At 56.0% G+C, this 60,948-nt stretch overlaps 2 protein-coding genes and 1 long non-coding RNA gene across 4 annotated transcripts; all 3 read right to left on the minus strand.

Annotated features, from left to right (window-relative positions):
• Positions 1–1,182: 1,182 nt before the first annotated feature.
• LOC129655767 (uncharacterized) lies at positions 1,183–8,471 on the minus strand. Its single transcript, XR_008716117.1, has 3 exons — positions 7,857–8,471; positions 6,026–6,230; positions 1,183–5,243 (listed from the first exon to the last, which is right to left on the minus strand). It is a non-coding gene; the product is annotated as an uncharacterized LOC129655767 (long non-coding RNA).
• Positions 8,472–10,833: 2,362 nt separating this feature from the next.
• On the minus strand, positions 10,834–12,668 carry HES6 (hes family bHLH transcription factor 6). Of its 2 annotated transcripts, none has more exons than XM_055587040.1 (4): positions 12,461–12,668; positions 12,287–12,373; positions 12,115–12,196; positions 10,834–11,894 (listed from the first exon to the last, which is right to left on the minus strand). In XM_055587040.1, the coding sequence occupies exons 1-4, from the start codon at positions 12,539–12,541 to the stop codon at positions 11,467–11,469; spliced, it is 678 nt and encodes a 225-aa protein (XP_055443015.1). In that variant the 5' UTR covers positions 12,542–12,668; the 3' UTR covers positions 10,834–11,466. The 2 variants fall into 2 exon arrangements, with proteins under 2 accessions (XP_055443015.1, XP_055443016.1); XM_055587041.1 differs by having other exon boundaries at positions 11,766–11,894; positions 12,155–12,196.
• A 5,174-nt stretch (positions 12,669–17,842) lies between these two features.
• PER2 (period circadian regulator 2) lies at positions 17,843–60,691 on the minus strand. The gene is given in 25 exon segments (XM_055586601.1): positions 17,843–20,058; positions 25,271–25,421; positions 26,508–26,700; positions 27,491–27,677; positions 29,035–29,849; positions 32,676–32,839; positions 32,841–32,876; positions 32,878–32,923; positions 33,876–34,046; positions 34,790–34,914; positions 35,001–35,163; positions 35,871–35,955; positions 36,485–36,610; positions 37,153–37,261; positions 37,473–37,626; positions 38,198–38,304; positions 40,433–40,511; positions 40,809–40,951; positions 41,949–42,000; positions 45,548–45,749; positions 46,657–46,778; positions 49,195–49,349; positions 50,294–50,356; positions 51,017–51,264; positions 60,549–60,691. Coding segments are annotated over 24 exon segments (3,966 nt in total). The 5' UTR covers positions 51,247–51,264; positions 60,549–60,691; the 3' UTR covers positions 17,843–19,770.
• Positions 60,692–60,948: the final 257 nt, after the last annotated feature.

The following is a 60,948-nucleotide window of genomic DNA, read 5'->3' on the forward strand; positions in this document are numbered from 1 at the left end:
AGGGGACAACAGAGGATGAGATGATCGGATAGCATCACCGACCTGATGGACATGAGTTTGAGTAGGCTCCAGGAGTTGGTGATGGACAGGGAGGCCTGGTGTGCTGCAGTCCATAGGGTTGAAAAGTGTCGGACATGACTGAGCGACTGAACTGAACTGAATTGGTTTGAGTCCCTATTTTCAGTTCTTTTGTGTTTTTGCCTAGGAGTGGACTTGCTAGGTCATAAAATAGTTTTAGTATAACTTTCTACTACTACTACTACTAAGTCGCTTCAGTCGTGTCCGACTCTGTGCGACCCCATAGACAGCAGCTCACCAGGCTCCCCCGTCCCTGGGATTCTCCAGGCAAGAACACTGGAGTGGGTTGCCATTTCCTTCTCCAATGCATGAAAGTGAAAAGTGAGAGTGAAGTGGCTCAGTCGTGTCTGACTCTTCACGACCCCATGGACTGCAGCCCACCAGGTCCCCCGTCCCTGGGATTCTCCAGGCAGGAGAGTATAACTTTCTGGAAACTATCAAACTGTTTCCCACAGTGACTACAGAATTTTACATTCTAAACAACAATTGATTTCTCTATATTTGAAACAAAACTTTATGTATACCTACCTGTGAAATATTAAAATTCATATTAATTTAAATATATTTGTAATAATTATATAATTCATTAAATACATATTTTAAATGTATACTAAATTGTTTTAGACAAATATGGTATCTGTAGTATCTACAAAGTCAAATGGTGTAATACTTCAGAAAAGAAGAAAAATATATGCAGAAATGTATCAAAATAATAGGGGACAATTACAAATTGGAGTAGAAAAACAGCATTCCAGCAACTAAAAATGAGGGTTCCTTAACACTGACATTATTAGAACAGAACTACCATCAAATTCAGAGTTAAAGATTCTTATTTGGGAAAAAAAGAGAAATATTAGAAATTTCAGTGAGTGTGAGCAAAAGAAAGAAGATGCCATTTTGAAATACATTTTTAACAGTTTTATATTATGGTTGCTACTTTGTGATAATAAAAATGATTTTAATACAACACCGACCCAACAAAGGAAAAGGGTATATTTTAGAGAAGCTATTTTAAAGAATCTATTTCACATGATGGCCAAAGATTCTTCCAAATTTTTTTTTTTTACTATTATAATGGCAAATAAATTCACTGTGACTGGTTCATTTATTCACAAGAAGTGTCTTTATTTTTTGTGCATGTTTCCCCACAATAATACAACAGAATCAAATTTTTGTTACCATGAAAAAGGTTTCAAATATTAGAAAAATTTAGACAGAAGCTGTGACCTTGAAAATTTGATGTCTCATTGTGATGCTGTCTAAAATGGGAAGTGTTTCTGAAAAATATTCAAACTGACAGTTTAATAGATGATGTTTTGCAGAAGATGACAAAATCAAAGAAACAAAAATCACAATATATTGAGTGGTTTTAGATGTTACACTTTGAAGAAAACAATTTAAATCTTAAGAGAATCACAGGAAATTGTTGGAAACCCATGTGCCTGGTCTAATAAAATTCAAAACAAGTGTATCATGTTACAAGCAAATCACATGAGTTCTGAAATACTGTCAATAATGGAGCAAGAACTTTTTATTTTTTGCTTGTACACAAGATGTAGCTCATTGTGAACAAGCATGTCTGACCACGAGATCTGCTCACATTAAGAACAATGTCATAACAATCAAGTAAGTTGTACTGACTTCATTGAAATGAAAGATGAAACTTTCTAAGTCTAGCTTATGAAATTAGAGGTTGGAAATAAAATTTAAAATGCCTGTGGCCAGGTATAGTCTAATGGAGAAAATACACCATGTTATACAAGAGTTTATAAGACATTTTCCCCCCAAATATGATTATGCCAAATTTGTGCTTCCTCAGCTCATAAAAATATGCATAAATGCTGCCCTGGGAAATCAAATGTTAACCATTTTTTAGCATTTATATATATATGTATATGGATACATATAATATACATATATATTTTGTGTGTGAAGTTTTAAAAATGGATGCACAGATGGGATATTCTTATGTCTGTTCTAAAATCTACATTAAAAACACATCCAGATATCCCGTGAGGATCAAGATTAAATGTAAACAAGGTATTTCATATACAAAGGCACTTATACTGAAATATATATTAAATGAAAAGCATACATCAAAAGCATCTTGGCACAAATGCATTATTTTATACAATCTGTGTAGGATGTTATTATAAACCCGTGTAAAAGTTAATGTTTATACAATTAAAAAAAAAGACTATACATTGTTGTATGCTTAGCAGAAGGCCTGTACCTTTGTTTAGAAATAACAGAGACTTTCAATGTTTGATTAATGTGAAATCTTAGCAAAAGATATGGGCTACTGTTTGAACTTTATGAAAGGCAGCTATGCTCACCACTATCTCACCAATGCTGCACTTGAATTTTAAAATTAAAGTATAAAAATTGGAAATGAATCACTAGATGAGTGTCAATTATTATAAAACTGCATATCAAATGGAAATTAAAGAAACTATAGACACCTTAATTTTCAGATTGTAAATGATTATACAAAAAAGTGTCTTACATTTTGAATTTTTAAATGGAGAAAAGTTTTCTATGGATACCTCTTACACAAAGCAGCCACTTACTTGACTCAAATATCCTAAATCCTATATATCCATCTGATATAGTTTTAAGCAGCATGCAGTATCAGTTATTAAATAGTGTTTGCATCTTCTAAGGCTGATTCACAAATTTGCTTAGTGTAATACTTTCCAATTTGGACATGGCCTTGAGAAGGTTGTTAGCATTCCCAGTCACCATGGCATCCTATAAGACACTTCAGTAAGCTGCAGTAAATGAAAAATTAAGATCACTTCATCAAAAGAAATTAGCATGGCAATTCTCTCCTTTAAAAACAAGGTAAGTAGTAGACTTCGGAAATATTGATGAGTTCATTTCCACTAAAACCAGGAAAGCAAGATTATTGGTTGATTTTTGTATAAATAAACTATTTTGATATATCTACTTTTCATTTTTCAACAGGTTTTTAACTACTTCGGTGTTCTGGGGAAAAAAATATCAGCCATTAAAAATAATTCCCTTTTGCTTTAGGCTCCAGTATTAAATCTGTGGTAGCTCAGATGGTAAACCATCTGCCTGCAATGGGGAAGACCTGAGTTCAATTCCTGGGTTGGGACGATCCCCTGGAGAAGAAAATGGCAACCCACTCCAGTACTCTTGCCTGGAAAATTCCATGGACGAGGAGACTGGTGGGCTACAGTCCACGGGGTCACAAAGAGGCGAACAGGACTGAGCGACTTCACTTAGTACCTTTGTACCAGTATCACAAGGAGGTTAGAGTGGTTGCCTCTGAGTGGACTGGGGGTCAACCAGCAAGGAGCATGAGGGAACTTTCTGGGGTAATGGGAACACTCAGTATCTCGATAAGGGTCTGAGTTACAAGAATGCATACACTTGTCAAAAGAGTGAATGTTCACTTACAAGCCGGGCATTTCATTGTTTTATATTAAAAGACTATCAGTAATGAACTCTAGTTAATGTACATGCGAAAGTATGTAGGGGCAAGTACATTTGAGGCTAAAATTGATTTTGAATGCATCAAAAATAAAATGAATTACAAGATGGTTGTCTAGATATAACAGTCTAGTAAAACGTGAGTGGGATCATCGGCAGCGGGTGTGCAGGTGTGTAGTGAAAAATCCCTTCCACTTTGTGCTCGCAAATTTCCATAACGTGTCAAGGGAAAAGGGGCTGAGTCCTCTGCTTTTTGCTCCCAGTGCTGGCCCACCTGAGGGCTGCTCTGGTCCGGGAGTGAGCCTGGCTCCCCTTACCCGAGTGTCTCCAGGGGTCAGTGCTGGGGCACAGTGTCCCCAGAGTGGAGTGGTCAAATGCCAAGGGGCTGGATGGAGCCCGGGAGGATAAGCAGGACCAGAAAGCAGGACCCAGGGCTGGCCCAGGGGAGGGGTGGCGAGGGGCGGGGCCTGGGGCCCTTCTTCCCGCCTTCCCTCCCCTTCCTTCCATCTTGTCAAGCCAGGGCAGTCAAGGTTGGCAGGTTTGCCAGTAAAGAAAGAGCCAGTCCTTTTTAACTTACACAGCCCACAAACAGAAAAACAGCATAAGGTGCCAGCTCCTGGCGGGCCCTGGGCAGGGGACACCAGACAGGGACACCATGCACCTGGGGCCGCCCTGCCTCATCCAGCCCCTCTGGCTCGGGCTCCTGGGGCACCCGGGGCACCCAGGCCTCGGCGGAGGCTCTTCCCAGGCTCTCACCAACACCGAGATTTAGCTGTGGTTCAAGCCTTGACTGTGTGGCTTGTGGGGGCCCCTATGCTTCCTTCTCGGATTTTCTCTGTTGCTGCTCCACTCCGCGGAGACTGGGGGCCTGATCCTGCTCTGATAAAAATGCAAACAGCTCCTGAGCTTAAGGAAAGTGGCTCTGTCTCCCGGAGGAGGCGGGGAAGCCTAGTAAGCAGAGGCCGGGGAGGGCTGACGCAGGGGCGGCGTGGACAGAACAGTGTCCACAGCGCACCCTACAACTCTCTGGGTACATCTATCTCAGGGTGCGACAGCCCAGGCTACAGTTTCTAAAACGAGAGAAAAACACACAATTGTCACACTGGACACAGTATGACCGTCTCTGGAGACCCAGGCCTGGGGGACGGTAGGAAGAGCGCAGAGTGGGGCGGGGGTGTGGCCCCCACACTGGACGAGCACCCTGCGAGGCCCCCCAGGGTGAGCGGAACCTAACAGCACAGAAGGACAAGCTGCCATTGCAGATGGGGGTCACGGGGGCCTGTCCCCCCAGGGAGGTGCGCTCTGAAGAGGCCCACGTGGCCAACGGAGTGAGCCCTCCAGCAAAATGCAGAAAAGGATGACGCTCCCCTAGTAGCTCGTGAAGAGCCGAATCCCGCCAACGTGAGTGATCCTGGACCCTCCAGGTGGACCTGTGCATGGGCCACAGTCCCGGCCGACACCCGGGTACAGCCTCGCGAGACCTCGAGGCAGAAGCCCCTGCCAGTCTTGGCTGGATCCCCGACCCCCAGAAACTGAGATAACAGAGCTGCGTGGCCCTGCCACGCGCTGGGACAACAGACTGCCATCTCATCCTCTGCGCTGTGAGCTCCCTGCTCCAGGGCCCAGGGAAGGCAGGGGGCGCGTGGGGACTGGACCGCGTGGGAGTCTGCCCAGCCTTCCAGCTGCCAGGGAGCTGCTCCGGGAAGCTGTTGGAGGAGGAGAGGTGATGCAGGGAGGCCGAGAGGAGGCAGGAGGGAGGTGAGGAGGCTCTAGGAGGGCACCCCCAAGCCTAGCCCTCAACAGGACGGGCCCTTGTGCTCTATTTCAGACCCCCTCCTCGGACCCTCCTGGTTCTCCAGCCATGGGGACTAGATTTCCACAGCAAAGTCCTCCTCCACCTGTCCTGCAGGGCTCCCAGGCCACCTCCTCCAGGAAGCCTTCCTTCAGGAGCCTGCTGTCAGAGGCCACCACACCTTTTCTCAAACCCCCAGCTCTCCTGTTCTTCTCCCATGGCCTTTGTTCCTCAGACACGAATGCTCAAGAAGTGTCTGCTCCTCTAAAATCACATTTTCCTTAAGGGCAAGGCCCCGCTCCCCCGCACGTGGTACAATCGTCTGCCCTCCTCCTGCTTACAGGGTGCAGGCTGCCCCCTGAGACTTGTTCTCAGCTTCTCCAACACAGGGGGTGCCTCCTGCCCCTCCACCCCGGACCCTCCTCGGCCTGCAGAGGGGCCTGGTGGGGAGGCCTGGCTACAGACCGGGTCCACGGGAAAGTCTGTGGGGAAACGCGCAGGGCTGGGCTCCACCGGGGCTTCTGGGCTCGCGGCCCACCTGCACCGGTGAGGGCCCATCTGTGCCCACGTGCCAGCTCGCACGAGAAGGGTGCTTCTCCCTCCTGACCTGGACCAAGCATAACCAGCAGACCCTGTGCTCCTGCACTAGAGGCTCCCCTGCCCCTCAGCGGTGTCCACGAGGCGGCCCCTGCTTACCCATCCGAGTCAGGACCAGCAGGCCGGTCTGTGCGCAGTGGGGAAGAAACGGGGTGCGGACCACCGTGCCTCTTGCGGCTCTCCTCCTGCCTCCCCGGGGTTCACCTGGGTACAGTCGGCACGTGTCCTTGGTGCCCCCGAAGCCCTCTCGGTAGGGGGACTGTGGCAGCTTGGACGCCTTCCTGGGAAGCCAGGCGCTCAGAGCCTGCGGTGGAGGGGCAGGGAGGGGGCGTCACGTGGCCTGGAGGCTCATGGCCGTCCCCAGCCAAGCCCACCCCACGCTGGGAGGAGAAGGATGGCTAGAGGAGAGGCCAGAGCAGAGGAGAGGCCGGGAGAGTCCAAAGAATGGGGAGGACAAGAGGGAAGAGGATGACGGAAGAGGCAGGAAAAGAAAAAATGAAGGAGGCAAAACAGTGGGAGGGGCAGAGGGGTGAGTGGGGACAGAAAGGGGATTTGGGAGGGCTTTACTCCCACCAGGGCTTCCTGGTGGCTCAGACGGTAAAGCATCTGCCTGCAGTGCGGGAGACTCGGGTTGGATCCCTGGTTTGGGAAGATACCCTGGAGAAGGAAATGGCAACCCACTCCAGTACTCTTGCCTGGAAAATCCCATGGATGGAGGAGGCTGGGAGGTTACAGTCCATGGGGTCACAAAGAGTCAGACAGGACTGAGCAACTTCGCTTTCTTTCTTTGCTCCCACGGTCGCACTTCATGCGCAAAGCAAGGCCAGTTCTATTGTTAAGGCCATCTGAACCCTAACCCACTCCTTCCCAGGACAGCCGCTGGCTTTTGTCCCCATCCATGAACACCATCCATTCTCCGCTCAAAACACAACCTACAGAGAGAGTCGTCCTCTATAATCAACTTACTGAAATCTGCACCCTGCTTCCACACCATAACGCCCTGTCCCCATGACCTGATTTATAATTTTTCTTGGCACGAACATACCATCTGCCAGAGCATGTATTTCTTGTCTGTCTCCCTCATTACAGTATAAACTTGAGAAGAAACTTTAGCCACTAGAATGCTGTGCGCTGTGCTCAGTCGTGTCTGTCTCTGTGACCCCATGTGACCGGAGCTCCAGAGAGGACTGGGAGAAGCCAGGGAGACCACAGAGCAGTAAGTCCAGGGAAGATGTGGGCTGCAGCAAGATGTACAGGGTGGGCTGCAGAGAACAGCCCTGTCTACAACTTGAGAAGGAATGGGGGAAGAGGAAGCAAAAAAACTAGACAGAGAACAGTGTCTTAAGAATGACATTCTTGATAGTGTCAGATGCTCTACTATTTAGGACTTCACCAGAGACTGCCAGAAGCTTCCAGTAGAATGGTGGGAAACAGAAAATGGTGAAATTTTGTTAGGGGCAAGCAGGTGAGGAAATGAAAAAAGTTTAAGAATGGAGACTAACAAGAAACCTGTGAAGGAAGAAACAGGCAGACAGTTAACTAGGAGAGACCCGATTAAGTCTGAACAAGTTTCCTGGGATGGAGCTGTCGGGGTGACAGAGACCATGGCCTGGCCATTGACTGAGATGTCTAAGAGACATACACAATTTCCCCAGGTTAAGCTGGGGTGGGATCTGGAGGGGAGAGGAAGATGGTGCCTGAGTGTCATCTGTCGACAATGGAGGGGCAGAATGACAGCAACTAGGAGCAGAACAGATAGGGCCAGAGTTACCATCTTTGGGGGGCGGGGGGCAACTTTTTATACCGGGATGGAAGAGCAAAACAGCCTGGGAGCTCCCAAGAGGAGCTAAAAGGCTCTGGGTCATCCGTTTTAAAATCTTATCCCTCCTCCTTTGAGACCCACTTAAGCCCAGGAACTGTCTTTAATTACCTCATGAGCTTCCCGTGTCTCTGGCTTGCCACCTCCTAAGCACCGCCTGGATTGTCGACTTCTGGGATGTATTTTAGCAGCCTGGGGCCTCTGGGGGTTCTTGTTCGCCCAGTTCCTCGACAGTAAGGCTCTGGTCGGTCTCATCTCTGTGACCGCTGCACGTAACAGCTGCTCGCTGCAATTGTAGAGTGAACGCTGGGCACAGCTGAGGCGCGGTCACCAAACGGTCTGTAAGACTCGTCTTTCCTCCTCGAGAAAACTGCTTCCATGTCACAGCCCGAAACGACCCCCTTCTTCCTCGACACCAGTCGCTGTTGGCTTTGGTCGCACTTCCCGAGAGGCCGGGGCGCTTTTAATACTCCCGACGGCCAGGTCTCCTGGTGGCCCGAAGTGGTCGGGGGCCCTGAGCTGGAGCCGCGGGCGGAAGGCCAGAGCGGCGGGGCGCCGGCGCCTTCATCGCTCCCTTTCCTGGTCCCGAGGATGCGTAAGGGACTGCAGCCCGGCCTCTACTGACCGCAGAGCCGCTTAACCGACCGCGCGAGACCCCTGGGCGTCGGTGGGTTCGTTGGACTCCAGTTGTGGACGAACTCGGAGCTCCAGGCAGCGGGGGGAGGAGCCCCCAGGCCGCAGAGGCCCCTGGGAGTCGTAGTTCTGACACTGCCTGCAGCGTCCTCAGGGAAAGGGAGATCAAAGGGCTGGAACTACATTGCCCAGAACTCACCGCGTGAGCGTGAGGGCGTGTCGGGGGCGTGGCCAAGAGTCTGTCGCCTCCGAAAGCGTCCGAGCGCCTCCGGGTGCTTCCAATACCTCCGAGCGCCTCCAGGGCATTCGAACATCTCTGAGCTCCAGCGTCCGACAGCAGGGCGCCTCCGAACGCCTTTCGGAGCGGGGTGGGGTGGGGGGCGCGGACGGGCGAAAATCAGTTGTTCTTTGGCGGTGGTTTGTGATGCCTAGCTCACGTCTAAATGTCAACACTGAGTAGACAGGAGAACGCAGGGAGATCAACAGGATGGAAATGGACTTGAGCTCGAGGGCACTTGCTATTGCTAAGTCACTTCAGTCGTGTCCGACTCTGTGTGACCCCATAGACGGCAGCCCACCAGGCTTCCCCGTTCCTGGGATTCTCCAGGCAAGAACACTGGAGTGGGTTGCCATTTCCTTCTCCAATGCATGAGAGTGAAAAGTGAAAGTGAAGTCGCTCAGTCGTGTCCAACCCTCAGCGACCCCATGGACCGCAGCCTACCAGGCTCCTCCATCCATGGAATTTTCCAGGCAAGAGTACTGGAGTGGGGTGCCATTGCCTTCTCCCTGAGGGCACTTGGATGTAACCATATAAATGGACCAGATGGGCTTACTGGTCAGGGGTGACAGGGAACATTTCTGAACTCAACATTCAGAAAGCTAAGATCATGGCATCTGGTCCCATCACTTCATGGCAAATAGATGGGGAAACAATGGAAACAGTGACAGACTTTATTTTGCGGGCGCTTCAAAATCACTGCAGATGGTGACTGCAGCCATGAAATTAAAAGAAGCTTGCTCCTTGGAAGAAAAGTTACAACCAACCTAGACAGCATATTCAAAAGCAGAGACATTACTTTGCCAACAAAGGTTCGTCTAGTCAAGGCTATGGTTTTTCCTGTGGTCATGTATGGATGTGAGAGTTGGACTGTGAAGAAAGCTGAGCACCAAAGCATTGATGCTTTTGAAGTGTGGTGTTGGAGAAGACTCTTGAGAGTCCCTCGGACTGCAAGGAGATCCAACCAGTCTATCCTAAAGGAAATCAGTCCTGAATATTCATTGGAAGGGCTGATGCCAAAACTCCAATCCTTTGGCCACCTGATGCAAAGAACTGACTCATCTGAAAAGACCCTGATGGTGGGCAAGATTGAAGGCAGGAGGAGACAGGGACGACAGAGGATGAAATGGTTGGATGGCATCACCAACTCAATGGACATGAGTTTGGGTAAACTCCAGGAGTTGGTGATGGACAGGGAGGCCTGGCGTGCTGCAGTCCATGGGGTCACAAAGTCGGACATGACTGAGCGACTGAACTGAACTGATTTTTATTATTATTTTTGACGACACACATCATGTGGGGTCTTAGTTCCCCAACCAAGGATTGAACCTGTGCCCCGAGAGTTGCAAGCACAGAGTCTTAACCACTGGACCACCAGGGGAACTCCAGGGAGAGACGTTTAAAAGCAAAGGTACACCCTGGACAGGAGACCTAGGTGTGAATCCTAAACTGTCACCCCCTGACTAGGCATGGGCCCTGCCAACCCTAAGAGAGAACAAGAATAAGCTTGGGGTTCTGGAGCAGGAGATGTGGGGGCTGCGCTCCTTGTGGCAGGGACTGCAATCAGCTGACCGCATGACCTGCAGGCCCTGACCCAGCCCAAGAGGGTGGGCTCCCTACACCCCAGCTGCCTGTATCCCTCCTTCCAGGGTTGCTGACCTCCTGGGCTCAATTTGGCCTGAAGTCCAAACTGCCTGGGCCATGAACTGGGTGAGTCTCTGTGTTCCTGAGGTCAATGGCAATGGGGGAGCTCGCTCTTCAGTAGAGAAAAGTAATCACCTAAGTGGACAGATGTCTGCACCACACTCATGGACCCAATAGGCTTCTGAAAGAAACTTCCACACCACGTGGCTAGCAGTCAGGCATCAGTTTTATTCCCGGAAGTTCACAAACAAGAGAATGGTCTGGGAACCAGCCGTTTCCCTTCTCCTTAGTGACTATGGAGACAAACTCCATGCTTGAGTTTCCATCACCAGAACACACACAGTTCCCAGGGAGAGCAGGCCAGGTCCAAGGACCTGCAGGGGAAACCCACCTGGAATGGCCTGGCCATAGCGAAGTGGAAGCACTGTCCACCACAAGATGTACCATGGGGCATCCATCACCACTGCCTCTACACTTCTTTGTTTGTTGACAGTGAGAAGTTTTAAAACCACTCACGGCATTAGATGTGGGGAAAATGTGCTTGGCTTTGTATTTATGCATTTGACTGACACCTTAATAACACCACAGCATTCAGCAATACTTCAGAAGGGTAACTAAGTCTCCAGAATGCTTTATTTAACACAATTGTAACCATCGATGGCAACCTAATACACAAGCTCAAGTGTGCTAAATGCAAGACATACCGAGAACCGTGTTCTCTGTGGCGGCTCTGGGCAATCCTGCAGAACGCCTCCCGCGTGTCCTGGCTGAATGGCCAGGGCTGCCAGGGCCTGAAGTCTCCTTCTGCCAGGACACTAGTGCCCAGCACCGAGGAGAGGCTCAGCTCCATTCCATCACCTCTGTCTCCAGACCCACAGGGTGCCTGAGAAGTATAGGGCAGGCGAATCCCAGAGAATCCTGGGAGCCCTACAAGATTCCTCCTCCCGCCTGTAGCTCCCTCCCTCCACCCACCAGAGGGCTGGGGCGGGGGAATGCATAAACATTCTTTCCGCAAGTAAAAAGGGGCCTGGCTGGACTGGTTATGCGGGACTGAACAGCAGGACTGGGAAATATCCAGAACCCTGCCCACCACGTCTGGACCTCAGGGAGGAGGGAACGGAACCTGGGAAGGCAGGGCCCACCCCGCGGGCCCCAGGTTGGTGTTGGTCACCAAGGCCTCCAGACACTCTGGGCCGAGCGGGCAGAGGTCAGGCTGCCCAGGGCTGCGGGCACCGAGTCAGTCCCCTCGGCAGGCGGGGCCCGGCTCAGTTCAGCCTCGGGGACCTCCTCCAGGTCTGAGGACTGGTCGTCCCCGGAGCCCCGAGGGCTGGGCAGCGGGGACTCCAGGGCGCCTCCTACGAGCCAGTTGCTCCGCCCCGGGGCTGCGGGCGGCGCGGACAGGGCGTCCCCCAGCAGATCGCGGAAGCTGCTGCCCTCGCGCAGCGGCATGGACTCGAGCAGGTGGTTCAGGAGCTCGGCGGCGACGGTAGCGTCAATGGCCTGGCACGTGGACACGAACGTGTGCACTTCGTGCATGCACTGGATGTAGCCGGCGGCGAAGCGCTCGCTGGCTTCCGCTTGCAGCTGCTCGCGCTCTGCGCTCGGAGATGGGAGGGGAGAGAACCGCGCCGGGCCCAGTGAGCGGTGAACTCTGTGGCCCGGCCCGTCCGCCCCGCGGGGACGAAGCTCACCCAGTAGACGCGAGGGGCGCCCCATGCCCCGGGCCGGGGAAGTCCTCGGTGGAGCCGCGCCGCGGCAGGCCGGGCGAACGCTCCCCACGCCCCCCCACCCGCCGCGCTAACGGCCGCCACTCACCGCGCTCCCGGCCCCGCAGCGCGCCTTGCACGCGCCGCACCGTGAGCTCCAGCACCTCGGCGTTCTCCAGCTTGGCCTGCACCTGCGCCGCCGGGCAGGGGAGGTGAGGCGAGGCCGGCCCGCGGGCCCGCAGACCCTAGGCATCCCCCATTCCCGACCCCTCTGGCCTCACCTCGGCGCCCGCCAGCAGCATCCGCAGCTCCTGCAGGCTCTCGTTGATCCGTGCGCGCCGCTTCTTCTCCACCAGGGGCTTCCGGGCCTGCGGGAAGCAAGCAACTGAGTCCTGGCCCTGCGTGGCCCCCCAATCCTTCCCTTTCCCTCGCCCATCCGCGGATACAGCCAGCACCTTGCGGTCCCCGCGCGCCTCGCAGCCGTCCTCATCTTCCCTGCCCGCGCGGTCCCGGCCCGGCGCCAGGAGCGGGGCCATGACGCGCACCGCCGGGAGCCCGGCGAGCGCTAGAAGCGAGCGCGCCCCTCGCCGCGCAAGGCCCACAGCCGCCGCCCTCGTCCACTCGCGTCTTCCGCTGCGTCCTCGCGCCAGCCGCGGACCCCACTCCTTTTATAGCGCCTTATTTGCATCTCAATACACCAATTGCTTGTGCGGGCCAATGGCAGAGGCCCCTTTGTCCGGCCCTGCCGCCGGGGTCCGCCAGCAGCTGGCGGGGCGTGGCCTGCAGCCGGGGACTAGCGGGGTGGGAGGGAGGGGGAAGCCCAGCTGGGCCTCCGAGCGACCCCCGCGTTGGCGGGGGCTGTGGGCACCCGAGGGGGCGATGACCACGAGAGCTGTGGCCCCGGGTGCGCTTGTTTCCCTCCCGACCCTGAACAGGTCTGCTGCGCGCGCGAGCAGGAGCGCACCCATCCGTTCATCCATCCATTCGCGCTTGACTTCCTTCACCTAAGATGCCACGGGAGGGGGACCCTTCAGCGCGCGTGCTGGGATCCTGGAGGCTAGAGCCACAGCAAAGACCGCGGTCTCCGAAGCTGGAGGGAGCCACAGGTCCGGTCTGGGGAGGCTGTAGAGTCCCAGGGAGGTGAGGGCCTTAAGGGCAGCAGGGGTGGGAGCGAGCCCCTGGCCCCTCTCATTTCTAGCGGACTTGTGGGTCCTCATACCAGAGTCTCAACGCCGCCTGCAGCCTGCTCGGGGATCCTAGTGGGGCGGGGTCCGCAGGCCCGCCCTCAACAGCTCCATCTCTCGGACCTCTTTCTCTGGTCATTGGTCCTTTCCTGGTCCTCATCGCCCTCCCATCTCCTTATCGGCTCCTTCGCTCCCCGACCCCCTTTCTCCTTCTTTCCCCCTCCCTCTCCTCCCTCAATATACCAACCGCCGCCAGGCCTTCCCTCCCCCGCCCCTCCCCCACCTTATCTGGTTCTCACCATCCACCCCCTCCCACCCCCAGTCCCCAACCCAAGCTCGCCCTGCCCCATCCTGCCCTCCCTGCCCACCCACCCTTCCCTGGTCCCACACCCCTTTCCGTTCGGCCCGGCCCCCCTCCCCAGCCCCTGGGCTCCCTCTCCCCCCAGTCCTCCCTCTCCCTCCCCCGCCCCTCGCCGGGCTGGCGGAGGCCGCCGTCTGGTCCCCGTAACTTGATGCCCGTGACAGTTGGCAGCTGCAGCCGCTTCGGCAGAGAAAAGCGGCAGCCCAGCCAAGAGCGACAGGTGTTGGCCGCGCCTTTGTCTCGGCCGCTTTGTCACCAGGGCGGGCGCGGGGGTGGGTGCGCCTGTGTCCGCCAGACGACCGCCACCCCCAGGGCCGGCCGCCCATCTGCCGGCCCGGCCTCTTTGAGGGTGGGGTGTGTGGGCGGTGGGGTGGCACCCTGGCGACCCCAGCCTGGCCCCAGTGCCGAATGCCTAGGTCCACGCCCTCTCCTGGCAAAGCTGGGACACCAATTTGCCTTCAGGCAGTCAGGGCTTATACCAGGCACACAGAGAGCCTTATACCTGGAGCGCCTGGGATCTCCCTTAAAGGGCTCCTTCCCTGCTGTTCAGGCCAAAACTCCGTTTCCATCTTCCCGGTGGAAGGACCTGCACCCTTGCCAGATCTGCTGCTTCCCTCCCGGGACTGGGACTGTCAGGGTCTGGTTCTGTGCCCCTCCAGGTTATAAGCATACTTGGCTAGGGGTACTCTAACCAGGACTCCATCACAACCCCCAGCACAGAGCCTGGTGAAGCAGAAGCCTTGGGTGGGGAGGGAAGATGGAGCGTCCGGAGCCTAGCTGGAGGGAGCAGGGGAAAGAAACATCCAGGGACGGCAGGTGGCCAGGTGGCAGGACTGGGCTACAGACGCCCACCTGGGCCCCCACTATCTGCAGATGGCTCTGGCAGCCCTTCCGGTGTCTACTTCACTTCAGGTTCCCCGTCAGAGGGATCTCCACAATAGGACAAGCTTGATGAGAGTTCTGATGGTTCCCAAAGGTGGCTTGGCAGGTAACGAACCCTCCTGCCAATGCAGGAGACACAGAAGACTCAGGTTTGATCCCCCGGTCTGGAAGATCCCCTGGGGAAGGGAATGGCAACCCACTCCAATACTCTTGCCTCGAGAATTCCATGGACAGAGGAGCCTGGTGGGCTACAGTCCGTGGGATCAGTACAAGGAGCTGGACATGACTGAGCAACTAAGCACAAGCAAGGCCGGCTCACCTCTGTGAGCCCCAGGTGGGTAGGGACTCTGGGACTCCGGGCCTCCCTGGGCACCCATTCTGCTGGTCCTCACTTGGCTGTCTCTTTGCTTTTCTGTGAGCAGGGTGCTGATGCACCCCCAGCCCTGCACTGCCCCCCCGGGCAGGAACCTGCTCCTCTCCTCCAAATGCCCTGAGTGCTTCCCGGTCTCCCTCATAAGCCACGGGGGGAGAAAGCTTAGCTCTTGTTCTCCCATCCTCCCCTGCCTGATCAGAAGCTTGACTGCCCTTCCCCCTCCTAGTGGAGGGCCAGACAGAGCACTGGAGGGGCTTGAGTAGTGGAACCCGAGAGAGCCCATAGCTGGCCTGGAACTTCACTTTTCTTCACCATTTAGACAGCACCCCAGGGAGCAAGATCCCACCCCCACGCCCAAGAAGGGCAATTAAGTTTGCCCTACTTTGAGGAACTCAGATATGGAAAAACCAACTCCATGATATTTCTTACACTCTTGACTCTTAGCCCTCCCATTATTGATTGTATTGTTTGAATAAGATCAAACGAGTATTTTAGAATGCTCTCCAGGATAGGCACTTTATATTGAAACAAGATGATCGGGATTCTGGGGAAGGGCTCTGGAAAAAGACTGTCTTTTCCTGATTCGATGGGGAACTGGAAGTTCAGGAAGAGTGATAAAGGCCAACAGTGCAAACAAGAAATGAAAGGCAACTTGGAACCCTGGGAAAAACAAAAAGCTGCCCAAGGAGAGAAATGTAACCTCTTAGTACTTACCTGGCCCAGTAGCCAATTCCTTCACAATCACAACAGGGTAATACGGCTCACAGTGTTTCAAGATTTAGAGTCAATCTACGAGTGAGTGAAGGTCACTAAGTCGTGTCTTTCATGTCTCTCTATAGATTGATCAAAAAGGCTCAATGGTGGTCGTGGGATATAAAGCTAACTTTGTAAATACAAAAGGACAGGTGACAGCTATCAGGAGATGGCTGAGCAAGGGCTAAGGATCTCCAAAGCCTGATCCTACATGGGGTCGGGGGCCTTGAGGAATGCTGTCTAGAATTGAAGGAAGGAGAATTCAGTCCTGGGACATGCCTCAGTCTGAGTCGCCTTGGGACAAAAAGCAGAAGTATAGAGTAGGGTTGGAGAAGGAAACGACAACCCACTCCAGGATTCTGGCCTGGAGAATCCCCTGGACAGAGGAGCCTGGCAGGCTACAGTCCATGGGGTTGCAAAGAGCTGGACACAACTGAGCGACTAAACCAGCACCACAGAGTAGGGTGTGATGTGTGAGTCAGCAAAATCCTCCTCCAGCAAAATCCTTCCGGTTAGACCAGAAGTTACCCAAGGCCTCATCTTTGAAGCCAGCCTCAGTTTCCTTTAGTGGGTCCACTGGCTGGCGTGCCTGGCCTCTCCCTCCCAGAAACCCGGCTGCTCCATCTCAGGACCAGCACGCCCTTTCTCTCTCCCTGTACATGGCCTCCCCTAGCAGACCCACTTCCTGCCATTTGTCGCTTGGACTGAGCCCACCTTCAAAGGTTGCCTGAGCACAGACTTCCTGAGCATTTGGGCTCTTTGATCCCCATATCCAAAGACAGAGCCCAACAGAGGCTGGGCAGGGCAGCAGTGGCCACAGGGGGACCGGTTAGCGGCAGGGGTGGCAAGCCATAAAATCCGCAGGGAACAAAGGCGGTGGCCAGCCTATGGATGTCCAGGCCCCTGGCGGGCAATCAGCCCAGTGGCTTGGAGAAGCTCCTTTTGGTTTGGAAATAAAGGGGAGGGGTGCCCTTGGGATTAAACGGTGGATAAAAACGCAGCTAAACACCCTGAAGTCTCTCAGAATTTCAGTGAAGCAGGCGGATCTCCACATCTGGCCACTGAGGCAGTCTGCAGAGGCCTCTAGGTCCACTGGGAGGACTTAGCCTCCCCACCCCCAATCACCACCTGGATCCAGGCAGCCAGGACGGGAGGTGAGAGTTGAGCCTTCCTCCTGCTCAGGGAGCTTCGGGAAGGCTAGGCACCAGGTCTGGGACCCACGACATGGTCTGGAATGAAGTGGGAGGTAGGGAGAAGCAGCCCCCACTGTTTTGACCAGGCCCTGCAAGGTCTCGCTGCGGTGGGAGGAAGCACGGGGTGGGGTGGGGCGGGAGGAGGCGCGGGGGTGGGGAGGGGCGGGAGGAGGCGCGGGGTGGGGAGGGGCGGGAGGAGGCGCGGGGGTGGGGCGGGAGGAGACTGTGCCTCGCTGCCTGTGTCACCTCTGGTGGAGACACGAGGCCCGTCTGACCTCAGATCCTTCTGACCTTGCTGCCTTCAGCCCTGGGCCAGTGTGCAGGCAGCCAGCCCCGGTGGGACAGATGACCCAGAGCAGACGGGGAGAGAGAGGAGCAGGTGCCCGGGTTCACCGCAGAGCGGTTGCGAGTACCAGGGGCTGAGCTGAGTGGCCCTACTCCCCATCTGTGAGTGAGAGATCGTGGAGGGGCTGGACTCCAGGATTAGATCTACAGCAGGGAGTCCCCTACAGCTCAGGTGGTAGAGTCTGCCTGCAACGCAGGAGACCCAGGTTTGAGCCCTGGGTTGGGAAGATCCCCTGGAGGAGGGCGTGGTAGCCCACTCCAGGATTCTTGCCTGGAGAATCCCACGGACAGAGGAGCCTGGCGGGCTACAGTCCACGGGGTCGCAAGAGTCAGACACGACTGAGCGACTGACACTATACTACAGGGAGTTCACTGGGGTGGGGGCTGCGTGTCACACACACACACACACACACACACACACACACACACACACACGACAGGAGGGGGTCGGCAAAAGGCACACTGCGTGGGAAGAGGTGAGGGCGCCTTGGAGACAGAATAGTTCCTAAAGCAGAATTTCTAGGGTTCGTCTTAGAAAAAGCCCCTGATAATCTTTGTCTCTATTCAGGTTCCTATTCCTCTGTGCTCTATTAAAAATACAGAAATAAAAATAGGGACTTCCCTGGTGATCCAGTGGTTGGGAATCTGCTTCCATTGCAGGAGGCACAGGTTTGATCCTTGGTCCAGGAACTAAGTAGATCTCACACACCGTGCAGAAAATAAATAAACAAACCGAACTCAGGCTCCTATTTCTCTGTGCTATATTAAAAATATACAAAATAAAAATATACTTGCTTTATTTACCAATTTTCTAAAAGGCAAAAAAGTCATAAAAAGACACAAGCAGTCCAACAAACATATTGCACTGGGTGAAGAAAGTCTGGCTTGAGCATAAACAAACCACTTGTCCGGCAAGGCTTGACGTATTGTTACACAGACTCTGAGAGCTTATTTACATACCTTTTCAGGAATATATTAAAAAGAAGGCTCAGTTTAAAATTGAGAAGAAGTCTTGATAACACCCATGTAAGCACTCACACTAGAGAAAACAAGACTGGACGCGTGTTGGCACCATGTAAACGGTTTCACAAGCTGCTCGTACTGTCCACTTCTCAGCACACGCCGAAGCTACGCGGCACTTAATCAACGAACAGACATAAACAGTAAGATAATGCTGATGGTAAACATTCAGTAACAGGAGAGAACCTTTTGGCAGTTCAGGTAAAGTCAATGCAACCTTGACTGTCCCTTGATGATCTGACTCAGGCAAGAAGCAGTTTGTAGCATCTGATCTCCACACACACTCACAGACTACACCTCGCCTCGGGGATCTGAAGCTTTTGCTTTTACGTTTAAAAAAATAATTAAACTTTTTGCATTTATGAAAAGTAAGATTGATATTCAGGCATAAAATAATTTCACTATGAAAACCAACTGGATTACAAGGAGGCTTCACCTATTCTAGGAGCTGCTTCTCCATCAAAGGATGGGCAGAGGGGGAAAAGCTGCTTTCTTTGAAGTTGCTACAGACTCTGCAACTGTAAGTCAATCGTTTCTTCACGGGCAGCTTCTCATTCACTCCAGGGACCAGTATAACATTTTTTCTAAGCTATCTTTGGGATATACGATGCGATATGAGGTTTTGCAAAAAGGTGAGCAGTCTGGTCTCACTCTTTCCCGGGTGTCCTGTTTACCTGAAAGTGCCAGCGGCAGCAGGGGACGTCACCGCAGAGACCGGAAGCGGCATCAGTGAGCCAAGGCTCATGAAAAGGTGCGGGCGCCCTGGGAAACACACACTCGGCGCCCAGCTCAGCCAGGAGGAGTGGCTGGCTTGGCTGGGCCAGAGCTGACGCCTGGGAAGTGCCAACGATGGATCAACACGCGTTGAGTTCCAAACGTGGCGGTCACGGCCTGGCTAGGAGGGCCAAGTGCCAAGAAGGGGATGACCAGCAGCATGTTTTCACTGATACGTGGGCCATCCTGGTCTGAACAGGATGCACGGATGATGCAGCAACACCCAGAAGGGTGTGCATCATGTTTCTAAGGATGTGTAATTTCCATGGTGGGGCTGGTCACAGGAACCTGTCGGCTTCTTTCATCTGGAGCAAGCAGTTCGACTTTACTCGCCCTGGACGTACACTCCGTCAGATGAAACGTTTGCTGCACTGCACTGGGAGCTGAAGCGGTGGGTTTGTCAAACTACATCATTTAATGCGAAACGTTTTGAAAAGGAGGTTTTTGAAAGAAAATAAGCAGAGGCTGTGATCTCCACTTGGTGGGTTTCAAAAACATCTAGTCTGACTAAATATTTCAGAGAAAAAGCTGCCCCCGGAGAGGACAGAATTTGATCTGATCCAAACACAAACACAAACGCTGGGCGAGCCCTGGACCACTGCTCCTCAGCGCGGAGTCCCTGGGACCCTCGGGCTGGTGGGCGCAGCCTGGGCCACGCCTGGGACAGGCCACGGGAGCCAGCAGACCCGGGACGGCCCGTCCGAGGACTCCTGGGGGCGCTCAGCTGCTTTCCCGACACAAAGAGGCAGGCAGTGTTTCTCGAGTTAGTGAAGGTCTCGTTCCCCTGTCCCCTTACACCCTATATTTGTATTTTATTCATAAATATAAATAGCATTTCTTTGCAAATGTCTCTATACTTTTAAATCACCCCTTCAGAAAACTATGGGTTTTTTTCTAAAACAAAAAAAGCCACGAAAGTATATCTGTCCGTCTCACCGGAGACACGCGCGAGAGCCTTCCCCCCCTCAGAGCACCTGCAAGCGGACGTCACTGGCGGCGCTGCCGCCCTGGGGAAGTGGGTTGCGCCTGCCGTTCGTTTCTGGGCCTCGGGGGGTCCACTCTCCTCCTCTTTGGTCTCTGTCACTTCGCTGAGCCCTGGTGTCGGGATGTCTTCCTCACATGACACACAGAGGTTGTCTTCTGCCTCGTTTTCACAGTAAACACATCCCTTAAGAGAAAAATGTAAATCGGTAGCAAAAATGAGATCTTTGGTACAAACAGTTCAGTCTGAATGAGGCGCAGGTGACCAGGTGTCTGCCATGAGGCTGCTGGCAGGCGAGGAGGCGCCGCTGGGCTTTGGGACCCCCACTTGCTTCTTCCCAAGGGGTCCCCGATCCGAGTCCCCTGGGAACCTCATCTGAGAGGCAGCTTTGCACAGTGAGGCAGAGGGCATCAGCCAGAGGCCCTGCTCCCAGCTCTTCCTCCCCGTGTGACCTGGAGTGGCACTTACCTTCTCTGACCTCAGTTTTCTAATCTGTAAAATGGGACACCAACAAGCTACTGACTTATTTGTTCCTCCCCCTGTTGAACACCTATCTGTTAAGCATCTGTTGTGTTCCAGGCTCGTTCTAAGAACCGGGATTCATCAGTGAAGAGAGAGGAAAATCCATATCCCATTGGAGATCTCCTAGTAGCCGGAGGAGAGGTGCTCCAAGGTGTGTTATAAGACAGGAGGTGCTGGGCTGACGTGGAACAAGGCCCGTGTCGTTTTACAGTCGACGTTCAGAAAAGGCCGCCAACAGCAGCGGTAGTGGCTTTAAAATGCGCCCACAAGGTTTCTGACATTTCTTCCTCCAAAGGTGGAGGCCTGGACGCTGACATGCCTCTAACGAAGTGGAGCTGATGCAGGTGGTCACAGAACCCCAGCCTCCCGGCCCCATGCCCTTGGGGGAGGCTGGGATCTTGTCCCGAGGACACATAAGCAGTGCCATGGTCAGATCCACACGGCAAGAAGCAGAGGCCTCCTGCCAACAGCCAGTCCCCACGAGCATCATGGGAGGGACCCCCCTCGGAAGCAGATCCCCCAGCTCCGGTCCTGCCCCCAGAGGCAGGAGCCCAGCCATTATCTTGCCTCCACCCTTAGGAGAGGCTCCGAGCCAGAACCACCCAGCTAAGCGGCTCTTAAGTTCCAACCCAAAGAAACAGTAGAGAGAATAAACGGTTCTTATTCTAATCTACTAAGTTTGGGGGTTATTTGTTGTGCAGCAGTAAATCAACCGGGGCTTCCCTGGTCCCTCAGATGGTAAAGAAACTGCCTGCAATTCAGGAGACCCAGGTTCGATCTCTGGGCTGGGAAGAGCCCCTGGAGGAGGGCATGGCCACCCACTCCAGGATTCTTGCCTGGAAAATCCCATGGACAGAGGAGCTTGAAGGGCTACAGTCCATGGGGTCACAGAAGAGTCGGACACAAATGAGCGACATACACACACAGTGACGGTAGATCAATAACACACCTGTATGTAGAAAAGACAAGTAAGCCAGAGTGAGCCGTGTGTCAGTGTGAGGAGAGGGGAATCCCAAGCAGAGGGCAGGGCAGGTACAAAGGCCCTGGGGCAGGAGCCTCGTGATGGTCTTCAGGGAACAGCCAGAGAGGAGGGAACGCACGGGGACGGGGGTTGTGGGGAGGGGGCGACACAGTTTAACGGCTTCATGGCACTTTCCTCTGCCTGTGATCATGGGTTGGAGACCCCAGGAGGGGCGCAGGGCTGGGGAGCAGAAGGCAGCTGACAGTCCTGCTGAAGCAGCAGCTGGAGGCGATGGGGAGCGGCTGCTTTCCATCCCCCTGGAAGGTCAGGTTAGCGTGCCCTGCCGGTGGACTGGATGAGGGTATGAGAGGAGGGGAGTCCAGGCCCGTGGTCTGAACAAGTGGGGTGGTGCGGAGTTGCCCTGGAGCGGGCGGGAAGATGCTGTAAAGACCAATATTGCATAGGAACCTGGAATGTCAGGTCCATGAATCAAGGCAAATTGGAAGTGGTCAAACAAGAGATGGCAAGAGTGAATGTCAACATTCTAGGAATCAGCGAACTAAGATGGACTGGAATGGGTGAATTTAACTCAGATGACCATTATATCTACTACTGCGGGCAAGAATCCCTCAGAAGAAATGGAGTAGCCATCATGGTCAACAAAAGAGTCCAAAATGCAGTACTTGGATGCAATCTCAAAAATGACAGAATGATCTCTGTTCGTTTCCAAGGCAAACCATTCAATATCACAGTAATCCAAGTCTATGCCCAAACCAGTAATGCTGAAGCAGCTGAAGTTGAATGGTTCTATGAAGACCTACTAGACCTTTTAGAACTAACACCCAAAAAAGATGTCCTTTTCATTACAGGGGACTGGAATGCAAAAGTAGGAAGTCAAGAAACACCTGGAGTAACAGGCAAATTTGGCCTTGGAATACGGAATGAAGCAGGGCAATGACTAATAGAGTTTTGCCAAGAAAATGCACTGGTCATAGCAAACACCCTCTTCCAACAACACAAGAGAAGACTCTATACATGGACATCACCAGATGGTCAACACCGAAATCAGATTGATTATATTCTTTGCAGCCAAAGATGGAGAAGTTCTATACAGTCAGCAAAAACAAGACCAGGAGCTGACTGTGGCTCAGATCATGAACTCCTTATTGCCAAATTCAGACTTAAATTGAAGAAAGTAGGGAAAACCACTAGATCATTCAGGTATGACCTAAATCAAATCCCTTGTGATTATACAGTAGAAGTGAGAAATAGATTTAAGGGCCTAGATTTGATAGATAGAGTGCCTGATGAACTATGGACTGAGGTTCGTGACATTGTCCAGGAGACAGGGATCAAAACCATCCCCATGGAAAAGAAAGGCAAAAAAGCAAAATGGCTGTCTGGGGAGGCCTTACAAATAGCTGTGAAAAGAAGAGAAGCGAAAAGGAAAGGAGAAAAGGAAAGATATAAGCATCTGAATGCAGAGTTCCAAAGAATAGCAAGAAGAGATAAGAAAGCCTTCTTCATCAATCAATGCAAAGAAATAGAGGAAAACAACAGAATGGGAAAGACTAGGGATCTCTTCAAGAAGATCAGACATACCAAGGGAACATTTCATGCAAAGATGGGCTCGATAAAGGACAGAAATGGTATGGACCTAACAGAAGCAGAAGATATTAAGAAGAGGTGGCAAGAATACACAGAAGAACTGTACAAAAAAAATCTTCATGACCCAGATAATCATGATGGTGTGATCACTGACCTAGAGCCAGACATCCTGGAATGTGCAGTCAAGTGGGCCTTAGGAAGCATCACTACGAACAAAGCTAGTGGAGGTGATGGAATTCCAGTTGAGCTATTCCAAATCCTGAAAGATGATGCTGTGAAAGTGCTGCACTCAATATGCCAGCAAATCTGGAAAACTCAGCAGTGGCCACAGGACTGGAAAAGGTCAGTTTTCATTCCAATCCCAAAGGAAGGCAATGCCGAAGAATGCTCAAACTACCGCACAATTGCACTCATCTCACACGCTAGTAAAGTAATGCTCAAAATTCTCCAAGCCAGGCTTCAGCAATCTGTGAACTGTGAACTTCCTGATGTTCAAGCTGGTTTTAGAAAAGGCAGAGGAACCAGAGATCAAATTGCCAACATCCGCTGGATCATGGAAAAAGCAAGACAGTTCCAGAAAAACATCTATTTCTGCTTTATTGACTATGCCAAAGCCTTTGATTGTGTGGATCACAATAAACTGTGGAAAATTCTGAAAGAGATGGGAATACGAGACCATCTGACCTGCCTCGTGAGAAATCTGTATGCAGGTCAGGAAGCAACAGTTAGAACTGGACCTGGAACAACAGAGTGGTTCCAAATAGGAAAAGGAGTATGTCAAGGCTGTATATTGTCACCCTGCTTATTTAACTTATATGCAGAGTACATCATGAGAAACGCTGGACTGGAAGAAGCACAAGCTGGAATCAAGATTGCTGGGAGAAATATCAATAACCTCAGATATGCAGATGACACCACCCTTATGGCAGAAAGTGAAGAGGAACTAAAAAGCCTCTTGATGAAAGTGAAAGTGGAGAGTGAAAAAGCTGGCTTAAAGCTCAACGTTCAGAAAACGAAGATCATGGCATCTGGTCCCATCACTTCATGGGAAATAGATGGGGAAACAGTGGAAACAGTGTCAGACTTTATTTTTGGGGGCTCCAAAATCACTGCAGATGGTGACTGCAGCCATGAAATTAAAAGACGCTTACTCCTTGGAAGGAAAGTTATGACCAACCTAGATAGCATATTCAAAAGCAGAGACATTACCTTGCCAACAAAGGTTCGTCTGGTCAAGGCTATGGTTTTTCCTGTGGTCATGTATGGATGTGAGAGTTGGACTGTGAAGAAGGCTGAGTGCCGAAGAATTGATGCTTTTGAACTGTGGTGTTGGAGAAGACTCTTGAGAGTCCCTTGGACTGCAAGGAGATCCAAACAGTCCATTCTGAAGGAGATCAGTCCTGGGATTTCTTTGGAAGGAATGATGCTAAAGCTGAAACTCCAGTACTTTGGCCACCTCATGCGAAGAGGTGACTCATTGGAAAAGACTCTGATGCTGGGAGGGATTGGGGGCAGGAGGAGAAGGGGACGGCAGAGGATGAGATGGCTGGATGGCATCACTGACTCGATGGACGTGAGTCTGGGTGAAGTCCGGGAGCTGGTGATGGACAGGGAGGCCTGGTGTGCTGCGATTCATGGGGTTGCAAAGAGTCGGACACGACTGAGCGACTGAACTGAACTAACTGGGCGGGAAGAGTGGCTGGGCAGGTCGTCTCTGGGCAAACCCGGGAAGTTCCTCAGAGGTGGATGCTGGCAGGGCTTGGTGTGTAGATGCCGCTTCCCACGCGGAGGCGGGAGCTGACCATGCCAAGGCAGTGTGCGCTGAGAAGGCCGGGCACCCCGGAGCCTGGCTGTGTCCATACTGGGGAAGTGAGCAGGGGAAGGGAGCTGGGGTACAGAGACACCCTCAAGAAGGAACAGACAGAGCTGGGGGCAGCCGCTCAGAGTGCGAGGAGGGCTTGCTGTCCCCTGCTTCTTATGGTCTACATGGATGTTGAGGGTTTAGGATAGAAGAAGTGGTCTGTGTTCTAATTGTGAAGACAACTCAAAAGATTTTCAAATTTCAACATGTGCTTGAGATTAGACATTCTGGAGACATTTTTGGAAACAGCATTGAAAAGCCACTGGAAGGAAGTTCTTTGAAGGACATCTAACAGTGTCATGGGTTTTTTTTTTTTTTTTCTTTTAATGCTCTTATTTAATCTTCAAAGTTTTAAACCTACAAAACAGATGCAGAGATAGTGCCGGGCGTTCTCATCACAGCGCCTCTGAACGCCTTGTCAGGAAGTCCTGTGTCCCAGAGCTTACCGCCACGTTGATGGCCGTGGGCACGCCGCCCAACCGCATCCATGGGTGGACGTCCTGCAGCTCCTGCTTCTGCACGTCCGTGAACCTGGGCTGGAGCCTCTGCAGCACCTTCAGCTTCTCCCTGTCCTCCTGCAGGACTGTCTGTAAGTCTCTTTACAAAAGATTGAGAAACACGGAAGCTTTAGGATGCCTCAAGGGTTATCCCTTTTTAAAGTATATGCTCATTTTCTACCAACACGTCCAGTACTATTCACATAATTTTATTTTAATTGGTTAATTTATCCTAATGTAATTTTTTTTTTTTTTTTTTTTGCCACACTCCTCAGCATAGAGGATCTTCCCTGATGAGGGACGGAACCTGTGGCCCCTGCAGGCGAAGTGTGGGGTCTTCACCACTGGACCCCAGGGAAGTCCTACTCATACAATTTTAGATGATTTTGTTTAACTTTCCTTTCCACTTAAATTTCCCTATTTGAGGTAACAATCTCTCTAGTAAATAATCTGTAGTTTTTCTATGAAAACGATACACCAAGTTCTGGTTTTAATTTTAGTTTAGATCAGCCACAGGAGCTGGGGTACCTGCAGACACTTGTTTCTGCACCTGGGAGCTTCTCACCAGTGAGGTGGTGATCACCAGTAAGGTGGAGAGTAGACAAGCCCTCCCTGCCACCTGCTACCCTGGCCTGCCCTGGAGACGGAGCCCCAGGCTGGCCTGGCCCAGAGCCCTGGCTGTTCTGAGCCTCGGGGTTAATCACCCCCACCGAGGGGCACTGCACAGGGTCAGGGACCCTAATGGGTTCCCGGTTCCTTGCAGTGGTCAGAGCTGAGGCACAGACCAGGCTCCCTAAAGAGCAGCTGGTGGCCTGGGATAGTCACCCACCTTGACTCTTGGTTTCTGCATCTCTGAGACAGACAGACAGACAGACACACACACACACACACACACACACACCGCTGACCACACAGGGTTACTGGCAGCAGAGCAAAAGAGATGACATTGGCACAAGTGCTTTGTACACGGCAAGTGACAGCCTGGAGGGTCCCTGGAGCAGTGGTCCTGGAGGCCGGGAGCAGGGCCTCCACAGGGCTCCGTGCGGCTGGCCAGCCACCTGGAGGGGCCCCTTCTAGTGGTGCCCCCCACTCCGTCTGAGGTAAGGCTCGGGGAAGTCCTCTGGCCTCACAGTTAGGCGGGATCCGAGCCCAGCCTCCCACGGTCCCAGGAGGGGCGAGCGGTTACCGTGCAGGCATCTGGTAGGTCATCCTGACGCTGTCGTCCGTGTCGGCCGCCAGCAGCCAGACGGGGTCCTGCAGGACACACCTGAGCAGGCGCTCAGGCCCGCCCACCACCGCCTTCACTGCTGCTCCGGGGTTATTCTCCGAAGAGTCCGCGCTTCCGAAATACCTGCTGGTGTGACTCGTGTCGCTGCTGCCTTTAAAACACAGAGTGCCCAGGTCACGACCTCAAACTCGAGTGGGCCCTGTAAGGGGAGGGCAGCTACCGCGTGTGTCGGGGGATTGTCCCTTCTCTTTTCCCAACCGTCCAATTGTCTGGATGATAATTTAAAAATCATTTAAAGACCGGGTATCAGCAGGAACCATGGAGGTGACTCTGCTGGCGAGGCCGGGGGAGTCCAGGCGGGGCCCCCATCTAAGAGGCCGCGCTCTCCCCTCCCTGGCCTCCCAGGGGAAGGGGGCTCTGCCCAGGTGAGGGAAGCGGGGCACTTACAGCCTGGGGACATGTGTGTGTGTTGCTCCCGCAGGGCAGCCCTGGGCTACACTGCACCACCCTGGCCAGTACCGCCTAAGGCTACATGCCAGCGCCCGCCAGGGGAGCCACTCAGGACAGGTCAGCACTGCCTGCCCTCCCGGCACACGCGGGCAGCCCCAGGGACAGCCCAGCCAGGGACAGGGGTGCGGGGCTTGCTGCGCCCACCGACACGGGGAGTAACAGGTGACAGAGGGAACCGGGTCTGGCCACAGGGCAGGAGGAGGAGCCCCGTGGCGCATGTGAGGCTCCGAGGAGCCGCTCGGGGTGCAGCCGGAAGCCGCCCAGTCAGGACCCTGACACTGGGCCCTGAACGCGGCAGCCTGAGACTCTGGGGTGACTGGCGCCCTCGGATGCAGAAGCCAAGGATACCCAGGTGTGTCACGTGGGGGTCTTCCAAACACACGTCAACTGCGCCCCCCATGCCACTCAGGTCTCCTGGCACCCCCACATACCTGGCCCACTTCCGGACGCATCGCAGCCCAGGGAACCTGAGCCCAGGGAACAGGAGGTGGCAGAGGCCTGGCTCCTGGAAAGTGAGGAGCCCGTGGCCGAGCAGAGGTCCCCGTGCAGCAGCAGGCGGAGCAGGCCGCTGGACGAGGACAGGGCGTCGCTGTTTGGGGCATCTGCTGGCTCCTTGCACTTGGGGGGACAGGGAAGGGACATCCAGTCAGGTCTCCACGCAAAGTGGGGCTGGGGGAGGGGACGGAGGCTCCTCAGACCGCTGGCCCCTCCTCCATGGGCCATGGGCACAGACTCTGGGGTTCCCGGAACCCAGCCCGCTTCTCAGAGGCGGAAAGGATGAGGTTTGATTAGATTCCATTTTGGGAGAGTTCCTTGAGAGATGGTGGCTCCTGGAGCCCCGGCTGGGATCCAAGCCTTATGCTTATTTCTCCACCGAGTGGACACAGAGGCAGGAGCATGCCTCGACAGCACCCGAAGGCGCCCCTCCCCGTGGCGGGCTCTGCCTCCTGCACCCCGAGAGCAGGGCCAGCCGGGGGCACCAGGGGCCCGGCCTGCGAGGGCCCAGTCTGCCAGTCCTTGGAACCAGACTGCAGGCCAGGCGGGCAGCAGAGGTGCTGGGGGGCCCTGTCCTCACCTCCTCTCCCAGAGCACAGGCGGGAGGGAGGCCATGTGGCCCCGTCTTGGACACAGGTGGTGGGTGGGAACCCATGTGGCCCCGCCTTGGACACAGGTGGGGGGTGGGAACCCAGGTGGCCCTGCCTTGGACACAGGTGGGGGGTGGGAACCCAGGTGGCCGTGCCTTGGACACAGGCGGGGTGGGGGTGAGGGGTGGTGGGGGGGTGGGAACCCAGGTGGCCCCCCCTTGGACGCAAGCGGGGGTGGGAACCCAGGTGGCCCCGCCTTGGCAGGGGTGGGAACCCAGGTGGCCCCGCCTTGGCGGGGGTGGGAACCCAGGTGGCCCTGCCTTGGACGCAGGCGGGGTGGGGGGACGGCTGACGGACAGCCCTGCCTCGGCTCTCAGGACACAGCTGCGTTAGCTGGAAGTCACACTGCCGTTTCATGAACCAAGGAAGCGTACATGCCTGTGTCCTCAAGACCTGGGAGGACGGGCATTGGGAGCATGGATTCCCAGCTCCCTCCGGCTCTGGTCCTCCACCAGAGTCCCTCTGCTGCCAGCCCCCCTCTGAGGAGCCTCTGCTCTGGCGTTTAACCTGATGGCTCCATCCTCGAAGTATCCACCTAACACCCGGAGGCCCCTGACGATACGTTATAAAGTCCCTGTGGCCGTCTGGACACCGCATCTGCCGGCCATCTCTCTCTCTTCAGGTCCCAGGATGGTTAGAGTCACAGGTCTACTGTGACGGGGCCTTGGGAACGTGTTCACGTCTGGCACACGGATCTGTGTCCAAACTGAAGCGGTTTGGCAGAACCACGGTGTGGGGACCACCCGCGTCAGGCATGAGGGGGTGCATAGCCTGCCCAGGTACCCGAGTTTGCCACCTGCTTTAGACAAAGGGCATCAGGAGGTGCTTACAGTCGGAGGTGACTTGGGCTGCCAGTCCCAGGACGAGCCAGGCTTGCAGTCGGCGCCTGCACCCACGGTCCCCACAGCTCCTGTGGCCGCCGCGGTGCCCTCAGGGGCCTCCTCCAGCTGCATCAGGTTGAGCTGCAGTGGTGAGCTTCCGCGGGACTGGAAGAGCGCCGGGGAGGTCCTGTCTGGGGGCCCGGCGGCCGGGGGCGGGGTTCCTGGGGTGGCCACGCGCAACGCGGGCGGCCCTCGCTCCGCCGGGGCACACGGGCATGGCTGTTTGGGGGTTGAGGTCCGATCGGGGAAGAACTCAGGCTGTGAGGCAGGAGGCATCTCAGACACAAAGTTCAGCTGGCCTGGGAAGAAGGCTGGGGGCAAGGTTGGGGTCACTGGGGAGAAGGAGTAGCCGGGTAAGACCAACGCCATGACCGGGGCCAAGGGGTTGGTGAACGGTGGGGGATGGACCCTGAGCACCTGCTGGGCTTCCACGGGCACCGCGAGGTCGGTGTGGGCAGCCCCGGACCCTGTGGCCACGGTCCCTGGTGCGGTCACTATTCCCGGGGCTGGAAACAAGGGCAGGGAGTAGGCTGGCACCGGGCCAGGGAAGGGCATCGCTGGGCAGCTGGACTGTGACGCGTCCGACGGGGACCAGGCCGTGGTGTTCAGGCCAACCAGCAGGGGGCGCTGGGGCGCCGGCCCCCCAGACGCGCTGCTGCCAGAGGAGTCGCGAGGCTTGACGCGTTTGGACTTCAGTTTTCGGTTTTTTCCATTTTTTTTCCAAGAGGAGTCTATTCCAGAGGTATTTCTTAGTCCGGGAGCAGCTAAAATAATAGGGACACAATGAGAGTTAAAATCCTTCAAGCTAGGCTTCAGCAGTACATGAACCAAGAATTTCCAAATATAAAAGCTGGGTTTAGAAAAGGCAGAGAAACCAGAAACCAAATTGCCAATGTTCTCTGGATCATAGAGAAGGCAAGCAAATTCCAGAAAAACATCCACTTCATTGACTATACTAAAACTTTTGACTGTGTGAATCACAACAAACTGGAAAATGCTTAAAGACTTTGGAATACCAGATCACCTGACCTGCCTCCTGAGAAACCCGTATGCAGGTCACGAAGCAACAGTCAGAAATGGACATGGAACAATCGGACTGGTTCCAAATTGGGAAGGAGTACCTCAAGGCTGTATATTGTCACCCTGCTTATTTAACTTACATGCAGAATACATCATGCAAAATGTTGAACTGGATGAATCACAAGCGGGAATCAAGATTGCCAGGAGAAATATCAACAACCTCAGATATGCAGATGACACCACAATTATGGCAGAAAGCAAAGAAGAACTAAAGATCCTCTTGATGAAAGTGAAAGAAGAGAGTGAAAAGTGGGCTTAAAATTCAACATTCAGAAAACTAAGATCATGGCATCCGGTCCCATCACTTCATGGCAAATAGATGGGGAAACAGTGGAAACAGTGTCAGACTTTATTTTTTTGGACTCCAAAATCACTGCAGATGGTGACTGCAGCCATGAAATTAAAAGATTCTTGTTTCTTGGAAGAAAAGCTATGACCATCCTAGACAGCATATTAAAAAGCAGAGACATTACTTTGCCAACAAAGGTCAGTCTAGTCAAAGCAATGGTTTTTCCAGTAGTCATGTATGGATGTGAGAGTTGGACTATAAAGAAAGCTGAGTGTTGAAGAATTGATGCTTTTGAACTGTGGTGCTGGAGAAGACTCTTGAGAGTCCCTTGAACAGCAAGGAGATCCAACCGGTCCATCTTAAAGGAGATCAGTCCTGAGTGTTCATTGGAAGGACTGCTGCTGAAGCTGAAACTCCAATACTTTGGCCACCTGATGTGAAGAGCTGACTCATTTGAAAAGACCTTGATGCTGGGAACGATTGAAGGCAGGAGGAGAAGGGACGACAGAGAATGAGATGGATGGATGGCATCACTGACTCAATGGAGATGAGGTTGGGTAAACTCTGGGAGTTGGTGATGGACAGGGAGGCCTGGCGTGCTGCAGTTCATGGGGTCGCAAAGAGACATGACTGAGGGACTGAAATGAACTGAAAGGGAGAACAACTGATCTCATCTAACCTCATATCTCAACTTTACAAGCTTTTAAAAAGAGATGTTTTTAAGAGATCACTTTTAAGAAGAGATGTTTCCTGGTTCATCTGCCAAAGGAGCCTGGGTCCACGCCTCTGAAGTCAAAGGGCTGAAGGCACACAGGTGTTCCTCTGACACAAGACCTGCTTAGAGGGGTCACCCTCAGGAGGCTGCAGGGACTCAACCTGTGGTGTGGGGGACACAGGGCATGTCCCCCCACCTCCCCTGGGCACTGGCTGGGACTGAGGGTGCTGTGGGCCGGGGGCGGGGTCACACCGAGCCTGGTGGGTGGGGCACAAGCAGTGGGAGGGACCCCAGGAACCTCAGGTTTTCTTCTAATGTCACAGAGGATAACTCGGGGGCTCTGGCAGCGGGTGTGTGGGGACGTCCCCTGCCAGCTGTGCACATGCCAGAGCAGACGGGCTGGCCTGACGCTAATGGTCAAGTGGGTGGAGGTTCTGCCATCAGCCTGTCTGCCTCGCGTTCTTCCTGTAAGAGTCTATTTCCCGCTGTGACTAGGAGTTGTAGTGTTGGGCTCCGGGGGCACCACCCCCGGGTCTGGGCAGGGCTGCTGGGGACAGCTGGGCGGCAGGGCACTGCACAAGCTGCTGGGCCAACGGGGCTGGAGGGCGCTGGACTCTGCACCAAGCTGGCTGGGGGGCGGTGGGGGCCCTGGCTCCTGATTTCCACAGAGGTTCCCTGCGCGCCTTCAGTAACCCTGGGCCCAGGTAGGAAGGAGGAAAGAGAGCGGGAATGGCATAATCTTCAAGGGCAGGGGCAGCCTCTCACTCCTGGGACACCTGTCTCGGCACATCTGCCCAGAGGCCAGGGGAGCTGGGCCCTCGCAGTGTGGGCCCCTTGGGCTCATAGCTCTGATCCTTGTTTTGGGGCCTGGAGCCCAGGGGAGAGCTGGCATCTCCCACCAGCTTGGCCCTGACCACAGGGCCCAGGAAGGCGGTTGGGGGTTGGGAGCCCGGCTCCTGGACCAGATGAGGGGCGAGGAAGCCAGCCTGCTTCACCGCAGCCCCGTGTTGGCTCTTCACACCGCCGCGCTCTGTCTGCCCTGGAGTCTACACCCCAGTGGCAAGGCCAACCCGCAGGAGGGTGTGCGTTCTGGGGAGAAAGGGCGCCTTTCTTCCTGCAGCATCATCTGGGATCCCTGCTTCCTTAGGAGCCTGACGTCAGATGCTCCTTCCCTGGGTGGTGAATTCGCCCACCTGGTTCTCTGAGGGGAGGGAAGGGGGCTGGGTCACCCAGGCAGAGAATGCCTGGCAAGGCAGGAGGGCAGTCACGTGGCCCCGTGCTCCACAGCGGGTGAGCTGGGCCTGCCACCACTGTTGATAGCTCGGTTCCCTGGGGAACGCAGGTGACGTCCCCAAGAGTGTCACTGCTCAAGCTAACAGCATCTTACAAACGCATGTGTCCTGAACAGGGGGCGCTCACCATCTGAAAGCAGCATGGGCTGCATTAAGAACTAAGTTAAAAACAACAACAAAGCAGCCCACTTTTCGTTCAGACATCACCACTTACTTCTGTTGCTCAGGTGCCCTTGGCCTTTCTTGCGGATAATGATGGCAGCGAGACTGGAAAACGTGGGAGTTTCCTGATTTCCCCGAAACCGCAGCAGGAAGCTCTGTTCCTCCTTCTGGGTGTGGGCGGCCAGCACCTCCTTGGTGAGGCCCAGCTTCCGGAAGCTCCTGGCTGAGGCCGCAGGCAGCGCGGGGCCCGCGGGCACTCCAGAGACTCGGGCCCGCTTGCAGCAGCATCTCCCAGCGGCTCTGGAACAGCGGACGTGGTGCTCTCATCCACAGGGGCCCTGCTGCCCGAGGACAGCTGGAGAAAACGCGCACCGCTCCCACAAAGGACAGAGTCTCCCACAGAAGACTCCACACACGCCCACAGCAGGGGCTGACGTTCGAGACGCGTCTGCTCAGCTTTCTGAGAAAGCTACCAAGCAAAGGCAACAAGCGGGGACACGCAGCCGCGTCACGTGGGGGCTCCGGAATCCGCCCTCTAACTGATCCGTCCTCTAACCTGGGGGCACCTGGGGTTTCAGCCTATGACGCTGAAGACACTCCAGGCTGTCTTGGCTTTCAGAGCACAGGACATGCCGGCCCTGTCCTGGCCTAGGACCGTGGGCCCAACAGTGTGGTCAGCAGAACCGCGGGGGCAGGCAGGATGGGGCTGTGGGTCTGCGGGCCATCCTGAGGGGGGCCGGCACTGACCCTCTGACGTGGACTCTCCCCTCATCACACCCTTCTTCCAAGGAAAGAACAAGTTCAGGCTGGTTCTCCTCTAGGTGTCTGAAGGGCAGCTCAGCGTGTCGCCCTTGGCTGTCCTGTTTTGGCTCCTGTCCTCCAACAGGGGAAGGCCAGGCTCGCCACCCCACACATGGCCGTCGAGAGGTCGGGGGGCCTCGTCCCTGGGGTTCTCTTGGCACCAAGCAAGGGGGAGTCCTGGCATCCCTGCTCGGTCCCAGGAAGCCCCTCCGTGTTGACACCTGAGTGGTCACCTGTCCCGGGGGAGCCGGAGTGTGGCGGGGGCGGGGGCAAGCGTCACCACCTCACCCTACACGGCACGTGCCTGGACTTCCTGGACAGCCCCTTACTGGGCTACGTGGGTGTTCTGCACTCAGATACGCTTAGAGAGGATCCGGACGGGTGGCAACACCCCGAATCTCTACTGTGAGAGTCCGACCGCTCCCGCCGCCGCCCAGGACGGCGCGCGTACCGGGCTCGGGCGGCGGCTTCCTGTCGCCCACGTGGACGGTGGTGCTGCTGTAGCTGCAGCGGCTGCTGGGGGACGCCGGCTCTCGCTCTCCACCTCGCCGGGCAGCGCCGGCCACGGCAGTGCGTGCGCTCACATCCGTGCGGCTCCTCACTGCGCAGGGCGAAGCTGCCTCTTTACAGGAGGAAAAAGGAAGCAGACACAAAACCGCGATAAAGGTGAGCTGCTGGGAGAAGAAGCACGGAGGCCGGCTGAGGGGGCACTCCAGGACCCGGGGGCTCAAGTCTGCACTCGCCCTGCCAGGGGATGCCGTGTCCTCAGGGGACGGCAGAGAAGAGGAGACTCTGAATGGGGACGATGGCACCCTGATACCCCGCGTCCTCCGGGAGGAGCCAGGCGCCTGGGCTCGGGGCCTCTGGCAGGGGCCTGTGGGGAGCTGCCCCCAGCGGCCAGGGCCCCTCTGCTGGCAGGCGAGCAGCTGGGCTCCCTCCGTGGGCTAGGGTAAGCTCCACCAGTCGCCCAGGCTTCCGTCAACCGTGGAGACCCTGCCTGTGGTCCTGGTGAGGACCACTGGCGATAACCCACATCCAATCTCCTCTGACTCCTGGGGCCGCTGACATTCAGGACCAGTCCTCCTCTGAGCGTCACGGAAATGGGCCCGCCCGATAACCCCCTGGCTTCCGGCAGCCCCGGGGGATCCTGTCCTCTAAGTCCAGAACCACCTCTACCTCCAGCTGGTAAGAAGGTTCTGAGCCATTTTGGTTATTTAAATCAACAGCTGACACCCCCACACGTGTCCCTGATGCCGCTCAGAACCCACAGTGGGAGGGAAGAAGAGGCCCCGGCTCTCAGATAAGGCCTGGTCCTGAGAGAGGGGATAAGTGGCCAGGCGGTCACAGCTCAAGCAGACGCAGTACCTGTGGCGTGTGGCCCAGGGCCCGCGAGGGCCTGGCGTTTGTCGCTGGCCTGGGGCGCGGGGAGGCTCGCAGGGAACTCACACTTCCTCTTCAGGGTGGCCGCCTCGCTGCAGCTCTCCAGGTACCTGCGGGCAGGTCAGAAAGGGCTTCATGTAACCGAGAGCCCGACTGCGGGTGCCGCTGGCGGGGAGGGAGGCCAGAAGGGCCGCACCTGATGACACTGTCCAGGCAGCTGATCTGCTGGTAGGAGCCGGCCGGCGGGTCCCTGCAGGCCAGCTCCTCGGGAGGCGTGGCCTCGGGCAGGCTGGCCCCAGAGCTGTCCTTCTCCACAGCCGCAGCAGCTTTCATCGGAGTCGGGGAACCGCTCTGCATTTCTGGAGCAACGACAACATCGTTCTTTCCGTTAATATCTGTTTCCCCCAGTGCCCACTGTAAGGTTACAGAGCATTTTAATTCTACTGAAACATAAGGCCAGGGCTCAGCATGTGCCTCACAGATGCAGAGACCCCGGGGCCAGCCTGGGAGTCAGGCCAACCCGCCGGGCCAGCGGACGGAGCTCTCTCGTCCCCGCTCGGTCTGGGCTGTCCACAGGTTCAGGGACTCAGCAGCGGGAAAGGCCAGTTCCTACTTGAACCCCTGAAGATCACATGAGCTTTGTGGTCCATCAACATTCCCGGCCTTGGAAGGGCCGGTCTCTTCCAATGTGACTTGCCACGTGGTAAGCGGGATCCGGCCGGGAGCAGAGCCGGCACCCCCGCCTCAGGCAGCGGGGCTGGACCGTCCACGGGACAGCTGGCAGCCCCCGGACAAGCGTCTGCTCACGTGACTCAGGGCCACTCTGCAGAGCGGGACCACGGGGTCGTGGGGCAAAGGCCCAGCTGGCCACACCTCGAGGGCCTCCAGGGGCAGGGCCCCCTGGACAGGGGCTGTGGTGTGGACCCCAGGCCGAGCCCTGTGTCAGCACGGAAGCGAACAGCCCAACTTGAAGCGGAAATTCCCTGCGTTCAGAGTTCGAGTCACACCCGCCTCCCCGTCTCACCACACTGAAGCCTTGCTAAGGAAATGCTGGATCATTTGGTACCTGAAGCAGGCTTGCTCTTTTGTTCTCCAGATTCATCAGGGTAATGACTTTTGCTTTTGGCCTTGTTACCATTTTTAGAAGTTTCCTTGAAGAAAAACAAAAACAAATGAACACATTATTCACCCAGGAGACCCTGCAACCTGTGCCCTACAGGCTGAGAAAGAGAAAAGCCCAACCAACCCCAGCAACAGAGAAGCAAGTTCTATACAAGATCTGAGACCCAAACAAAGCAGATTTTACGATTCCGAAGAATTATAAGAAATAAAGTGAACGTTAGGCTACACTTTCTTCTTTCTAACCCTAATCCTTCGATTTGATCTTCACTTTTGTCTGAACATTAGTCTACTCTTTCTTCTTTCTAACCCTAATCCTACAGTTTGATCTTCACTTTTGTCTGGTTTGCCTGCTTTAACTAGTTCTCACCCAAACCTGTAGCCGCAGCTTGCAGCTGCTCCCACCCTTTCAAGGCTAGAGGGTGAGTCCCAGGTGAGCCAAGTTTAGAGCAGCCAGAAGCAGCTGAGGTCAGACAGGCTTGGCCCCAGAGAGGACTGGTCTCAGAGCGCACAGTCACCCGCGTCACAGGTGATGGGCAGAGGGGGGCCGCGGGCACGTACGGCTCTCCTCCGGCGGGGGTCCTCCTGGCCCGTGCTGTCGCTGGAGGAGGCCTGGCTCATGAGATGCTCATGGGACCCGTTGCTGCCCAGGCTCCCGTAGCCGCTGGAGCCGCTGTGGGGCACGGGCTGCGGAGACAGTGGCCGGAGGAGTCTCAGAGAGGCCAAGACCTGCTCTGCGGGGGTGGCCCTCGGTGGGCATCAGGTGGGGCCGGGCTTGGACCCAGGGTCGGGAGGTGGTGGGCTCCCCGCTTCCAGCCATGGGGCCAGGCTTGGATCCCAGTCCCCAGGGAATCCATGGCTACGGGGTTCAGAGACAAAACAAGGTGCCTGACAGTATCCCCAGCCCCTGGGAACCGAGAAGCAGGAAGTCGTTCCCCCGGGCCCATGTGCTCACAGGAATTCTTCCTGAGGGCTGTGTCCCTAAGGACGGGAGGCTTCTCCAGTCCCCTGGGGCTAGCTCGGCTTCCAGAGCTGGAGGGACGCCCCCACCCGCCCCCATCCTCGGGGACCACACCCTCCAGCCGCTGGCCCAGGGCTGCGAGTTGTGGACACCAGCAGGAGGGTGCAGGGTGGTGCTGGAAACAGGAAACGGGCCTGGGGAGTGGGGGCAGACCCCGGGCTGGGGGCGGCTCCGGGCTGTCTAGGGGGGCGGGGGGCAGCGCACGCACCTGCAGCAGCAGCCGGTGGATCTGCTCTGTGAGCTCCTGGACACCAGGCTGCGGGGCCTTCTCCTCCAGGCCCGGCGGGGCAGAGAACACGTCCTCGTTCAGAGGCCCCCTGTAGGGTTTCCATTAGTCTCCGTGAGTTGGGCCCCTGCCTCTGCTTCCCTGCAGACCCCCTGGGCTGCCATCTGCCCGCTCCCCACTCCCTCCTCCCACTCCCAGTCCACCTGGGGGAGGCCCCACCCCCTGGGGGGCGGGTGCGTGGTGGGAGGTGGCCTGGGTCGGCCCCTCCCAGCTCCCCCAGCCCCGGCCCTGGGGGCACTCACAGCCTCACTCTGTGCCTCCCAATGATGAAGGAGATCTTCCTGCTCCAGGGATTGATGAAGCTGGACCAGCTGGTGTCCAGCGTGATGTACTCCCCGTTTCGGGCACGGAACCGGAGAGGGGAGTAGTCGAAGGGCTGCCCCCCGGACTGCACAACTACGAGAGGGAGAAGAGAGTTCGGGATGTGAACAGATGCAGCTGGTGCTTGCGGTACAAGACACGTGGAGACGCACTTAATTTTGGAATCATTTGAAAACTCCAGAGACACCAATACCTCTTGAAAGCCACCGCTTTGAATCTTCTGTTTTGCTTTAGGCTGCACATAGGGCTGCCTGCAGCAGTGTCCTCGTGGATTTTAGGACACACGCCCCTGCGAGCCTCACTGGTCTTTCCTCAGCAGGATACTCAGTGTCGCCTGTGTCTGTGGGCTTGTAGGACCTGGGTGGTCCACTCCCCTGGCTTGGGCTGACCACCCTACTCTCCCACCCGCCACCAGCTGAGCCGTCTCCCCTCTTCCTGCCTGCTGGTGCAGCCAACAGTCAAAACGGGACCCTGAGGACTCAAGCGGTGGGCTACTCTCAACCGCTAGGACTCAGGCAGGCGGTGGGACAGCCCTCACCTGCAGCCCCCCAGACCGGTCCTGGTGGGTGCTGACCTTGTGAAGACACCCCCAGACTGCACTAGCTTTGCCTGTGCCCCCCGGAAGGACTGTGAGGAGGGGACCTACTCTTCTTGTGGATGGCGAGCATCAGGGGCCTGTCGCTGGGGTGCAGCTGCACGAGCACGGGTGTCTCGATCAGGTCCTGGGGCAGGTAGCCCAGGAGAGGGACAGCCCTGCAAGGCAAGCAACACGGCCGCGCTCAGGATGCCGGCCAGAACACGGCCTCCAGGAGCGGCGGCCGGTCCATCATCTCCAGGAACGAGGCCGGCTCCCAACTCCCTGAAGACCAAATCTGGGTACCAGTGCTGATGAGGCAACAGTCAGGCTTTTCATTAATTAGCAAACCAAGGATGGAGCATCGCTGAGGGTCTGAGACCAGAAGCCAGGCCCTACAGGGCCCGGCCCATCACAAGCTCAGTGCTTAGACCTGAGGCTGACTTCCTGAAAGAATCGATCATGATGACGTTTTTGTTTTCTTCTAAGAGCTTTTCCTTTTAGGGTGTCCTGAGTTTGGCCAGACATGGCCTGACACAGAATTTCTAAAGCAAGTTTGCCTGGACCAGGGCAGCCCTGCCCGTGGGCATCTCCCCAGCTCCAGGCGTCCTCCTCCTGCCCTACCTGTGGCCACCGTGTCTGGTCCCCAGGAGCCGCCGTCGCCGGCTGGGACCCTGCCCTGTGCCCATCAGGTCTTCCCTGGGTGCAGCTGTTTTGCTTTCTGGGCAACGTTTTACACTGGACTGTAGTCCCTCCTTCTGCCTCTGTGAGTCCCATCCCCTCGAGTGTCCCGCCCCCTCTTGAGTCCAGCACCCTCTGGTGGCTCAGCTCCTGTTCCGAGTGGAATGTCTCCCTTCTCAGTCTCCCTTCTCAGCAGGCCGGTCTCCCTTGCATCCCAGCAGCTGTTTCTCAAGCTGACTTCTGCTCACATGGAGCAGCTTGTTCTTTCCTTAGAGCAAAGCCTCCCTGTTCTGTGTGGGGAGAACTTCCTCAAGGGAGTTCTTTGATTTCCTCCTCCTTGCCTGGGGCACGTTCTGAGCCTGGTATTTTCCTTTGGACAGGATGTACAGCAGGTCCTGGTCAAGGCCTAGCCAGAAGGGGAGGAGGAGAAAGCAGAGGAGGAGGGGAAAGGAGCGCTGGCCGGCCTGGGCTCCGTAGGCTGGACTGTCCGCTGGGCTTACTGAGCCAGGGTCTGCAGCCTCTTGGCCCACAGTGACCATCTCACCAGGCCTCCTGCACACAAATGACTGGACGCCTGGGGCAGCTGCAGGCAGGAGTGCTTAGGCTTTCGGAGGAATAAAAACTATCCTGGGCTTGTTTCACAAATGCAGCTCCCAGGCCCCAACCTCTAGGATCCTGTCCCCCAGGGCCAGATGGGGCCTGGAACCTGCACCTCGAAGCTGCAGGTGGCTGGTCATGCACACCTGAGCAGCCTGGGGCTGGGGAGGCTGATGGGCCTGGCTGCCAGAGAGCAGGCAGTGGGGGGTGGGGGGGTGGGCCTGACCCTGCACAGACACCCTGCAGAAAGCCAAGCGAGCTCCCTGTGGGTCTTCCCAGGAGACTTCTCCCAGAGCCCTGCTGGCAGCAGCAGCAGCAGTCTTTGTGTCTTCATGCCCGTGCCTGGGAGCTGAGGAAGTCACACAGGGACCCTGAGCCACGCCCGTGAACCCAGAGCCCTCAGAACGGTCGGTGCTCCCGACCCCAGCAGGGCCATGGGCACCGACTACAGCACCCTGGGTGGAGGACCCAGGCGGGGAGTGCGGGAGGGCTCTGGGCAGAGGTACGGTGGTGGCCGCTCCCCGCAGCGGCCCGTAGCAGGCAGGCTGGAGATGCACCTCTGCTGGGGCCCTGCCAAGGTGCCTTCAGCTTCAGTCCTGGCATTGGCTGCACCAGCCCTGAGGTGTGCGCCCGATTTCTGAACCAGGTTTAAACAAGGGTATGAAGACAGGCTCAACTAGAATGATGACCAGCTCCCCAGCATGTCTCATCTATGTAGCATCCATATCTTAGGAGGTTTTAGTGTGATTCCATAATTTCATTGTCTATGTATAGTTGAGTGTTTTCATTGATTATTACACGTAACGTGCAGCCTGAGCTTTAGCTAAATAGCTTCAACATCAAAATCACGAAAATTCATTGAGCTTTATTTAGTTATTAAGTAACTGCCAAGACAGTGATGAGACAGAAACTATCTGGGGCGGGGAACCTGCTGCTGTGAAGGGCACTCACTGACTCCAAGGCCAGGGGAGCGGGAGGGGAGAGCTGGCTGGGGGCGGGGGTGAGGGGGACCGGTGCTGCCTGGCTTACCTTTGGTCCACGTCCTGGAACAGACAATTTGGCGAATGTGTGGTCGTAAAAATTCTCTTTTCAGGAGGGATTCTAGGGGCTGAAAGAAAAGAATTTTGCACAGACTTCTGATTCGAATGTGGTTATATTAGAACATAATTTGTGGCCGGGGAAGGGGAGGGCACCCACAGTCCAGTGAGTGACGTGGGACCCAGAGCCTCTGGCTGACAGGGGAGGGGGTGTGGAGGGGCTACAGTGAGACAGGTGGGTGGCGACCAAGTCTGGAGGGGGACGGGACTCTGCCTGAGGCTGGGAGAGGCGGGGGCTGGGAGCTCGCCTTACAGACAGGGATCTGAGCCTCAGGCGGAAGCCGGGGAGCAGGCTGGCCCCGCCTTACCTCCGTAGCCCGAGTGCACTCTCTCTGCCAGCAGCACGCAGCACAGCTGGCTCTCGGCGCCCTGCCGCTCGCGCACCTGGGCCAGGTAGGGCGTCATGCGGAACGGGTGGTAGTGGATCTTGCTCTCGTGGTTTTTGCCGACGCTGCAGAGGAGGGCAGGAGGAGAGGCCGGGGATTAGGGCAGAAGGACTCGTCCTCTGTTGCTGGTTACCTCTCCCCCGACAGCGGCTGCTGTGTCTCAGCGGTCCTCTACTTATTGCACAGATGTCCATGGAGCTGAGCCGGGCCCCTCACCCAGGCCGAGTCAGGCACGCTCCCTTGGTCTCTGATCTGTGCCTCCAGCCTGCAAGAGGGTCTGCGACCCGGCACCCTGCTCCTCTGTCCTTGCGCTCAGATGTCTGGGGACAGTGAGGGGACCATCAGACAGCCACTGGCCTGAGCAATGGGAGCACTCAGGGGCCCTTCTCTGGGGCAGTTTGCATTTTAACTGGGGGAAGGGCTGCTGCTCCAGTGCGGGGGGTCCTAGCCCCAAATCCTGAGGGTACCCAACTCTGGCTGGGGTCACTCCTGACACTGCAGCCGGATGTTCAACAGGTCTCTTGATTCAGGACCACAGACCTGTGGGCTTTCCCTGAGAAAACACACTCAGACCAAAGGCTACGCAAGCTTCTGGAGTCCTCACAGAACCTGGGGTTCATGTCTTTCCGAAGGGGGGGAGCTGGCCAATTTCCCAGGTGACGGACTATAAGTCTGGGCTGCCCAGGCTGACGTTCTTCACGAGGAGCAGGTCAGTCACCCGACTGTTGACCCATCTCTCCTAACTCCCCAGGCACATTTAAAATGCGGCTCGGGGCTTCCCTGGCAAGCCAGTGATTAGGACTTAGTGCTCGCACTGCCCGAGCCCAGGCTCGATCCCTGGGCGGGGAACTGAGGTCGCGCAAGCTGAGCAGCACGACCAAAAATGAAACAAAACAGAACGGCTTGGCCTATGGAAACGTGTCTTCACGCGGACTTTTCAGGACATGCGTGCCATGCAGCAGAGGTGCCCCTGCTGAGCCTCCACCCCAGAGAATGGGGCCTGGGCAGGCGGCGGGGCAAGGGCACTCCCGCACCTTCCCCACCTTCAGGAGCTGGGCTCACCTGACTCGGCAGAAGAAAGACTTCTCCTCCATGCATTCTTGAGAAAAAGAGTCTGAAAGAGAAAGTCCCCGTCACTCCGCCCATCACGTGGCCGACCCCGGAAGGTACTTTTATTTCCCAGGGATGAGGCTGCAGCAGGAGAACTGAAAGTCAGGGCGCAGAGCAGGTTTACCTGCCACCGAGCAGTCCTGACCGAGCTGAGGTCCAGTTCACAGGCGAGCACTCCCGGAACCATGCCATGCTACCAGCACGGCCACAAACAGACCAGCTAACGACAGATCTAGCTTTGGGAGGTGTACCCGCTCGTGGGCAACGTGTTTACAAATAAACACCCAAGTATCTCAACCCAAGCATTTTTGGGGGGACTGCTGTTCTTGAGGTGCTAAGTCCAGTTGCAACTCCATGAACTGCAGCACGCCAGGCTTCCCTGTCCATCACCATCTCCCAAAGCTTGCTCAAACTCACATCCATTGAGTCAGTGATGCCATCCAAGCATCTCATCCTCTGTAGTCCCCTTCTCCTCCCACCTTCAATCCTTCCCAGCATCAGGGTCTTTTCCAATGAGTCAGTTCTTCACATCAGGTGGCCAAAGTATTGGAGCTTCAGCATCAGTCCTTCCAAAGAATATTCAGGACTGATTTCCTTTAGGATTGACTGGTTTGATCTTCATGCAGTCTAAGGGACTCTCAAGAGTCTTCTACAGCATTACGAAAACATCAATTCTTTGGTGCTCAGCTTTCTTTATGGTCCAACTCTCACATCTGTGCATGATTACTGGAAAACCATAGCTTTGACTACATGGACCTTTGTTGGCAAAGCAACGACTCTGCCTTTTATCGCCCTGTCTAGGCTTGTCACAGCTTTTCTTCCAAGGAGCAAGTGTCTTTCGATTTCATGGCTGCTGTCACCATCTGAAGTGATACTGGAGCTCAGGAAAACAAGTCCGTCGCTGTTTCCATTGTTTCCCCATCTATTTGCCATGAAAGGATGGGACCAGATGCATGATTTTAGTTTTCTGAATGTTGAGTTTTAAGCCAGGCTTTTCACTCTCCTCTTTCACCTTCATCAAGAGGCTCTTTAGTTCCTCTTCACTTTCTGCCATAAGGGTGGTGTCATCTGCATATCTGAGGTTATTGATATTTCTCCAACAATCTTAATTCCAGCTTGTGCTTCATCCCGTCTGGCATTTCACAAGATGTACTCTGCATAGAAGTTAAATAAGCAGGGTGACAATATACAGCCTTGACGGACTCCTTTCCCAATGTGGAACCCGTCCATTGTTCCATGACTGGTTCTGTCACTTCTTGCCCTACATACACGTTTCTCCTGAGGCGGGTAAGGTGGTCTGGAATTCCCTTCTCTTGAAGACTTTTCTACAGTCTGTTGTGACAAAGGCGTCAGTGTAGTCAGTAAAGCAGATGTTCCAGAGGGTTCTGGAACTCTCTTGCTTTACCTGTGATCCAACGGATGCTGGCAATTTCATCTCTGGTTTCTCTGCCTTTTCTAAATCCAGCTTGAACATCTATAAGTCATCAGTTCACATACTTTTGAAGCCTCGCTTGAAGTATTTTGAACATTACCTTGCTAGTATACGAAATGAGTGCAACTGTGCGGTAGTCTGAACATTCTTTAGCATTGCCTTTCTTTGGGATTGGAATGAAAACTGACCTTTTCCAGTCCTGTGGCCACTGCTCTGTTTTCCAAATTTGCTGGCATACTGAGTGCAGCACTTTCACAGCATCATCTTGTAGGATTTGAAATAGCTCAGCTGCAATTCTATCACCTCCACTAACTTTGTTCACAGTGATGCTTCCTGAGGCCCACTTGACTTCACGCTCCAGGATGTCTGGCTCTAGGTGAGTGATCACACCATTGTGGTTATCTGCGTCATTAAGATCTTTTTTGTATGGTTCTTCTGTGTATTCCTGCCGCCTCTTCTTAATATTCTCTGCTTCTGTTAGGTCCATACCATTTCTGTCCTTTATTGTGCCCATCTTTGCATGAAATGTTCCCTTGGTATCTCTCATTTTCTTAAAGAGGTCTCTAGTCTTTCCCATTCTATTGTTTTGTAATAGAAGCAACTCAGGGCATTTCACAGCTTACATCAATCCTTACTTTAAAATTTAAATGTCTAGTAAAAACATGAGTTCAACCGGGTGATCTCATTAGAGATGAAAGAACAGTGTTTTCATAATAAACACAATTTAAGAAAAGATATCTTAGATTTTGGTCTTTCTCATAAAGCTTCCTCTACTCAAAACAAAGAAACCACCAACAACAAAAGACAAGGAAAAGTAGAGAATTACTGGTTAGGGCAGATGATATAAAATTACTGGCCTGGAAAGGCCTTATTTTCTATTCAGATAATGATGCAGTCCCAGGCATCCCAGGGGGACGGTGCCAGCCCGTTCACACTGTGAGCCCACACGCAGAGCAAGCTCCCTCCTTGCAGTGACCAAGAGCTGAGCGGTCCTCTTAACACTGGCTGCAGCCTTGAGCAATCTGGATGCACAGTTCCTGGGCCGGGGCTTCAGGTGAAAGCAGACGGCTCGACCCCTGAGACGTGAAGCGTGTGTTCCCTCATTACGAGTCAACCCGAGAGCAAACTGTGCCCTGGCCCAGGGTGTCTGGCTCGGGCAGGAACAGCTGCTGAGCTGCGCTCTGACAGCGCTGGTAAGGGCCTCGCTGCCTGGAAGCAGGGGGGGGAGCACCACGGCATGGAGGGACCCGAGATTCAGGTGGAGGTGGATGTGGGCGGAGGAGCATTCTGATGAGAGCGGAGACCTGATCCAGAGGCCAAGGACAGGAGTCAGTTTTGGGGGACGCAGCCAGTTTTGTGGGATCTCTTGGTCGAGATCATGACCGAGGTCCAGCTTGTCCGGAGCACTCCTGGTCCCGTCCATTTCCTGCTCGTCTCCTGACTCCCTGCATCTTCTCCTCTTCGGGTCCATCTCAGCTTCGAGAACTCAGAGCCCAAAGAGGGGCTAATGACCGTCTAGGCGCAGATGGACACACTGCAGGCCAAGGACACAGGACACTTGACCGTGAGAGCCCCGTGGCCAGGAGCAGAGCAGGGCGGGCTGGGAGCCCCGGGGCCTGGGGACACAGCCGCCATGGAGCAGCCCAGAGCCTGCAGAGCCCGGAACAGCCAGCTGGGTCTGAGCTGGGAGGACGGCATGGTCTGTGTTCACGGAGCAGCGTTGTGAGGTGCTGAGCTTCCCCTCCGTGCTGACATCACCACACTGCCTGCAGGAGGCCTTCCTGATGTACCTCTGTCCTTCCCTGCTCCCTGCAGCCTCGTCTCCAGACTTCAGCTTCCATCACCTTTCTTTCCAAAACACCTGACCTCCCTTAAGATCTTCTGAAGCTGTTTTCCCTTTCTGAAATCTACAAAGACTTTTTTCCTAAATTTATTCTGAACAAACAACCTTTAATCTTTCACAGACATGCCGGCCCTTTTGGGAGGGCACACTGGGGGGCTGCAGCGGAGTCCAGTGGAGGGGAGGTGGGCAGCGGCCCCACGTCAGGGGTCGCCCTGCCTGGCCCCCACCCTGCTGGGCTGAGTCCTCCCCGTGCTGCCCAGGGAGAAGGACCCTCACCTGCTTGGCGGTGGTCACTCCAGGGCGGCAGCTTGTACGGTGTGGTGGAGCTATGGAACACGCTCACGTCATGGGGCGCCAAGAACTCCACGAACTTGGCATTGTAGAAGGCGTCCCTCTTACAGTGAAAGATGGAGGCCACTTGGTCAGAGATATACAGGATCTTCCCGGTCACCAGGGACACAGCGGCCACAAACATATCCTGAGACGTGGAGAATGTGACCCTGGTTGAGGCCGGGCAGGAGGGGACTGGACAGGTCACCCCCTGGAATCGGGGTCCCTCCAGAATCGGGCTGAGGCATGGGCAGGGAGCAGGATGAGTGAAGGGTCGGGGAGGCCTCTGGACCCCTCTCCCCAGCCCGGACGACAGTGATAGGACTTCTTCTCTTACGTGTACGGGGTCCCAGTGGGATACTGTTTGAAAAACACGTGGGGTTGCACTGCCGAGCAGAGCCTCAGCTGCGGGAATCCTCTGCAGCCGTCCCCCGCCCCATCTTTGGGCATGGCGCTGCTGGCGGCTAGCCCGGGTGCCGCGGGAGGTGGCAGGGGCCTCGATCCCTGCCCAAACTCAGGTTCTCCCGGCCAACTGGCCCTCTGAGCTCGGGGCTGGGGTTCCCCAGGGGTTAAGCTACAGCAGGGGCACTGGAGGAGTGACCTGGGAGGGTCAGGAGCCCCTTCCTTCTCCAGGCCAGCACTGCTGTGCTTCTGGGACCTCTGGGTCCCCACCTGCCCTTAAGTCTGTTCTCGTGACTGAGAACTGGGGTGACTCACCCCCCTTCCCAGACCTCAGGGTGGGCCCCACCTATGGGCTACTTGTGTCCCTCCCCCATCACGTGGGGCCTCCCATCAGTGGTGGCTCACTCTCACGCCCTTGATGTGGGGTGGAGTTGCTTGGCTGCGAGGGGTCGGCCTCAGAGAGCAGCACAAGCCAGCACATGGTCGCTGCTCCTGAATCCCTGACTTAAACTGTTTTCTTAAGGAAGGAACCCACTTCCTGAAAGTCCCGGCCCTGCTGCTATGAAGCCAGGGCTCGGCCGGCTCCCCCGGGGAGACTCGGCCAGCGGACACGAGCTTTCTGGGCGAAGACCCGGCTCCGGTCAGGCACTCACCACGTTCTTCATGATGAACTCGGAGGTGATGCCCTCGATCTCGTGCACGGTGTAGGAAGGCACGTGGGTGCTGCAAGGGTGGTTCTCGCTGGACATCAGCAGCTGGTAGTACTCCTCATTAGCTGTGGAGAGACCATGGGGAGGGCTCAGCTCGGTGCCTAACTCATGCCTTTCTCATGAGAAAGTGGGCACAGAACCAGAGAAGTGTGAAGGCTGAACAAACAGAAGTCCAGGTGTTTTTCCCCTGAAAAGTCAGACGGCCTTTGATGACAGAACTTTTAAATCATTCTTAGGAACCTCTCAGGAACATTCCCAGGCTTCTCAGGAACACGACCACACAGTCCACCTGAGCTCGCGTCCCCCACAGGCCTGTCTTTGTGATGCTATGACACGCTGCTGTTTCCAGGCAGGACACTGGGACAGCCCCCTGTACCCACCCCCTCAGTGGCTGGACGCTCCCATCTGGACAGAGTCGACTCTTAGAAACACACCTGGCATGGAAACAACCCAGGGAACAAACTGTGTACAAAAGAACCGAAGATGCTGGCCACTCATGCTGGGACACCACACAGGGACAAGGCCACTCTGCCGAGGGGCCCCAGGTGACCGGCTTCCGCGGCCAAGCCGTCCAGAGGGGCCCCAGGTGACCGGCTTCCGCGGCCAAGCCGTCCAGAGGGGCCCCAGGTGACCGGCTTCCGCGGCCAAGCCGTCCAGAGGGGCCCCAGGTGACCGGCTTCCGCGGCCCAGCCGTCCAGAGGGGCCCCAGGTGACCGGCTTCCGCGGCCAAGCCGTCCAGAGGGGCCCCAGGTGACCGGCTTCCGCGGCCAAGCCGTCCAGAGGGGCCCCAGGTGACCGGCTTCCGCGGCCAAGCCGTCCAGAGGGGCCCCAGGCGACCGGCTTCCGCGGCCAAGCCGTCCAGAGGGAACCCGGGCCAACTGCTTCTGCGGCCAAGACATCCAGAGGGGCCCCGGGCGACCGGCTTCCGTGGCTAAGCCGTCCAGAGGGGCCCCGGGCGACTGGCTTCCACGGCCAAGCCGTCCAGAGGGAACCCGGGCGACCGGCTTCCGCGGCCAAGCTGTCCAGAGGGGACCCGGGAGAACTGCTTCTGTGGCCAAGCCATCCAGAGGGGCCCCGGGCGACTGGCTTCCACGGCCAAGCCGTCCAGAGGGGCCCCGGGCGACCGGCTTCCGCGGCCAAGCCGTCCAGAGGGGCCCCGGGCGACTGGCTTCCGCGGCCAAGCCGTCCAGAGGGGCCCCGGGCGACCGGCTTCCGCGGCCAAGCCGTCCAGAGGGGCCCCCCGGTGCGGTGTCCTGGGCTGGGCTCCTGGGGTGGCTGCAGGCGGAACAGCGCGCTAGCAACGTTGGTACCTCTTCTCGGTCATGCTTCCCTTACCTGCCCGGAGACAGGGGCACCTGCGGTTACCTGAGACCCAGGGCAGGGGCACCGGCTCAGTGGAAGGCCAGGTCACAGAGCTGCTGAAGGAAGACCAAGCTCTACTGGGAGTTACTCATGGGATGTGGAATTTACTGAAACGCAAGGCATCTGAGCCTTCTGGAGCCTGCAGTGTTTATTCGTGGATTCCCGCACCGCCTCTGTGAAGAGTCCAGCACGCACTGTCTCAGGTAAAGGCCTCAGCTGATTTTGCTGTGTGCATGCTCAGATGCTTTAGTCATGTCCAGACTCTTTGTGACCCTAAGGACTGTAGCCCACCAGGCTCCTCTGTCCATGGGATTCTCCAGGCAAGAATACTGGAGTGGGTTGCCATGCCCTCCTCCAGGAGGATCTTCCTCCTCCTGGATCTTCCCGACCCAGGGATCCACCCCGCGTCTCCTGCATTGCAAGCGGATTGTTTACCGCTGAGCCACCAGGGAAACCCTTCGATTCTGCTGATGGTTCTGAAAGCTCTTCTCTGTTCTTCTATCTAATGATAAAATCCAAACAGAACCACAGAGGGAAGTGGCATATGGATCATGCAGGCCGTTACTGCCTGGGATGGAAAGGGGCACTGGGCCTACCTGCCCGCCTTCCTGGTGGAAAGACTACCACAGTAGAAACTCACACATTTAGAAAAATGAGGCAAAACAAAGAAAAATGGGGCGACACCCTCCTCATGTCCCTTCACATGATTTTTTAAAGGCAAGCCCTCAGCCTCAGGCTGGGTTGGGTGTGGGGGCTGCTTACAGCCCCAGCCCACATGTACATCAGCACTCTCTGGACACTCCTCTCTGGCCAGGAAGGCGCTGGACACTCCAGAACGTGACGGGACCCCAGCCCAGGCTACAAAAGCTCCATCTTGTATTAATAAGCATGTTTCTCTTATTGGCTGGTTTTCTACCTGCTTTTTTTTTCCTTTCCTCTAAAAGTCACATACAGTGGAAATCTTAAGATGAACTGAGGTTTTCACCCAGCTGCGATTTCATCAGACTTCTATGATTTCCTTCTGCTATTTCAGGACTGAGTTTCAGAAAATCAACCCAGTCTAAGCTCTGATCTGGGGAGATCTGAGACTTACTGCTACAGGTTGGAACAAACACCTACCTTTCACCTGCTTCACGCTCCTCAGGGCGTACTTGAGGGTCGCCAAGGTGCTGGCCTTCCCCTTGGCCTTCCTGTCCGCAGGGAGGTGGACCTTCAGCTCCTTCAGCGTTTTGATGAGCTCTTTGTGGGCGTCGGCTTTGGTGGACTGCTCGCTGCTGCGGAGTTGAAGAAGGACGTGATCACCCTAAGTGCCGCCTTCACTGTGCCTCTGGCCCAACTTCCCCACTGGGGTGCGAGGACGCTGCAGTCTGCGTGTTCTTGGTGGGCACGCAGGATGCAGGGGTGCCCCCGCCAGCTATGAAACCAAAACTGCCTGCAGACATGCCTTGCGTCCCTCGTAGGAAGAGGAACCGTGCTGGGAGAAGCAGTGCTCTAACCAGGTGAATGCCGGAGAGCGTCCTTCCTGCTGGCTCTTCTCTACCAGCAAGGCCCTACCCACCACCTGACCAACCCATCCCACTGCTGAGCTCTGTCTTCCTTCCGGTCTCAGACAGAGAAGGAGTGAATGACGGAGACCCCAGGGGACAGCATGGTGGTGTCCTGGGACAAAGATGTGAACAATGATAAGATAGGAGAGGTGAAGAGACCAAGTGTATAAGGAGGATCTTCAAATCCAAGGATACAGGGATGTGGGCACTTGCAGAGGGAGACAGGCTGTTTAGACAGAGGACCCAGAGAGTGATGGGACTGGGCCTCAGGGGTGAATGCACAGCGCCCCCAGGCCCGAGACTGAGGTCTGAATGTTGCCCCAGTGGTGATGGGAAAGCGTCTGTCAATATGAAATTAAGGACATGTTTGTCACAAACACCTAAATAAAGAGGTCAGGAACATTCCAGGTACGTGTCTGAGATGCAGACAAGGCCTGCCAAGTCAGAGCCGGAGGGGCTGCAGGCCTGCGGCACCGTCAGGGGCTGGGAGCAGCCTGAGGGGCCAGTCGTCTGAAAGGATGAGGCTGGACTCACAGAAGGCACAGCTGCTCAGACTGACGGGCTCCAACAGAAGCTTGAAAACAGTCACATCACCCCCACAACCTCGTCTCATGACAAACCTTTCTATCCCTCCGAAGGCCCTGAATGGAGGGAGTGCTAACTGGCCTTACCTGCAGCCGCTGGTGGACAGGTGGTGTTCAGACTTCGCCATCATCAGGCCAAAGGTTTCTGGACTAAAAGAACAAAAATAAATCCAAAACTCAGAAGAGCATGTCCATCCCTGTCCTCCCCATCCACCCAGGGATGACAGGCTGGACCACACCGCAGCAAGTCAATTAGGAAAAACATGAGGTTAAGAGAAAATGAATGGAAAACCTCTGGATACCAGATAAGGAAGTTCTGGGCAATACAAACCCTAGGCTAGAGTAGCAAGTTCATGCTCTGTCAACTACTCAGCATCGTTCAGGGTTACCTGACTCTTCTGCCTCCCGAGATCTTGTCATCTCATCATGCATCTATCACAATCCTACACCCATATCAGCATTATAAGGAAGGACAGACCTCAGGAGAGTTTAGTTGTTAATAAGTTAATAAGACAGAGGATGAGATGGCTGGACGGCATCACTGACTCAATGGACATGAGTTTGAGCAAGCTCCAGGAGTTGATGATGGACAAGGAGGCCTGGCGTGCTGCAGTCCATGGGGTCGCAAAGTGTTGGACACGATTGAGCAATTGAACTGCACTGAACTGAGCTGAGTTAATAAGATTTTCAAAACTCTCGACACACTTGGTCATCACGACTTAAAGACTGCAAAAGCGCTCACGCTACCACGGAACGAGACACTGAGAAAACAAAGGCCGGGCCTCGCCTCAGGGCCTCGGCCGCACCCACCCCTGGAGAGAGCCCGGTGGCCCCACCAGCAGCCCCAGCTCCCGGCCGCTGTCGCCACAGCCGCTGCCCTGCGAGTCCCGCCCCGTCGAGCCGTCCTCACTGGTCTCGTTCCCGCTTGAGCCACCGCTCATGTCCACGTCCTCCTGGAGGCCGGCCTGGCTGGCCCGGGGCTCTGTGGGCTCCTTGGAGGGGTCGCTGGGGCTGGGCGTGTGGTCGGTGCAGCCGTCCATGCTGGCTCCGGGGCAGAGCTGGCAGAGCAGAGACTGTGGTCAGGCGTGCGGGGGCAGGCGGCCTGCCAGGAGGGACGCCCTGTCGGAGCCCTCCTCCAGGTTCGCTGGGGGACGCGGGGTCAGCGGTGTGGCTCCTGTGCCCTGGGCCCCCAGCTACCCTGAACTGGGAGGGCAGCCACAGCCCCGGACACCCCTTTGCTGATGGCCCTCCCAGGGATGGGGGTGTAGCAGGGTTCAGATAGCTCAGCCATCACAAGTTATGGGAGACCCAGAGCAGGCTGCGGGTGGGGAGGCTTCAGGGGGAAATGAAGCTGAGGCAGGGGGGTTACTGCATGGAGAGGGCAGGGCAGTGGGAGCCCTCATGGCGGCGGGGGGCGGGGGCGTCTATATGAGGCCAGCGTGGGGTCCACACTTTGTGGGGTCCATGCAGAGCCACAGACAGGTCGGAAGCAGCAGACTCTGGAAACTTCGTTTATTTGGACAGAAAGTTTCACTTTGGGGCTTTGGGGGGGTAGGTGGGTGGAGGGGGGCTGGAGAGAGAGACTGACCGGTTGTAGGCTGGGGTGAGTAAAGACAGTGAGGACCCAGGGCAGGAGGGCTGCACGGGAAGCCTAGGGACGGGAGACCGAGAGGTCACAGGGCAAAAGCAGGACCCTGGAGGCTGCCTCCCCAGGGTCCCAGCAGGACGCAGACCCTCCTGCGGACCTGTAGAGAGCTGGATGGAGGCCCCGCACGAGCGGATGTGGTCAGGGTTGAGAAAACTGCAAACGATGTGCAGCTCTGGGGCGACCAGGTGTGTGTGTGTGGGGGCTGGGCCTGCTTCTGTCCCCTGGGCCTGGAGGGGCAGGAGGGGCCACCAAAGCAGCAGGACCAGGCAACCTGCAGCCTGGAGGTGGGGGCATAAACCCCGCTCCACTCTCCTCCTGGCCTTGGAGGTCAGGGAGCCAGAAGGTGGAGGGACACAGATGTGGTTCCCAGAGGCCAGCCTTGGCCCCGAGCAGTGGCAAGAGAGCTGGAGGGCCCAGGCAGTGGACCCCCTCACCCAGAAGGCAGAATGTGCCCCCGCAGCTTTCCCGTGCTCAGGGGCCTGGACCACAGGCCGCAGGGAGAGGACTCTGGCAGATGTGGCTCTGTAGACAGGGCGGGGGGCGTGGCACGCGCTGGCTTGGGTAACCCCCGTGGTCGCTGTCCACAGCACACCAGGATCCCGTTCCAGGGGAAACAGGTGGTGACTTGCCCAGGCCACACACACAGCAAGAGGCAGCGCTGGATTCAGGGCCCCCTCCTCCCCAAGGATGGGGCCCGTGCAGAACCCAACCGCAGCACTCTTTGCAAAACGAAAACAGCAGGTCTGATCAGACCCTGTGTGGTTCCCGAACCAATCAGCAGAAAGGAGCCAACATGCGGCTTTGGAAAAGAAGTGCAATGAAGACAAGAGAAATACAACCTGCGGGGCACAAGGAAACAAGCAAGTTTAGGACAGCACCGGTTCTATATCACAAACAAAATCAAGAAATGATGGATTCAATGAAACACGTAACAACAGATGAGCTAAAGCTGCAAACTGAGGTGGAAGGGTCACATTAGAACAGAGAATTATAAAGGTAAAGTTTAGACTCAGCAGTGGAAAGGATGAGAGTGAGAAACATGTTAAACATGCCCAGGGAAAGGGCTGATATTCAAGTCACATTTTTTTACCTGCAGATAACAGCTGTTTCTGCAAAAGACACCATAACAATGAGACAGAAACTACAGAGAAAGACACACACAGAAGGAAACCATCCTGAAGACAGATCTGTAGGTGCCTGACTCCTTGAGCATCCGGCAACATCACGTGAGAAGGGTCGAAGCCCAGCTGCGTCCTGATGAAATGATGTTTTCAAGGAAAACGAAAATTCTACCCATGGAAAAAGCAAACAGTTTCCCTGTGAAGGACGCTAAGTCACGCTACTCTTGGACGTCTCTGCTGTGATATCAGATCTTCAGAAGAGAAAGTGTATATGCCGAAAGGAGACAGCCAGGGCCACAGAGGAAGGCTGTTAGAGCATCTCACTGTGGTGTTAGACAGCTGCTGTTTACTGGTCCCGAATCACGAGAACCTCAAACGCCAGCTCTCTGCTGCGAAAGTCAGGAACAAACAAGCACATCTACCACTCGGTCTTCAACATTCAGGGAAGTTCTAGCTAACGTGATAGAGAATGAAAGGTGCTAATGTCTGGGAAGAGAGAGACGGAAGACTAAGAACAGCTGTTTCCACACAGAGAAGCACCAGGTAAGAGCTATTGACCTGGGAAGATGCTCCACCTCGTTCAGACACGAGGAAACATGCAAAGAAAGGATGAGGCTTCCAAAGGGGAGTAGACCGGCAGCATCCTGGGCTGGCCAACAGGAGGGCTCCTGTGTTGGACCAACAGAGTCTTCCTGGAGCGGGGGCTCTGGGCACCTCCAGCCACGCTTACAGCCTGGCCCCTCCTCACCCCTGGGAAGCTGCTCCGTCCACACAGAGACGTGTGAGTGTGGGGTATGTAGGAAGAAAGACCCGGAAAGGACCACCAGCAAGGAAGCCCCTGGCATCGTGTCCACCCGGCCCACCTGACTGGGCCCAGCCCCAGCTGGCCCTACTGCGGTCCACGCGGGCCAGCTGAGCTCCTCTCTGCCTGGGGCACAGAGCATGGCTCTGCTCTGCACGGGGGTCGCCAGTGCGGCGGGGCCCGGGACCTCCCTGCAGCCGACCCCCAGGCCCAGGCTGGGCTCCGACCTTGGGGGCCTGGCGTCTGCTGCAGCACCCAGCCGGCAGCTGGCCCGGCGGCCCGCACCAGCAGCTCCGCCTTCTCCCGGCCCCGTGGGCTCGGCGTCCCCTGTCTGGCCTTTCTCCCCGGGGTCACCAAGATGGCCGGGTCGTGGGAGCTTTGAGTCCCTCCCAGCTGCAGCCCAGGGCCTGGCGCACAGTGTGAGGGCACAAGCCCCAGGACGTTTACGCTGAGGGGAGACTGTGCACTCAGTAAAAAGACGGAAGCCAGGCGCACTGCTGTGGGAAGACCCCAGGGCACAAACGGACGGCCACAGAACAACAGGAGCTGCCGCAAGGAGGACAGCTGGCGCTCTGCGGGGCTGATCTCAGCTGCCTCTGCCTACAGTGCTGGGGCCCTGAGCGCAGAGAACGGGACCGCCTTCTCGCCCTCGCGGAGCTCACCTTCTAGTGCGGAAAACAGACCGTCAGTGAGGGAACGGCGTGCAGGGCAGATGAGGGAAGCTGAGACAGAAGCAGAGCAGGGATCCAGGGGTGGGAGCGGCTGGGTGCGAATCAGGAAGGGGGCCAGGGAAGGCCCACATACAGGTGACGCGCGGCCTTGCACTCGCGCCCCCGGGTCGTGCTCACTCAGAGCCCTGTGGCTGCACTCCCCAAGCCTGCAGGCCTCGCTCCTGCCTGGCCACTGCGGGGCCCACACCCGAGAAGTCTCTGCCGGACACGTGTGACCTTGGATGAAGCACCAAGGTCACCACGGGGTGGGCCCCAGCTTCCCCCGCTGCTGCAGCCGAAGGGCTGGGTGAGGCAGCTAGATCCAAGGGGGCGTGGGTCCCCTGGGTGAGCTGGGACCACGGCCCCCCAGGGCGGTGCTGCCTCTCCATCCCTCCCTTGAACAGACTGTCCTTTTCTCTGCAGCCTTCCTTCATCTTTTTTTGGATAGTTTTTTCAATGAGACTCCAAGGGGCTGAGTGGCCAGCTGGATGTTTGTGAAGCAGGGTGTCGTGTGTGCGTGTGTGTGTGCGCGTGTGTGCGTGTGCATGCACATGCGTGTGTGTCTCTGTGTCACAGTCATCTCTTCTGCACTCCCCACTCCCTCACCTCAGCTGCCCTGGGATTACACCTCCCAGTACAGGACCAGCATTTAAGCCTTAGCCTGCACGCTCCTTTTAAGAGAACCCAAACCAAGACAGACTGAAGAGACTGAGAGGATGGGCCAGGGGGGCGGCAAGTGCAAAGGTCCTGAGGCCGGCGGGTCTGAGGAGGACAGATGCGTCTGGGGCAGAGGGCCGGGTGGAAGGCAGGCGGCTGACGTGCGGTCAGAGCCAGGCCGTGGCTGCTTTCTGCGTGAGATGGAAAGTGCTGTAGGGGTCTGTGCAACAAGGTCTGAGTCACGTGTCAGCAGGGTTACAGGGCAGAGCAAGGTGGGAGCTGGGACACCTGTTAGGGGCTTCTCCGTGCTTTGCTTGCTTCCCAGGGTTCCCTGGACACTACTTGTCTCCCCCACAGCCCCCAGATAAGAAGCGGGGCGGGGCCTTTCTGCTGAATCAATTCTGAAGGGGACGGGGCAGCAGTGGAGGGCTAAGTGAGCAGACCCTGGACAGTGGGACCTCTGGCAGGTTCCTCCACTTCCTGACCTCGGTCCTGAGCAAGTTCCCGCACGTCCTGGGGCCCTGCTTCCCCATCTGTAAGGTGGGCCACAGCAGCACCCACCACCCACTGGCTGCTTAGAGGCTTGAAGGACAGCGGTTCCGTGTATGGAACGCAGCAAGCCTCCAGCAAGGGCTGGCTTTTACGGTCCCTAGGGGCTTCCCTGGTGGCTCAGACGGTAAAGAGTCCGCCTGAAATGCAGGAGACAGGGGTTTGATCCCTGGGTTGGGAAGATCCCCTGGAGGAGGGCAAGGAAACACACTCCAGTATTCTTCCCCAGAGAATCCCATGGACAGAGGAGCCTGGAGGGCTACAGTCCGTGGGGTTGCGAAGAGTCAGACACAACTGAGCGACTAAGCACAGCATAGCACAGCCAATCACTAGAGGAAAAGAGACAGGGTAAGAGAAAAACAATTTTTTTTTTTAAAAAGGAGATAGCTCGTTGTCAAGAGTGCTGTCTCTGGCTGCCCTGTGGAGGAGGCTTGGCACACGGTGCTTCCACACACCCAGGGCTTGTCACCCAGCTCCTCGGAGAAGACCTGGTTTTCACGGGTCCCAGCCCCTGAGAGCGTAGGGCAAGCATGGCAATAACGGGAGACAACAGACCAACCGTCTGAGCCTCATTATTCCAGAAAAAGCACCGCTCAGCACCGAAGGCTCTGACTGACTGACCTCATTTTGCCAAGTTGGCAAAACCAACGTGCCTGTCAAAGCAGACTTTGCCTCCTGCCTTCCACAAGCGTCCACTGAGCGCCCGCCCTCGCCAGCGTGCCAGGGCTCCGTGGAAGCCCCAGGAAGCCTGTGTTTCCACCCGGGCAGAGTGGGGAGGGGGTGGGGCGTTCCTCATGAGCCCAGGGGCCCGGGGCAGAAAGGGACCGCCTGGCTGCAGAGGGGCTAAGGGGAAGGCAGGTGGGTGCCTGCTGCTAGAGACCTGCCACGGCCACTTCTGAGACGTCCACATGTGGGAGCTGCTCTGGGGAACAGCCAGACGGAAGGAAAGTTGCTGCGCTCACGCCCTTGACCCGGGCCCCTGGCCACATCTTCAGTAGCCGGGGCTGCTCGGCCGGGACAGAGGAACACTTAGAAAGTGCCGTCCACGGTGAGATCACCGTCTGGGCTGGCTTTGCGGCACTCGGGACTGGGAAGAAGCTGGCAGGGAGGTGGAAGAGAGCAGAAACCTGCCGACGCTGGATGGGGCCTTCGTTCCCCGTCCTCTCTGCTTGCACACACACTCACAGCTTCCACAATAAACAGTAGAAAGAAACGGGGAACGAAAACATAGCCTGAGCCCCAGCGCCGCCAGGACGGTAAACGCTTCCTGCGCGCACCACCCCTGGTCTGAGGGGGACGTGCCCTTCTCTGTGGAAAGCAGAGACCAGAAATCAGGGCAGGCTCAATTACCGAAGACCAGCTGAAATGGAAGATGAGACACCTGCCGATGGTGACACCTTGCTGTGTGTCCACAAATTGAGCCCCCAGCCCCAGAGGCAGACGCTGCTGGCCCCCAGGGGCCCCTGGTGGTCCCCATCCCCACCCCTGCTCCCTACTTCCACCCCAGGTCCCCACGAGCCTGAGATCTCACAGCCTGGTTCATTCCCCCTGTTTCTGAACTTTACATAACAGGGACCTCACAGCCTGTACTTTGTTTCTGCAAGCCCTCGTATTTTACAGCCCCAAATATTATAACCCGGTTGCTACTTCCTGGCAGGAGCCAATTCCCTGAGGCCAGGCTGCTGTAATCTGGAGAAAATGTTTGTCCTGCTGAATAAACACTGGCATTCTCCATGGAAACCGCTGGTAACCAAGGAAAATGTGACTGCAGCCATCCAAATATGGAAGAGAAGGTGGCTGGGGAGAGGCATGTTCCCCTCCCTAAGACCCCTCAGGCACTCTTAGCTCCACCACCTTTAAGAAGCACAAGATTTAAAATAACAACGCAAAAGCCTCTTTTGCTTTTTTTGCTTAAGGCTGGCTTCAGTGTCTGGGTGCCCGGGACCAGCCCAGCTGTTCCAATTCTTCTCAGGAAGGGGGCGAGGACTCTCAAGGCCTTCAGGGGCTGGGGAGACCCAGCACTCGGCCCGGAGCCCCCTCCATCTTTGGAACTGCCCGCCTCTGATAACACAGTGGCCTTGGCCCTGTCCGTGACCTGCACCGCTCGCCTGTTCACTGACTGCTTCTGCTCCGCTGTAGACTTGGAAATACAGTAACCAGCTTGTTGCAGAGGTGCCTATGGAGAGCTCAGAGGTCGGGGCCGGGCCCCCTCCGGGGTTCTCCGTGGCTGGCAGGCGCCACCTTCTGCAGGGCGCGGAGCATCTGCAGAGCTGTTGGCAGGGTGCGTTTCTAGTCAGTTTTGCCGAATGCGGTAGTTCTCAGTGGCTCACTTTCTCTGGACAGAACGCTGAGCGGTCCCGCCAGAGACTCAGGGACCTGCCAGAGCCTGAGATTTGTTGAGGCCCCGTGAGGTTATTACATCATCATTTAAAAACAGAGGCGTGCCCACCAGTTATTTTTCTGAAAGTTCAGTGTGGGTGAGAAATAGTGCAAATGAGAGGAACTTTCCCTGCTCCCTTCTAAGCCTCACAGACGAACACCACGTGCCCTCAGGTGGGTCATGAGCCCTGTCTCCTGTCTCCCGTGGGAATCGTCTGCAGAGGAACAGAATCCGAAAGGCTAGGGATGAGGGACTGATGTATATACGCCGCTCTGTACAGCTGTCTCTAGATCACTAAAGAGAACCTACTGTACAGCAGAGGGAAAGCCACCAAAATGTTCTGTGGTGACCAAGAGGGGATGGAGGTCTCAGAAAGAGGGGATATGTGTATATGTAGAGTCAGACACGACTCAATGAGTACACAACAACAACAGCTGATCCACTTTGCTGTAGGGCAGAAATGAACACACTGCCAAGCAACTATACTCCAATAAGAACGGAAAAAACAAAAAAAGCTAGAGATGGAAACAGACCTCAGAGATCACCTACCCTGAGCCCAGCCTCACAGACGAGCCCTTGAGGCAGGGGTGTGGCGGGCGCTGGGTCACCAAGCAGCAGCCCAGGGCCGGGCAGGCAACAGCCCCCGGCTCCCCCCAGCGCCCAGCCCCCGCTGCAAGCCCGGGCTGCGTCCGTTCTGAGCCAGTGTGAATCACAGCGAGACGACAGCGACAGATAACTGCCAACACCCACGGCACCATCCCTGTTGGCATATCACGTTGCTTCCACTGAAGAAACAGGAGTCCCTTTCCTCATTTTACTCAGATGCCTTACAAAAAGTGATTGTCGTTTAGTCGCTGAGTCGTGGCGGACTCTTTTGCCACCTGATGGACTGTAGCCTTCCAGGCTCCTTTGTCCGTGGGATTTCCCAGCAAGAAAACTGGAGGGGGTTGCTTTTTCCTTCTCCAGGGGATCTTCCCGACCCACTAATCACTTGTTGTGAGGAAAAAAAAAATCACTTTCTTCGTAACAAAAAGTGATTAGCCTTGAATTTAAAACTCAGTTTCAAAGGAAAGCCTTCAGGTAGAGCTTTTCCCTCCTTAGCCACACCAGCCCAGGACCACAAACCCCAGCTGGGGGAGGGGCTAGGTGACTCCCGTTTGCAGCAAGACAGGAGGTCAGTGGCCCTGCTGTATTGGATGTGGGTGATGAGAGGTATTCATGGAGGGGCTTCTGACATGGAGCTGGGGTTCTTAATGTTTGGGGGACCTGAGGGCCCTCGCCCTCCAAATTCCAGCTCACTCAAGATTCGGCAACACCCAATCCCAGGCCTTCGAAGAACTTCTGAAGTTCATCCTGATCCAGATAAAGACCCTCAGGATGATGGAAAGACCCTGCAGGCACCCTGAGCCTGGACTTGGCCCTGCCATGCTTTGCGCCTGCCAGCAGACAGCTGGGCCTCAGTTTCCTCATCTGTCAAGCTAAGGGGTTACCCTGGATGATTTCCAGGGTACCTTCTGGCTCTGTTTTTCTGTGAGTATGAATCAGCTTTCCCAACTGGTTTCTTCTGTGTAGGTTACAGAAGCCCTGGCAACCGAGTTGTCATCCCTTACCCTGGCCTTCCTGGAGGGGTAAGCAGGCCCCACCCCACCCCCACCCACACACACTGGTTCCTGTCCAGGACTTGCCAGCCAAAGTCCAGCCCAGAAGGATAATGTGATGGCTGTATCACAAAGCAGGACCCTCCCCCTTCTTCTACCGACCCAGGACAGGGAATAAACACACATAGTCCAGGGTGGGCAAAGCGGATGAGCATCTGTGCTCAGGTCCAGCATCCGTCTTGTCCTTCTGCTCACCCATTCGAGGGGACACATGGGCTGTCCAGCTAGGGCTCCTAGACCAGTGGCCACCAGTGGCCTTTCCTGAGCTGGAGACTTGGCTCTGTGTCCGCAAGAGCAGGAAGCCAGCTCCCCAAGGGGCCTTCCATCTTCCCAGAGGCCGTGGCACTGAGCCTTGGTCGCCTGGCCTTCCTCAGCCTTCCCCCCTCGGGGGATGGGGGAAAGAAGGGGAGAAGAGGAAGGGCTTCTAAAAGAAAATCGTCTAAGAAGGACAGCTCGCTGTACAGCCCCTCAGTAGCTCTGTGACCTCAGACATGGGCCTGACCTCTTTGGATCTCAGTTTCTTGATCTGCCGAATGGGAATAACGCCCCCTACCCCCCCCCCCCCCCAACCTTCCGCGCCGGCCGGTTTCAGGATGAGTGAAATAGCCCAGCAGACCCTCCGATTGCATCTCTGTGGACTAGAGGATCCTCTGCCGTCGCCCGGAGCCGGCCCGCGGAGACCCCAGGCCACCACCCGCCCCCCGAGGCAGGGGCCAGGGCTGTCCCGCCGGCGGTTACGTAACCAGTGAGCTAGGCGGCCAGAAGCCTGTCTGCGCCCAGGCCGGCCCGCCACGCCCGCCGCGTCGCGCGCACTCACCGGAGCCGCGTCCTAACCAGTCCGCTGGACGATCCGCGCGCGGCCCGCCGACCCCGCCGCCGCTACGGCCGAAAGCAGCGCGTATCCTGCAGGGCCTCTCGCTGCCGCCGCCGCCGCCGCGGACTCGCCGCTGTCACATAGTGGAAAACGTGACCGCTCTCCGCGCCCGCCCCCAGCGCCCGCCATTGGCCGCGGTGCCGCCTCATCTGCATACTGGGGGGGCGGGGCCTGGGAGCTCTGTGCGTCCATTGGCCGCAGCGTCCGTCGCTCTCTTTACATAAGACGCACATGGAACTCCATGTTCCCCGATTCGGTTCCTCAATGAAGACGCGGCGGGCCCGTGGCCCCCCCGCCTCGTCCTCTGGAGTGGTCCCTTCCACTTCCGGCCTCGGCGCCTTCC

Source organism: Bubalus kerabau, chromosome 6 (genome assembly GCF_029407905.1).
Source record: "Bubalus kerabau isolate K-KA32 ecotype Philippines breed swamp buffalo chromosome 6, PCC_UOA_SB_1v2, whole genome shotgun sequence".
NCBI lineage: Eukaryota > Metazoa > Chordata > Mammalia > Artiodactyla > Bovidae > Bubalus > Bubalus kerabau.

Coding starts and splice junctions, on each gene's coding strand:
- HES6 (XM_055587040.1), bottom strand. CDS start 12,541: ATGGCCCCGCTCCTGGCGCCGGGCCGGGACCGCGCGGGCAGGGAAGAT. Junction 12,197..12,286: donor TGCTGCTGGCGGGCGCCGAG/GTGAGGCCAGAG, acceptor CCGGCGGCGCAG/GTGCAGGCCAAGCTGGAGAA. Junction 11,895..12,114: donor GCTGCGGGGCCGGGAGCGCG/GTGAGTGGCGGC, acceptor CTCCGAGCGCAG/AGCGCGAGCAGCTGCAAGCG.